The following is a 72,089-nucleotide window of genomic DNA, read 5'->3' on the forward strand; positions in this document are numbered from 1 at the left end:
TCGAAAAAACAATCCAAGGTCAAAAAACACATTCAGGAGTTGAAGCCGGAAGTTCACAGCACGATGTCGTAAATCCAGGAAACAGTCCGTAGTCAGCAGGAGGAATTCAGTCCGTACTTACAGGATACAAAGCAGGATAAACACAGTAACTCAATGATCTGTAATCCTGGGACTCAAAGCAAGAATAATGGCAGGAACAAAGTTCTACACACGAATAAGACACTTTGCCTTCTGCAAAGGTCCATTGCAAACATAACAACTTATATCTCATAGCTCTTTATCGCTAGAAGAGCTACTCCCTTCTTCCTCATTACTACTCCCAGCTGCCTCATCCCCCGCAGCTGAGCTCTGTTGCCCATCCTTCCATCACTGCCAGCATCTGTCAAGACTTAGGTCTTGCCAGGAACTCCCAGGTTGCCATTCACTCGTGAAACCCTCAAACTCTTCACTCAAGGTAGGCTGTGCATAAATGTCCCTGATTTCCTGCACACAGGTCCAGTCTAAATCCTGTTCCCCTTCATCCTCACTCGAAGTCCCATCACTCCCATTAAAGCCCATGAATTCCTCATCAGATGTGGGAGCATTAAGTATATCCCGAATGCGCTTCTTCTGTAACTCCTCATCAGAATCGGGTTCCCGAGTAGACCATTTGACTCCCCTGTTCTCCTCCCCATCCTCCATTTCACACTCCGAGAACCCCTCGAAATCTTCCGAATCTGTTGGTGCCATTAAGATGTCTCTAATCCATTTTCGCTGCTGTTCCTCCTCCTCCACCTGAGCAGCCCTTTTCCCCCTTCTCCCAGTAGTAGCAACACTACTGTCACGCTGAACTACAACAATCCCCCAGCTTCACCAACTGGAAATCTGCCCTTGCGCTATGCTACTCTGCTGCTGAGTACGCATGCCCAGTGTGGAACACATCTCACCATACTAAAACAGTGGATGTGGCTCTTAATGAGACATGCCGCATTATCACGGGGTGTCTGTGCCCTACTCCACTGGAGAAATTACACTGCTTAGCCGGTATTGCACCACCTGACATCCGCCAGGAAGTAGCAGCCAATAGTGAAAGGACCAAGGCAGAGACATCTCCAGCTCATCCCCTGTTTGGGTATCAGCCAGCATGCCAACGACTTAAATCTAGACATAGTTTTCTAAGATCTACAGAGACACTCGCTGGAACACCTCAGCAAGCGAGAGTCCAAAAGTGGCAGGCTCAAACCCAGCACCTCAACCAATGGCTGATACCAAATGAGAGACTCCCTCCTGGGCACACAGAAGACTGGGCGACTTGGAAGGCATTGAACAGACTGCGCTCTGGCACCACGAGATGCAGAGCCAACCTTCAGAAATGGGGCTACAAAGTAGAATCCTTGACATGCGAGTGTGGAGAAGAGCAAACCACTGACCACCTGCTGCAATGCAACCTGAGCCCTGCCACATGCACGATGGCGGACCTTCTTGCAGCAACACCAGAAGCACTCCAAGTGGCCAGATACTGGTCAAAGGACATTTAACCAGCTACCAAACTCACAAGTTGTGTATTTTTCTGTTTTGTTTGCTTTGTTCTGTTAGAAATGTAATATAATGGACTGGCTGCTCTGACATGACAAATAAACCAACTGGGTACGGCCCTCCAGAAAGGAATGGAGCCACTGCAATGCAGTACCCCCAAGACCCATTCCGGAGAGCCATCCCAAAAGGATATTTATTTATTTATTTATTTACTTTACTTGTATCCCGCAGTTTCTCAGCCCAACAGGCGACTCAACGCGGTTTACAACAAGGATAAGAATCAATCAACGATATACAATTTAAAACCATAAAAGCATAATATACAATATTGACACAACAATAGACAACACAATGCGTCTCATAACTAGAGTCGTGATCCAATCCATCGTCCAAATTTCCATTCCTGTGATCATCACATTCATTGCACTGTTTAACCGAATGCCCGTTCAAACATCCAAGTCTTTAATCTTCTTCGGAACACCATTAGCGAGGGGGCTGATCTTACCTCCATAGGAAGGGCGTTCCACAGCCGGGGGGCCACCACAGAAAAGCCCTGTCTCTCGTCCCCGCCAGCCACACCTGTGAAGCAGGCGGGATAGAGAGCAGGGCCTCCCCAGAAGATCTTAGGGTCCTGGCGGGCTGATAGGCAGAGATACGTTCGGATAGGTAACTTGGGCCAGAACCGTTTAGGGCTTTATAGGCCAACGCCAGCACTTTGAATTCAGCCCGGTAGCAAATCGGCAGCCAGTGGAGCTGGTGCAGCAGAGGAGTTGTATGCTCCCTGCGCTCCGCTCCTGTTAGTATCATGGCTGCCGAGTGTTGGACTAGCTGGAGCTTCCGAGCCGTCTTCAAAGGCAACCCCACGTAGAGAGCGTTGCAGTAGTCTAGACGGGATGTAACCAGAGCATGGACTATCGTGGCCAAGTCAGACTTCCCAAGGTACGGGCGCAGTTGGCGCACAAGTTTTAACTGTGCAAATGCTCCCCTGGTCACTGCCGAAACCTGAGGTTCCAGGCTCAGCGATGAGTCCAGGGTCACACCAGGATACCATGATGCCCAGGATACCATGATCAATGGTATCAAAAGCCGCTGAGATGTCCAAGAAGGTTTGCACTTTTAATATTGAGAAATATGGTACTATACATTATGCGGAAAGTTGTTTAGGAATCCTTTTAAAAAAACGTAACAACCCTTGTCTTAATTAACCTGCTATAGTTCTTTCAATTAATTATATCCCATCAACAGTATTTTTTTCAGCAATTAACATCTTTTTATCTCTTTCAGATCTATGTCATGGCGAAGAAAACAAGCATAATAAAGAAGTATAAACAAGGATTTTTATTTACATTTAGTTAATAATTCTGTCACAGATAATTGCAGATCTTAATGAGAAAACAATTTGATCCATTCAAGAAACTTGAAATAAACACAGAAAGGATTTCATTCTTTTGTAAAGAAGCACAGTAAGTTAAAAATCAATTAGGAAAGGGTCCTTGAGCATATTGTGGAGGAAATCCATTATTTGATCAAATAGATATTGTAGAATCACTGAAAGAAAAGGTCCTCAAGGGCACTCTAGTCCAAAACTAAGGCATCATATCATAGGATATCACTCATAGCCCGTGAGTATGATTGGCTTCCGAGTGTAGGGTCTTGGTTCTGGGTTTGTAGGTGTCAGGTCCTGCTGGATCTTAGAATGAAACACACACTCACAAGAACAGATCCTGGAATTGCGGTTTATTCAGTCCATACAGTACAAAGCCAAAGAGAGAACTGAGGTTTCCCGCCAAGAGTCTCCCAATCCCCCTCCTGGCCTCGCTCCCCCCTTTCCCCCTTTGCTTATCACAGTTTAGACTACAATTCCTTTCCCACATCTTCAAAGTGAAAGCTTGGCCCAGATGGCCCTACTATAAACTAATCTATCATGGCTACTCCCTCTAGTGTCAGGAAGAAGACTTCTTGGAATCTCTTGGAAACATGAAGGCACATCCTGACAGTAGGTGACTATAGAGATCTGTTCTTGATCTGCATGTTCTTCTGCAGTGAGGACATCTGTTTCCAGGTGGAAGACGGTCCCAGGCAGGGTTGGCTTCACACATCTTCCTCTTGGCATGTTTCTCCCTTTTGCCCTCCATTCCTGCCTCTTCGAATTCCACAGTGCTGTTGGTCACAGCTGACCCCCAGTTTGACAACGTGGCCAATCCAGCCAAGTTGATGGTTGAGGATCATCACACTTCCAACATTTGTGTTGGAAGTGGGGGAAGAAGTAGGGTCCTTTTTCCACTCCTGGCGATCCTGTAAGGAAGTTAAGAAATATAGGAAAGAAGCATAAGAAGCATATGGAAGTTAAGAAAAATATGGTGGAGGAAATCCATTATTTGATCAAATAGATATTGTAGAATCACTGAAAGAAAAGGTCCTCAAGGTCAATCTAGTCCAACTCTCTGCCAAGCAGAAAACCAAAACTAAGGCATCATATCATAGGACATCACTCATAGCCCATGAGTATGATTGCCTTCCGAGTGTAGGGTCTTGGTTCTGGGTTTGTAGGTGACTATAGAGATCTGTTCTTGATCTGCATGTTCTTTTGCCGTGGCCCAAGGAATATGGCCCTCCAAGTGTAGTGTCTTTTTTTTTTGATATAATTTTTATTGTGCATTTTATATTTACAGCAAGATTAAAGCAAGATTAAAGAAAAGTGTGTGAAGGTTATATGAAAGAAAATAACGACAATAGAGACAAAAGAGACAGATAATAGTAGTAGTGACCGTGACATATAAACATTAAACATTAAACATAACACCACCACCACTACCCCCACTACAGAGTCCTGCAAGATGATTGTACTTCCCAAAATCTTCTGAGGATTAATCAACTTCTGGATTGTTTTAAACCGTTCATTCAGGTCTTCTCGTAGTCACTTTAGAAAGTCTATTTTTTTCAAAAGTTAGACAACTCTATCATAAGTGGAATCTTTCTTGAATTAATAAAGTCTCTAAAGCCTGACCAGTCCGTTGTTTTCCTGGGTATTGTTTAGTTTCTCTGTTAGACTATCCATTTGCACTAAGTCAAATACTTTGATAATCCAGTCTTCCGCTCTGGGTGTTTCATCTTGTTTCCATAGCCTTGCAATTTGTAGTCTGGCTACGGTGCTAAGTAGAAAAAAAATTTCGAAATTTACGAAATTTCGTAAAATTACGAATCGATTCGTTAATGGCTGACGAGATTGCGCAATATGCTAAAAAAAACCTCCAAATGGGACAGGAGGAACTTCTGAAGCTTCCCTCTCCCTCTGTTGTTGACTGTTGGTGTGATAAAACAAACAACAACTATAAAACCTGCACCAGACATGCGAAAATAATTACGAAATAATTACGAAATAATTACAAAATAATTTCGAAATAATTACAAAATAATTACGAAATAAATTGAAAAAATTGTTTCGAATCTTAATTACTCCTCACACTATTGCTGCATGGCTCAATATTGGATCGTAAGCTAATTTAAATACGAATTAATAACGAATTACGAAATTAACGAACGAAACCGCCCAAGCCTACTAATCACCCTATCCCCTCCCTTCCTCCTTTCTCTTTTTCTGCTCTCTGCTCTATCTTTCTGTCTTTCTTTCTATCTTCCCTTCTCCCGCCCCTTCTTTCCCTCCCCACCCCTTCTATCCTCAACCCATTCAAAACCAATTATTTTTAATGTATGGATATATATTAAAAATCTTTCTTTCAATAAAGATGATTGTTTTTTAAAAAAGATGGTGGATGTCATATGTTCTGCGTTTGATGGTTGGTGATGGAATGGTTAATGTGAATATTAGTTCTAGAGCAGTGGTTCTCAACCTGGGGTCCCCAGATGTTTTTGGCCTACAACTCCCAGAAATCCCAGTCAGTTTATCAGCTGTTAGGATTTCTGGGAGTTGAAGGCCAAAAACATCTGGGGACCGCAGGTTGAGAACCACTGCTCTAGTGGGTCTGGTAACCTGTAAGTGGGAGTTCATGGATGAAAGCAATTAGGGGTGGAGGTGTGCAGGAGATGGCTTGCAGCTGGGTGTTACTGGATTTAAGGAGCTAACCTTGAGACTGATCTTTGGGAGAAAAGTATGTGTTGCATTTTAGTGGTGGATGCTGCTGGTTCCCCCCCCCCCCAGATCTGTTGGATTTTTGGTATCCTGACCTGTCTCCTGTAATCTTGGAACCCTGGAATCTTGAACCTTTGGACTGGCTCTTGACTGCGGTATAGACTCTTGATTCCTTGAACTCTCGGTATTTGACCACTGGACTGGACCCTTTTGACTACGAAGTTATTTTTGCTATCAGTTTTTGTTTATTCTGTAGCTGAGTGCTATCTTTGTGTTTTATATTTTGGTCTATTAAAACAGCCAGCAAGTAAGTGCTGTTTTAATTAAATTGTTTGATAAAACTGGGAGTTTGATTCATCTCTACCTAAATAAGGCAGAGCCCTGGCAACGTGACAGTGGAGGATCATCGCTTAAATAGTGGTGGTTTTTGCTTTTTCCAGAACACTGACATTTGTGTCTTCCCAAGAGATTTGCAGGATTTTTTGGAGGCAAAGCTGATGGAATCGTTCCAGAAGTTGAATGTGACATCTGTAGACAGTCCACGTTTCACAGGTGTATTACAGGGTTGGGAAGACAATAGCTTTGTAAACAAGCATCTAGGTATCTCTATGTATGTTCTGATCCTCCTGCTTCATTCGGAAAATTTATTTATTTATTTGTTTGTTTGTTTCGGATACTTTTACCCCGCCCTTCTCAACCCCCGAGGGGGGGACTCAGGGCGGCTTACAAAAAGACACAATTCGATGCCTATTCAAATTACATATAATGTACAAAACCATAGTTAAAACCATAATCACAGTTAAAACAATCAAAACAATCCCTATATAACACATTATATAAAAACTATTCACATGCTCAGCGTTCATCTTTCAGAGTTCCATAATTCCATTCTATTAGTCATTTCCTGCCCATTGTCAAGTCCTTTCTTTATCTGCCCGATTGTCCAAATGCCTGGTCCCAAATCCATGCTTTCAGTTTTTTCCTAAAGGAAAGGAGTGATGTTGCTGACCTAATTTCCCCGGGGAGTGAATTCCACAGGCGGGGGGCCACCACCGAGAAGGCCTTGCTCCTCGTCCCCGCCAACCTCACTTGTGACAGAGGCGGGGTCGAGAGCAGGGCTTCCCCAGAAGATCTTAGACTCCGGGGTGGGACGTAGAGGGAGATCAGTTCGGACAGATACACTGGGCCGTGATTCTCACAAGGCTCGGGCAGTGCTGTATTGTGGGCCGGGCTATAACACCAGCAGCAATAGACCACTGCCAACCAGAAGGTGGCAAGTTTGAAGTCCAAGTTGGATTGGTAGATGTGGTAGATGTTCCCTCCAAATGTGGTGATTTTCACCCTTCTAGCCCTAAAAGTGAGGGAAGTAGAGACGGGAACCATGTTGGCCAAAAAAATCATCCTTTCGGACACGGAAGGCGCACAAAAGCAAAAACAGGGGGCTGATGAATGAAACAAACAGAAACAAATACTGATTCTATACAAATGCACAATACTAGTAGTGACTTCTGAAATTTTGTAGGTTATGAAACTATCGTGACTTCTTTGAAATATTGTACGCAGGAATCTGCAGCTAGAGAAATCAGGACATGGATAAAGGAAATTGCAGGAGGCATTTGACCTTAAATTAATCTCATTTCAGGCTCTAGGTTTCTGCTGGAACAGCAAATGATATTACAGATTAATCCACTACTGAACAACTGAACACAATGCTACCTTGGTGGCCTGAAAGTAAAAGGAAATTCAGAAACTAGAAACGGATGCATTACATTAAGATTGGAAATGGAGTACTAACTATGTTCTAGTAGCACTCTTAGATACATTTATGAGGCTATAATGGGTCTTACACTTAAATATACATTTAGAGGATTATACCATAGTCGTTAGACTCTCACTGGGGAACAGATTAATTATTATTGGCAAAAAAGGTATCTTGTTCCTGTCTAAAAATAAAACTTGAGCTCTTAAGGTTATGCATAAAGGAAGAAATTATCTAGCATAGAGTGGTTAAGTAGGGATGTAAATCTTTTGCTATTTCATCTTTCCATGTGAAATCAAATAAATATAGTAGCCTTTTCTCCACTGAAGGAAATTACAATCTGTCTATATTATTTTCCATGCATTGAGATGTCTCAAAGAGTTGTTTTTTAAAAGCAACAACACCCCCCCCCCATTTCTGTACAGAAAACACGTTTTCTGTAAGGTAAACATGTTTTCTGCACTGAAAACAAAATTTTTGCTTGCACACACACCTGTATGAATTTTCCTCTGCAGAAAAATTATACTGCAATGCTATGAGTCTTTCAAATAACAGAAGAAAAAACATGCAAAATTCTCTCTTCCGATTGTTTAATTATTCTTCCAATTTTTCAATCTAACTATGAAGACTATTATTTATTTATTTATTTATTTATTTATTTAAATGTTTTGTATACCGACCTTCTCACCTCTCTTGAGGGACTCAGACCGGTTTCCAACCATAACTATATGAAGAACATTTCTAGACCAGACTTTTGGTTTCTCTGGTTTGTCTTCTGCCATTATGTATTTATTGTTTATTTTTATTTTTTAAAAAAATCATAGAATCATAGAATGAAAGAGTTGGAAGAGACCTCATGGGCCATCCAGTCCAACCCCATTCTGCCAAGAAGCAGGAGTATTGCATTCAAATCACCCCTGACAGATGGCCATCCAGCCTCTGTTTAAAAGCTTCCAAAGAAAGAGCCTCCACCACACTCCGGAGCAGAGAGTTCCACTGCTGAACGGCTCTCACAGTCAGGAAGTTCTTCCTCGTGTTCAGATGGAATCTCCTTTCTTGTTGTTTGAAGCCATTGTTCTCCAAGTCTCCAAGAAAGCAGAAAACAATCTTGCTCCTTCCTCCCTGTGGCTTCCTCTCACATATTTATTTATACATGGCTATCATAACTCCTCTCAGCCTTCTCTTCTTCAGGCTAAATATGCCCAGCTCCTTAAGCCGCTCTTTATAGGGCTTGTTCTCCAGATCCTTGATCATTTTGGTCGCCCTCCTCTGGACACATTCCAGCTTGTCAATATCTCTCTTGAATTGTGGTGCCCAGAATTGGACACAATATTCCAGATGTGGTCTAACCAAAGCGGAATAGAGGGGTAGCATGACTTCCCTAGATCTGGACACTATGCTCCTATTGATGCAGGCCAAAATCCCATTGGCTTTTTTTGCCGCCACATCACATTGTTGGCTCATGTTTGACTTGTTGTCCACGAGGACTCCAAGATCTTTTCCACACGTACTGCTCTCAAGCCAGGCATCATTGTCCCCCATTCTGTATCTTTGCATTTCGTTTTTCCTGCCAAAGTGGAGTATCTTGCATTTGTCACTGTTGAACTTCATTTTTTTAGTTTTGGTCCATCTCTCTAATCTGTCAAGATCATTTTGAATCCTGCTCCTGTCCTCTGGAGTGTTGGCTATCTCTCCCAATATTTTTTTTATTATTGTATTAAACCTTGAAAAAGAGAAAATAGAACATCGAAAGAGTGAGAACAATTTTCAAATAGAAAAGATAGGAAAAGAGAAAAGCCAAGAAACAGATCCAAAATTAAGAGATAAGAGAAAAAGGAAAAAATGAAATAAAAATTGAAAGGAAAAATTATAAAGAAGAATAATAATAATATTTAAAAATATATTAAAAATAAAATTTGTGGTAAAAGTCAAAAAGAAAAAAGAGAGAGAAAGAAAAGAAAAATTGATGAGGGGGTTTGCTTGACTTCCTTCTATTCTTCGGTGGTTGTGGGATAAAGGGTATTGGCCTCCGGAGGGGTGAAAAAAAAAGAAAAAAACTTTTGTTCAACAGTGGAACTCTCTGCCCCAGAGTGTGGTGGGGGCTTCTTCTTTGGAAGCTTTTAAACAGAGGCTGGATGGCCATCTCTCAGGGGTGATTTGAATGCAATATTACTGCTTCTTGGCAGGGGGTTGGACTGGATGGCCCACGAGGTCTCTTCTAACTCAATGATTCTATGTGTTGGGACTCAGCCTGTGATTGAACCTGAGCCTGTGTTTGAACATGTGAATTGTGTTTCAGTCTCCTGATGTTTCTTTGTCTGATGTGGGTAATGATGAGGGAAATCAGTCCCCTGTTGCTTCTGATATGGGGGATGCTGGGACTGACTCTGAGGTGCAAGATGGAGACACTTTGGTCAATGAGTTTCATGCAGACACTGACAGAGAGGTTTTGGGGCAAAGGGCAGATTCTCATGAGAATGCTTCTGTCAGGCCTTGGGGGAAAGGTTTACTCCCTCCGTTGGTGAGCCCTTCAGATTCTATTTTGGAAAACAGCCTGACACTTGCTAAAGTTAATGAGGAGTCACATCAGCAGAATCGGCAGCTGGAGATTAGCCAGAATCAGCAAGAGGCCCAATGTTTACATAGATCCAAAAGAATTCGTCAATTAAAGTCAAAGACTAGGGGAAAACAAAACCAGTTCTTGGGATTTAAGGTTTGCCGGTAGAAAATCTTGTCAGATCAGGCATCGTTTGGAAACCTAGCACAAGCCTCATGGAATTCCTGTTCAAGTGATCTCGTCTTCATAGTTTTTTCTAGCCCTTCAACTTGACTAGCAGTGTCTGGTCTGTTCTTCCTTCTTGGTTGGATCCTGTCTGGATTATCAGTGCCTTGGAATATTATTTTAGGCTTTTTGAACATTGTTTTTGAATGCTGCATTTGGACGCTGTGTCTTCTTCCTGCCTTTAAATGCCTTATTGCTTTTTGGAATCTCATCTGTCTTTACAAGCATTTATTTTTTACTGGTTTTTTTTCTAAGCTTGAATAAAAAAGGATTGTTCCTTCACTCAACGTGTGGTGTGTTTCTAGTAAGAGGGGCCATTTCCTGTTCTGGAGTGCAACACTATGATTCTATATACACTCTCATTAACGTGACTCTCATTAACTTCTGCAACTGACAAATCATCTTCAGACAGTTGCTCTGACAAAGACTGAGAAGGGCCACACCCAGGAATGTGACCTTGTGAATCTTTCCGAGACAGCTCGGGCCTCTCGTCTGAGCTTAACTCAGGCCCAGGCAAATCCTCATCCCCATTGTCAACAGACCCAGGCCCACCATCAGGAACATCATCCCCATTCCCATTATGAACATCAGACACAATCACAGGCTGAATGTGCCGTCGCACCTGGGGGCTATGATTCTTAATGGGAGAGGCATGGACGTGGGCATCTCTCCCCAGGGGATTGCTTCTTGCCCTCCTATAGGAAACTGGAACTCCCAAAAACCCAAAACACTGTAAATAACTCAAAATAAGTTTTATTGATCACAAAGTCATTTCTTTAAAGCAATGAGCTGGAAACTTCATAGGGGTGAAGGAAAATATACGTTACAGTCTCAGTTAGTCCTGGGTCCAAGGTGTTTGAAGCTGAGAAGCCTTTCCAAGTTTCCTCTTTCCTCAATGGCTGTGAATGCCGGAGCAAACCACAACCCCAGTTCAAATGGCCTATATTTGAAGACTCAGAATCTTCCTCTGGTGCCAAAAGAACCGGTTTGAAGGCGCTTGAGACTTCCAACATTGTTCAGGTTGGTCTGAACATGAAGCACAAGTCTCAATATCTCTCTTGAATTGTGGTTCCCAGTATTGTGTCCAATTCTGGGCACCACAATTCAAGAAAGATATTGACAAGCTGGAATGTGTCCAGAGGAGGGCGACTAAAATGATCAAGGGTCTGGAGAACAAGCCCTATGAGGAGCAGCTTAGGGAACTGGGCATGTTTAGCCTGAAGAAGAGAAGGCTGAGAGGAGATATGATAGCCATGTATAAATATGTGAGAGGAAGCCACAGGGAGGAGGGAGCAAGCTTGTTTTCTCCTTCCTTGGAGACTAGGACGCGGAACAATGGCTTCAAACTACAAGAGAGGAGATTCCATCTGAACATTAGGAAGAACTTCCTGACTGTGAGAGCCGTTCAGCAGTGAAACTCTCTGCCCCGGAGTGCGGTGAAGGCTCCTTCTTTGGAAGCTTTTAAGCAGAGGCTGGATGGCCATTTGTCAGGGGTGATTTGAATGCAATATTCCTGCTTCTTGGCAGGTGGTTGGAATGGATGGCCCATGAGGTCTCTTCCAACTCTTTGATTCTATGATTCTAAGGGTAAAAATCCTCAGAACTGGTGCTGAGAAGTAATTTAAATCAGGGTATTTTAGAGTCAAGTCTCTTACTCACGTCCATCTTGTAGAAACTCTGATGGCAGAATGAAAAGAAAGGAAGCACTCCCCTCCTGCAGGAAGAGGTGGAGCCAAACAGTACTGATTGACAGCTATAAGTAACCAATCCATACAACTATACATAAGCAGGGTAACAGGGCAGGATTAAGCATGATACAACAGTTTAAATCTTGCAACTAACAGTTCTACACATAGGTGGTGCCACTCGCGTCGTCACACTGAACAGGCTGACATACAACATACCCATCTTCATTTTCTTACCACTTTTGCTTTACATTTAATAATAGATTTTAGCCTAAATCCTTTTGTGAGTTTCTAGAAGGGGAAATGTATTGAATTGATTGGATTTATGTACGTTTCACCGCGCCATTCAGCCATTGATTTCTGTTTTAACATCTTTATTAATGACTTAGATGAAGGGCTAGAAGGCATGATCATCAAGTTTGCAGACGACACCAAATTGGGAGGGAGAGCCAATACTCCAGAGGACAGGAGCAGGATTCAAAACGATCTTGACAGATTAGAGAGATGGGCCAAAACTAACAAAATGAAGTTCAACAGGGACAAATGCAAGATACTCCACTTTGGCAGAAAAAATGAAATGCAAAGATACAGAATGGGGGACGCCTGACTCGAGAGCAGTACGTGTGAAAAAGATCTTGGAGTCCTCGTGGACAACAAGTTAAACATGAGCCAACAATGTGATGTGGCGGCAAAAAAAGCCAATGGGATTTTGGCCTGCATCAATAGGAGCATAGTGTCTAGATCTAAGGAAGTAATGCTACCCCTCTATTCTGCTTTGGTTAGACCACATCTGGAATATTGTGTCCAATTCTGGGCACCACAATTCAAGAGAGATATTGACAAGCTGGAATGTGTCCAGAGGAGGGTGACTAAAATGATCAAGGGTCTGGAGAACAAGCCCTATGAGGAGCGGCTTAGGGAACTGGGCATGTTTAGCCTGAAGAAGAGAAGGCTGAGAGGAGATATGAGAGCCATGTATAAATATGTGAGAGGAAGCCACAGGGAGGAGGGAGCAAGCTTGTTTTCTGCTTCCTTGGAGACTAGGACGCGGAACAATGGCTTCAAACTACAAGAGAGGAGATTCCATCTGAACATTATGAAGAACTTCCTGACTGTGAGAGCCGTTCAGCAGTGGAACTCTCTGCCCCGGAGTGTGGTGGAGGCTCCTTCTTTGGAAGCTTTTAAGCAGAGGCTGGATGGCCATTTGTCAGGGGTGATTTGAATGCAATATTCCTGCTTCTTGGCAGGGGGTTGGACTGGATGGCCCATGAGGTCTCTTCCAACTCTTTGATTCTATGATTCTAAGGGTAAAAATCCTCAGAACTGGTGCTGAGGACTAATTTAAATCAGGGTCTTTTAGAGTCAAGTCTCTTACTCACGTCCATCTGGTAGAAACTCTGATGGCAGAATGAAAAGAAAGGAAGCACTCCCCTCCTGCAGGAAGAGGTGGAGCCAAACAGTACTGATTGACAGCTATAAGTAACCAATCCATACAACTATACATAAGCAGGGTAACAGGGCAGGATTAAGCGTGATACAACAGTTTAAATCTTGCAACTAACAGTTCTACACATAGGTGGTGCCACTCGCATCGTCACACTGAACAGTCTGACATACAACATACCCATCTTCATTTTCTTACCACTTTTGCTTTACATTTAATAATAGATTTTAGCCTAAATCCTTTTGTGAGTTTCTAGAAGGGGAAATGTATTGAATTGATTGGATTTATGTACGTTTCACCGTGCCATTCAGCCATTGATTTCTGTTTTAAGTCAGTTGATACTGTCTGTGTGAAATTAGGATTTTAATAAAAATGAGCATCAAACTCCTGTCAGGGCAGAAAGGAAGAATCCATGTTGTATGGAGCATTTCAAATGACTTTTTAAACGTAAGGTCCCTCTGTTCTTGGAAACAGATGACAAAGTATAAAATCCTGCTTTGGCACAAACTCCTAAAAGGAGCTCTTGTAAAACATTTATACTTTATGTAAAAAGACAGCAGCAATCTATTCTGTTCTCGTGCTAAAAGGTTAGTGAAACCTGTCATAAAGCATCTGGTTCACTCTGAGGAAGCCACGGAGAGAGATCCTGGTATCTAACAATGGCCTCCAAAGACATGACCGCTTAGAATGGCAGCTGGCAAACTTTGAACATGAGAATTTGCCTTCGGGGAAAAGAAGGAATTGTTTGTAGATTGCAGACAAGAAGAAAATGGATTTCAGAATCAGGCTTGTGTATACCCTCACATGTTGAATAATGAAGGTCTCCAGGTAGATTGATAGGTAGATAGACAGATACATAAAACAATTCTAGATACCAAGAGGAATCACACTGAGAGAAATAATCAGAAGTAACAAAGCCTATCTCAGGTTACTTATTTGGGATTCAATTACAGTTCCACCTTGTCTCCTGTGCAATGCTAATAATATAATATAATCTATCTAAATAAAAATGAGGATGCTTGCCATAGATGCAGGCGAAACGTCAGGAGAAATGCCTCTAGAACATGGCCATATAGCCCGGAAAAACTTACAACAACCCAGTGATTCCGGCCATGAAAGCCTTCGACGATACAATGTAATGTTCGTTTGTGCTACCATCAGAACTCAAAAACCACTGGGGGAATTGACACTAAATTTGGACAGAAGACACCTAACAGTCCAATGTATGTCCTCCACTCAAAAAAAAATATGATTTTGTCATTTGGGAATTGTTGTTGCTGGGATTTATAGTTTACCTACAATCAAAGCGCATTCTGAACTCCACCAATGATGGAATTGGGCCAAACTTAGCACACAGGGCTCCCATGACCAACAGAAAAAACTGGGTTTGGTGGACATTGACCTTGAGTTTTGGAATTATAGTTCACCCACATCCAGAGAGCACTGTGGACTCAAACAATGATGGATCTGGACCAAACTTGGCACGAATATTCCATTTGCCCAAATATGAACACAGATGGAGTTTAAGGGAAATAGAACTTGACATTTGGGAGTTGTAGTTGCTGGGTTTTATAGTTCACCTACAATCAAAGAGCATTCTGTACCCCACCAATGACAGAATTGAACCAAACATGGCATACAGGACTTCCATGACCAACAGAACACACTGGAAGGGTTTGGTGGGCATTGACCTTGAGTTTGGGAGTTGTAGTTCACCTACATCCTGAGAGCACTATGGACTCAAACAATGATGGATCTGGACCAAACTTGACACAAATATTCCATATGCCCAAATATGAACACAGATGGAGTTGGGGGGAAATAGACCTTGACATTTGGGAGTTGTAGTTACTGGGATTTATAGTTCACTTACAATCCAAGAGCATTCTGAACCCCACCAATGACAGAATTGGGGCAAACTTCCCACACAGAACCCTGATGACCAACAGAAAATACTTAAGGCCATCCAGTCCAACTCTCTTCACCAGGGCAAGAAAATGTAATCCAAGCCCTCCTGGCAAAGAGTCATCCAGTCATAAATATAGATAGATAGATATTAGGGCTGGGTAACCACGGAAAAATTTGTTTCTAAACTCGATTCGTTTTTAGGGGGTTTTTGCGTTTCGTTTTTTAAAAGAATTCCGAAATTTTCCTTTAAAAAAGTTTGAAACATACGAAATTTCGTAAAATTATGAAACAATTACGAAACGATTTCGAAACAATAACGAATCGATTCGTTAATGGTGGACGCGATTGCGCAATACACTAAAAAAACCCTCCAAATGGGACAGGGGGAACTTCTGAAGCTTCCTTCTCCCTCTGTTGTTGACTGTTGGTGTGATAATTTATTTTTTATCACTGATAAAACAAACAACAACCCTTAAACTTGCACCAGACATACGGAAATAATTACGGAACAATTACGAAACGATTTCAAAACAATTACGAATCGATTACGAAACAATTATGAAACAATTACGAAATAAATTGAAAAAATTTGTTTCAATTTTTAATTACTCCTGCATGGCTCAATATCGGATCGTAAGCTAATTTAAATACGAATTAATAACGAATTACAAAATTAATGAACGAAACCGCCCAACCCTAATAGATATGATTCTCTCTCTCACACACAGATATAGTATCATAGATTTGAAAGAGACCCTTAAAGAAGGACTATGATAAGTTGCATATTCCAGAGTAGGCAAACCAGACACTCTCCACATCAACACTGACAAAGAAACAACAAGAAATACTGTTTACTCACAAGCAGAAAGGAATTACATAGATTAGAAAACCAACACTTTCTCATTACTTTATTTCCAAGATCACCAGACTGGGCCACAGCAACGTGTGGCAGGGGACAGCTAGTATATTATAAATATTCTATATGTTATATATAATATATAGGCCTGGGTAACAACAGAAAAATTTGTTTCTAAAATAGATTTGTATTTGGGGTTTTTTTTTTTGTTTCGATATTTAAAATAATTACAAAATTTTCCTTTTAAAAAGTTCGATATTTACGAAATTTCGTAAATGGTAAAAAATTAACGAATCGATTTCCGAAACAATAACGAATTGATTTGTTAATGGCGGACGCAACCGCGAAATACGCTAAAAAACCTCCAAAACCTTCTGAAGCTTCCCTCTCCTTCTGTTGTTGACTGTTGGTGTGATATTATAATTTTTTTTCACTAATTAAACCATAAAACTGGCCCAGACATGCGGAAATAATAAGGAAACGACCTCAGAACAATAACGAAACGAATACAATAACGAAATACGAAGCATTTACAAAACGTGTTTAAAAATTCGTTTTTTTAAATAATTGCTCCAGAATGGTTCGTTATCGTTTTGTAATTGGAAAAATTAACGAATTATTAATGAATTACGAATTAATGAAACGAAACCGCCCAGTAAGGTAAAGGTAAAGGTAAAGGTAGTCCCCTGACATTAAGTCCAGTCATGTCTGACTCTGGGGTGTGGTGCTCATCTCCATTTCAAAGCCGAAGAGCCAGCGTTGTCCGTAGACACCTCCAAGGTCATGTGGCCGGCATGACTGCATGGAGCGCCGTTACCTTCCCGCCGGAGCGGTACCTATTGATCTACTCACATTTGCATATTTTCGAACTGCTAGGTTGGCAGAAGCTAGGGCTGACAGCGGAAGCTCACACCGCTCCCCGGAATCAAACCTGCGACCTTTCAATCAACAAGCTCAGCAGCTCAGTGCTTTAACCCACTGCGCCACTGGGGGCCCTTATATAAATATAAATATTTATATATTATTACGCCCAGGCCTAATAATATATAAATATTTATTGGGGCTTCACGATAAATTTTTGCTTCAAAAGGGGCTCCACAGCTGAAAAGGTTTGAGAACTCCTGCTCTAAAGATGTCTTCCTGAGCTGGCCATAATTAGAAAAAGATCATATACTCTTACTCTCTGCTTTATTAAACAGAGCGATTGCTTCTTTGCCCTTTCTCCCAATCTGTCCTGCTGTATGGGGAGTCCATTTGAAGTCTTTAGAATCTTATTTAAAGATGACTCATCCGGTCACCCGCAGAGACCTGCTATGTGAGCTAAAACAGCCATAAAGCAAGTCCCGTCTAGTCTGTCCTCCACCATCTTCATTAAAGAAAGAAAAGGAAAGGCAGCCTAAACATGGCAATGAGGGTAGGCGGAGATAGAAGAACCAACCTTATCCAATCTCTCTTTGTTAGACTTATTTATTTATTTCATTCATCCTCTCTTGCAAGGACAGGAAAGATCCATCATAATCAGAGTAAGCCTTCTTATCCTGAAGCTATCAAGAAAAGAGCAGATTTCCTGAAAGAAGAAGCAGGAAAATAAGACTCTGACTGTAAATAGAAGGTTAGCTGCTGTCATAGAATCATAGAATCAAAGAGTTGGAAGAGACCTCATGGGCCATCCAGTCCAACCCCATTCTGCCAAGAAGCAGGAATATTGCATTCAAATCACCCCTGACAGATGGCCATCCAACCTCTGTTTAAAAGCTTCCAAAGAAGGAGCCTCCACCACACTCCGGGGCAGAGAGTTCCACTGCTGAACGGCTCTCACAGTCAGGAAGTTCTTCCTAATGTTCAGATGGAATCTCCTCTCTTGTAATTTGAAGCCATTGTTCCGCGTCCTAGTCTCCAAGGAAGCAGAAAACAAGCTTGCTCCCTCCTCCCTGTGATCTCCTCTCACATATTTATACATGGCTATCATATCCCCTCTCAGCCTTCTCTTCTTCAGGCTAAACATGCCCAGTTCCCTAAGCCGCTCTTCATACGGCTTGTTCTCCAGACCCTTGATCATTTTAGTCGCCCTGCTCTGGACACATTCCAGCTTGTCAATATCTCTCTCGAATTGTGGTGCCCAGAATTGGACACAATATTCCAGGTGTGGTCTAACCAAAGCAGAATAGAGGGGTAGCATTACTTCCTTAGATCTAGGCAATATGCTCCTATTGATGCAGGCCAAAATCCCATTGGCTTTTTTTGCCGCCACATCACATTCCTGGCTCATGTTTAACTTGTTGTCCACGAGGACTCCAAGATCTTTTTCACACGTACTGCTCTCGAGCCAGGCGTCACGTCACCCATTCTGTATCTTTGCATTTCATTTTTTCTGCCAAAGTGGAGTATCTTGCATTTGTCACTGTTGAACTTCATTTTGTTAGTTTTGGCCCATCTCTCTAATCTGTCAAGATCGTTTTGAATTCTGCTCCTGTCCTCTGGATTATTGCCTATCCCTACCAATTTGGTGTCATCTGCAAATTTGATGAGTAAGCCTTCTTATCCTGAAGTTATCAAGAAAAGAGCAGATTTCCTGAAAGAAGAAGCAGGAAAATAAGACTCTGACTGTAAATAGGTTAGCTGCTGTCCTCACTGTTTTGCCTTGTTTTTTTTTTACTCGTGTTCTATTTTGAAATGGTCATATAACTGGTCAAATAAATTATTATTATTATTACTACTCATCCCCTGCCACGCATTGCTGTGGCCCATATGGGGGTTCTGTGTGGGAGGTTTGGCCCAGTTCTATTGTTGGTGGGGTTCAGAATGCTCTGTGATTGTAGGTGAACTATAAATCCCAGCAACTACAACTCCCAAATGTCAAGATTCTATTTTCCCCAAACTCCACCAGTGTTCACATTTGGGCATATTGAGTATTCTTGTAGAGTTTGGTCCAGATCCATCATTGTTTGAGTCCACAGTGATCTCTGGATGTAGGTGAACTACAACTCCAAAACCAAAGGACACTGCCCACCAAACCCTTCCAGTATTTTCTGTTGGTCATGGGAGAACTGTGAGCCAAGTTTGGTTCAATTCCATCATTGGTGAGGTTCAGAATGTTCTTTGACTGGGTTGTTGTTGTTCATTCGTTCAGTCGTCTCCGACTCTTTGTGACCTCATGGACCAGCCCACGCCAGAGCTCCCTGTTGGCCATCACCACCCCCAGCTCCTTCAAGGTCAGTCCAGTCACTTCAAGGATGCCATCCATCCATCTTGCCCTTGGTCGGCCCCTCTTCCTTTTACCTTCCACTTCCCCAGCATAATTGTCTTCTCTAGGCTTTGCTGTCTCCTCATGATGTGGCCAAAGTACTTCAACTTTGTCTCTAGTATCCTTCCCTCCAATGAGCAGTCGAGCTTTATTTCCTGGAGGATGGACTGGTTGGATCTTCTCGCAGTCCAAGGCACTCTCAGCACTTTCCTCCAACACCACAGCTCAAAAGCATCTCTCTTCCTTTGTCAGGTTCCGCTGGGTCTTAGAATGAAACACACACTCACAAGAACAGATCCTGGAATTGCGGTTTATTCAGTCCATACAGTACAAAGCCAAAGAGAGAACTGAGGTTTCCCGCCAAGAGTCTCCCAATCCCCCTCCTGGCCTCTCCCCCCTTTCCCCCTTTGCTTATCACAGTTTAGACTACAATTCCTTTCCCACATCTTCAAAGTGAAAGCTTGGCCCAGATGGCCCTACTATAAACTAATCTATCATGGCTACTCCCTCTAGTGTCAGGAAGAAGACTTCTTGGAATCTCTGGGAAACATGAAGGCACATCCTGACATCCTTCGCTCGGCCTTCCCTCTGGTCCAGCTCTCACATCCGTAGGTGACTACAGGGAATACCATGGCTTTGACTAGGCGGATCTTTGTTGCCAGTCTGATGTCTCTACTCTTCACTATTTTATTGAGACTGGACATTGCTCTCCTCCCAAGAAGGAAGCGTCTTCTGATTTCCTGGCCATAGTCTGCATCTGCAGTAATCTTTGCACCTAGAAATACAAAGTCTGTCACGGCCTCCACGGTTTCTCCCTCTATTCTTTGACTGTAAATGAACTATAAATCCCAGCAACTACAACTCCCAAATGACAAAATCATTTTTTTAGTGAAGGACATACATTGGGTTGTTAGGCGTCGTGTCCAAATTTGGTGTCAATTCATACAGTGGTTTTTGAGTTCTGGTAATCCCACAAACAAACATTACATTTTTATTTATATAGATTATTATTATTTCATTCATCCTTGTACATGATTCAAGGTGTCTAAATAACCAATCAATTAATCGCAGACCACAAGGTATATCTTGGAAACATTTTCCCACCACTAAAAATCACTAATCCTTGTTAATCCAGTGTCTCTAAACCTGGGAGTCTAGTCCCCTCGGGTTGTCGTGAGGGGGTGTCAGAGGGGTCACCAAAGACCATCAGAAAACACAATATTTTCTGTTGGTCATGGGGGTTCTATGTGGGAAGCTTGACCCAATTCTACCATTGGTGGGGTTCAGAATGCTCCTTGATTGTAGGTGAACTACATGTTCTGTCACACGCTGGGCCTGCAAAGAATTCCCTTTAGAACAGGACGTGAAACCTTTGCCCAGCGGGAAGCCAGGGGGCCCAAAGAGAAGTTCTCAGAGGCTTTCCACCACAAATTATCTTCAAATGGCTTGAGAAGTCCTTTATTAATGAACAATCCAACAGAAACTTTTCTTGTCTTCAATAAAGTTAACCAAATGCTTCTAGGCTTTTATGCTTCCAGGCTTTTTGACTGTAGGTGAACTATAAATCCCAGGAACTACAACTCTCAAATGACAAAATCAACACTCCCCCAATCCCACCAGTATTCAAATTTGGTGGCTTCCTAAACTTGCCCACAAAGGACAGGCAACTGTCTTCAATAACTTCTTCTTTACTTTAAAGGAAAATCCCCTTTTTAACTTCTCCTAGGCTGACTGTAATCTAACTCTTACTGATGTGGGCTCTGCTACCGGGTCAAACTGCGTCTCGAAGCACTGAGTGGACCTACCAGTAAAGGCTTAAATATTCTCCAGCTGGAGTTCTTTGGTCTTCCAAACTGTTACCCTCCGAAATTCTTCAAAGTTTTAGGACTGTTTCCCTGGAAATCTTTAGAATCTTTGGAGGCTCTTAAGACTGTTCTCCCCCGGAAAGTCCTAAGGGTTGAAGCTTTTGTATAGGGGAAGCTTGCACACGTCCTGTACATTAGCTTTCCTTGCTGAGACTAACTAAAAAAATAGCTCCCTTCCCTTCCCAATTGCCCTGAGCAAGGGGCGGAACCAAAACTTAATGATGATGGACAGGTGACTTGCCCTACGACTGCAACCAAAGGAAGCCAGCTTTCTGCATAGTCCCTGAAACCTTGGACTGCAAGCAAACATTGAATACAAAGCAAATAAAGTTGGAGCTCCTGGTACAGCCGTACCAGCACACTACAACTCCCAAATGTTACAGTCTATTTACCCCAAATTTTATCACTGTTCACATTTGGGCATATTGAGTATACGTGCCAAGTTTGTTCCAGATCCATCATTGTTTGACACCACAGTGCTCTCTGGATGTAGGTCAACTACAACTCCAAAACTCAAGGTCAATGCCCACCAAACTCTTCCAGTATTTTTTGTTGGCCATGGAAGTTCTGTGTGCCAAGTTTGGTTCAATTCCATCGCTGGTGGAGTTCACAATGCTCTTTGACTGTTGGTGAACTATACATCCCACCAACTACAACTCCCAAATGTCAAGATCTATTTTCCCCAAATTCTATCAGTGTTCACATTTGGGCATATTTATTATTTATTTATTTATTTCACTTACTTATACCCCGCCCTTCTCACCCCGGGGGGGACTCAGGGCGGCTTACAGTGGAGGCACAATTAGATGCCCAAATCCATTGACAGTAGTACAAAATACAAGAACAATTCAACAATTAATTAAAACATCAATACATAATAAAATAATAAAACAATCTCATGCTAAAACAATCTCAAACTCAGGGTTCAGAGTCCATATTTCGTTCCATTCCATTTATCCATATCTATCGTCAGATCCTTAGTTTAGTTGTTAGAATGACCAAAGGCTTGGTCCCACACCCAGGTCTTCAGTTTTCTCCTAAACGTCAGGAGGGAAGTCGCCGATCTAATCTCCCCGGGGAGTGAGTTCCACAGGCGGGGGGCCACCACTGAGAAGGCCCTGCTCTCAGTCTCCACCAGTCTCACTTGTGAAAGTGGCGGAGTCGAGAGCAGGGCCTCCCCAGAAGATCTTAAACTTCGAGATGGGACGTAGAGGGAGATCCGTTCGGACAAATACACTGGGCTGGAACAGTGTAGGGTTTTGTAGGTCAAAACCAGCACTTTGAATTGTGCTCGGAATTGGATCTGCAGCCAGTGGAGCTGACGCAACAGGGGGGTTGTATGCTCCCTGTACGCCGCTCCAGTGAGCAATCTGGCTGCTTCTCGCTGGACTAGTTGAAGTTTCCGAGCAGTCTTCAAAGGCAACCCCACGTAGAGTGCGTCACATATATTGAGTATACGTGTCGAGTTTGTTCCATATTCATCATTGAGTCTTCAGTGCTCTCTGGATGTAGGTGGACTACAACTCCAAAACTCAAGGTCAATGCCCACCAAACCTTTCCATTATTTTCTGTTGGTTATGTGTGGCAAGTTTGAATCAATTCATTTGTTGTTGGAGTTCAGAATGTTCTTTGATTGTAGGTGAACTATAAATCCCAGCAACTACAACTCTCAAATGACAAAATCAACACTCCCCCCAAACCCCACCAGTATTCAAATTTGGTCGTATTGGGTCTTTGTGCCAAATTTGGTCCACTAAATAAAAATACATCCTGCATATCAGATATTTACAATACGATTCCTAACAGTAGCAAATTTACAATTATGAAGTATACACAAAAATAATCTTATGGTTGAGGATCACCACAACATGAGGAAGTGTATTAAGGGGTCGCAGCATTAGGAAGGTTGAGAAACACTGTCCTAAACTATAACTTCCTTCAACATCTAATGCTAAATCTACAGGAGAACAGGATAGATTAAACAAGGCTGACACATTCAGTCTTTCCAAATGTGAAAAAAAAAGTTAGTTTATTATCTATCTTCCCTAAATTTGTGAACCAATCAGATAGTGTTTTTCTCCTTCCTGTCATGGCCAGTTACCCCAAACTAATTACCCAGCATTGCCCCCATAAACAGGACTCCCACTCACTTAGACTCTGCACTGTCATCCTCTCCTCCTCCCCATTCTCTCAACCAGACCTTTCTTCCTTTCTAAGCAGTTCTCATTAACACATCTCTGTCTCCAGCCTAATTAAGTAGACACAGATGTAAGCGGGAATATTAATTTGCTACAAAGTAGCTCTTTCTCTCTCCTTGCCACCCGGTTTCTGCAATCTCTCCACCAAGCAAATGCAATTTGGAGGTCTATTTGCCGACGATAATGATATGGAGCCGACGGAACAATGGTACATAGTTATGCGGGTGACCTTAGATCATCCAATTCATTTAGTCTGACTTGTTAGAATAAATAATTTTTTTCTATTGCATTTTTTTTAAAAAAAATGTATTAAATTGCTATGTATCCTGGTCAGTTCTGGAAAGCTGATTGGCACAACCTGGGGATCACAACCAGACATACTTAGGTGATCCCTTGTTGTCCGAGTAGGATTGTCTTCGAAGATCGGTGTCCTGGCGGTGGGTCTGTAGGTGACTGTGGAGCCCTATTCTTGATCTGAAATCTTCTCCCACAGTGAAGGCATCAGTTTCCAGGTGGAAGGCGGTCAGACTAATAATAATAATAATAATAATAATAATAATAATAATAATAGAATAATAATAATAATAATAATTGTGCTGTCATACACTGGGCCTGTGGTAATGTCTATTCACTAGGGCTGGGCGGTTTCGTTTCGTTAATTCGTAATTCGTTAATAATTCGTTAATTTTTTTAATTACAAAACGATAACGAACCATTCTGGAGCAATTTTTTAAAAAAACGAATTTTTAAACACGTTTTGTAAATGCTTCGTATTTCGTTATTGTATTCATTTCGTTATTGTTCTGAGGTCGTTTCTTTATTATTTCCGCATGTCTGGGGCAAGTTTTTTGTTTAATTAGTGAAAAAAAATTATAATATCACACCAACAGTCAACAACAGAGGGAGAGGGAAGCTTCAGAAGTTTTTGGAGGTTTTTTAGCGTATTTCGCGGTGGTCGCGTCCGCCATTAACGAATCGATTCGTTATTGTTTCGGAAATCGATTCGTTAATGTTTTGTAATTTTTTTCACATTTACGAAATTTCGTAAATATTGAACTTTTTAAAAGGAAAATTTTGTAATTAATTTAATTAACGAAACGCAAACCCCCCCAAAAAACGAATCGATTTTAGAAACATTTTTTTCCGTTGTTACCCAGGCCTACTATTCACAGGACGTGCTTTTAGAATGCCCAACGGGATGCCCGGGGTGCCTTGGCTGAGAGGCCCTTTAGATTATTATTATTATTACTCAAATTTGCATGTTTAAGAACTACTAGGTTGGCAGAAGCTAGGGCTAACAATGGGAGCTCACCCCGTCCTGCAGATTTGAACTGTCGACCTGAACGGTCAGCAAATTCTGCAGCTCAACAGTTTAACCATACAAATAGTTAAAAACCATTGCTAAACAATTATCAAATAGAATGGCTCCTTCCTTTCCAGACTTGATTTTAGTTGACAGTGAAATACAATAGCTTGAATGTAACTGATAATGAGTTCAGCTATACTTCCGTTCCAGAAAATGACAATTAAATTATGAAGGCTCCCGAGAGGGGTCTTGATGTCTTTGTTACGTTGCTACTCTTTGCAAAACCTCAAAATACACCAAAGCCGCCAATAATTAGCAATGAGGAAATGGAAGAAGGGAGATGTACACCTCTGGGATTTCAAGAATGTTTTGTTGACAGGGATTTTTTTTTTTTAAAAAAAAAATACTAATTCCTCTTTATATATTTTTGGATTTGACACCCAAAACCAAAACAGGCCATATTAAAATGTGTGGACACTTCAAATCCTTCAGAATTGGGACCAAGGTGCTACTGAAGTCATCTTGTTTTGTTTCTAAATTCTATTTCATTAATCAATTAACTTATATTTCACCTTCCTGGTGTTTGCACACTTCTCACGGCAGCTCAATGCAATTAAAGCCAGCCGTAAAATACAGTGCTGGAACAGGAGCAAAATAATGAAACCAGACTAATGCTGCAGATAAAACCCATTAGATAAAATTCACACTCCTCTTGGTCTGAATTTTAAATGAGTCTCAACTCAGTTGGCGAGCAAAACAATGTTTTTCCATCATGGAGCAGTCTGTCTATTTATCTATATAAATAAAAATGTAATGTTCGTTTATGGGATTAACATAATTCAAGAACCACTGGACGAATTGATATGAAATTTGGACACTATCCCCCTAACAGACCAACAAATGATCATCACTCATAACCCCCCCCCCAAAAAAACCCAACAAAAATTACTTAAAAAACCCCAAAAGCTAAATGACAATACAGAAAAAAGGGGAGGGGAGAAAGAAAGAAAGAGAGAGGGGGGGAGGGAGGGAGAGAGAGAGGGAGGGAAATAAAGAAGGAAAGAGAGAAGGAAGGAAAAAGGTAAAGAAGGAAGAAAGGAGAAAAAGGGGGAAGGAAGGAAAGAGGTAGAGAAGGAAGGAAGTAAAGAAGGAAAGAAAAAAGGGAAGGAAGGAAGGAAGGGAAGAGAGAGCGAAGGAAGGAGGGAAAAAAGGAGAGAAAGAGGGAGGGAAGGAAAGAGAGAAGGAAGGATGGAAACAAAAAGCAAAGGAAGGAAGGAAGGAAGGAAGGAAGGAAGGAAGGAAGGAGGAAAAGAGGGAAAGAGGTAGGGAAGGAAGAAATGAGAGAAAGAAGAATATAAAGAAAAGGGCAGGAGGAAGGAAAGGTAGAGAAGGAAGGAAGGAGAGAAGGAAAGAAAAAAGGGAAGGAAGGAGAGAGGGAGTGAAGGAAGGAAGGAAAGAAGGAGAGAAAGAGGGAGGGAAGGAAAGAGAGAATGGAAGCAAAAAACAAAGGAAAGAAGAAAGAAATGAAAGAAAAAAGATAAAGTAAAAGGGGGAAAGGAGGGAAAGGTAGAGAAGGAAGGAAGGAGAGAAGGAAAGAAAAAAAGGGAAGGAAGGAAAGAGGGAGCGAAGGAAGGAGGGAAAGAAGCCCCATTGGCCCCTGTCCTGGACTGGAAATTAATTGTGACATGGGTCACTACATTCAGACAAACTGCAAGTGCAACAAGACAAAAAACTGGAGTCCCTCGGCCCTTGAGATCACCTGAGAACATGGAGGCAGTGAGAGCTTCAATGTTGCGATCACCACGGCGTTCTGCGCGCAAACATGCGTCTGCCGATCTTTCTGTGAGGAGAATTCTTCATGATGATCTTCATTTCCATCCTTACAAGATGGCGATTGTGCAGGAACTTTCTGAACATGACTTCAATTCTCGGAGGAATGCGTGTGAGGTTCTTCTCAAAGTCGTTCCTGAGGACGCTATTGTTTTTTTAGTAATGAAGCCCATTTTCATTTGTGTGGATCCATCAACAAACAAAACATGCGCTACTGGACTGACAACCATCCTCGAGAATTGCATCCAAGGCCTTTGCATTCACCTAAAATCCCAGTGTGGTGTGCCATTTCCTCAGCTGGAATTATTGTTCTCTGGTTCTTTGAAGAAAATGAAGTTGCAGTGACAGTGAATTCGGACCGGTATGTAAACATTTTACAGGATTTTTTTCCCCATGGCTAGATGGGTTGGACTTAGGGGACATTTGGTTCCAACTGCATACACTTCAAGATCATCGATGGCTGTTTTGAGGGAACACTTCTCTCATCTCAATTTGGGAGGATTTGGAGTGGCCGGCCCGCTCTCCAGATTTGACCCCTTGTGATTTTTTTCTATGGGTTTTTGAAATCCCGTGTTTATGTGAACCGTCCAAAGACCCTACAATATTTGAAGACCAACATCCTGGAAGAAATTGCCAACATAATGTTTGCTATCCTGGCAAGAGTCATGACAAACGCCAGAAATGTTTTGTTGGGGTTCAGCCTGATTCTGATCTGTGTGAACAGGATTCTCTGATAGTTTTTCCAACTGAGCAAGCTCTCCCTGACTCTGACAGTGTGGAATCTGTTGTTGATGCAGAGGTCAGTGGGAATGAAAACGAAACTCAACAGCTAGAAGAGAATGTTTTGGAAGTTAGCCGTGATATCTCTCCACCTGGGGTTGATAATGAGGACCGAAGAGAACAGATAGTCAGAGATAGATATGTTTCCCAGTCTGTACGAAGGTCACAGCGCTTACAGCAGAAAGAGGCCCAGACAGAAAAGTCAAGGGGCATTTCTAAGAATAGCTTCTTTGGTTTAAGAGGGTTCCTGCCGGGTGCTTCTTTAGGTCAAGCAACGTTCGGGACTGTGGCTGGCCTTGGCAGAATTCCTGTGTTCCATGGCCAGTAATCCCAGAGGCTTCTAGTTTCCAAGTTCATGGTTAGTAAAAGGCTAACAGACTCCTGGTTATTGTTTTGTGGCTTTTGAAGTTTTGCTCAAGTTCAGAGATCCTATTGACTACTGTGTTTTTCTGTGGCTTTTTGACTCTGCATTTACCTTTCTTTTGTAACCAATTTTTCATCAATAAACAAGGATTGCTTTTCCTACAGTCCAGAGTGGTGGATTTAATCTTATGGTCTTGTTTTTTGAACTGGGATGCAACAGGTTTACTCAGTGTATGGAGAATGGGGACGTTACCTACCTAATTTAATCTTCAAAACTACGTAAAACAAAACTTTAGGTATGCACCTACATTATAAAAACAATTCTGATTCATACAATAGGTTTTATTAAGTTTTGAACAAAGGAAGTTATGCTGGTGCACCCTGTACAATATCCATTCTACCCTATACAACGTCCCGGAATTTCAGGTGGAGGTAACTCAATTTTGGAAAATCATAGCCAAGAGTTTCCGTTGTAACTCTTTGTAACCATTAGGCATCTCTGCTTTTGCTATTGTAGTTCAAGGCCTTTGAGTTCAAGTTTTAATTAAAACTTGTCTTCCATTTAGACTCTGCTGCGTTATCTTCTCCCTCTTCAATTAGTGGATTCGTTTCGGCTGTATGAGATGAGATCATTTCTTGCAGCATGTGGCAAATGAAAGCGTTTTAAAAGAAATAATAACAATATAAAAAACACTGAGGCCATCACTAATAATGACTGGATTATGCAAAACTGTATGCAGTGAAAACAACATTTATTTGAGTTTAATCAAGCAAATCATCAGCTGAACTGATCAGAAGCAGCACAGAAAGATAATATTTAAACTGAAGGGCTTATTTATTGAAATTCAAAACATTAATGCAGCGAGATACAGGTAATTATGTACCCTCGTGAAATGTGGTGCCATAAATACTTTAAAAATGTCACCCGCTGTATCTCATTGACTATATTCAATTCTTGATAATGCCACCCTGGTTGGAAATGGGTGAAGCCAATGCACCTTCTTCAGCCTGTTTCTGGGCTATGGAAACCCACTGGGTGACCTTGGATGAGTCACACATTATCAGTCCCAGAATGGACACCTTCCCGTTGAGGATGCTAGTTTCATCACCAGAAGGTAGGAAGGAAAAGGTTAATCATATTAGCATGAGAATTATCCCTTATAGTCCGGAATAATTTGGACTTCTAGATGTTGCTGAACTGAATATCCCAGAATTCTTCAGCATTGGCTGTATTGGCTAAAGCAACTCGGAGTTGCTGTCCAAGAACATCTGGAGCTCTGCATGATTCCCAGCAGCCACTGATCATTGAACAGATATTTATTGACAGAGCCGTCTGAGCATACAGTGTTCCCTCACTTATCATGGGTACTTACTTAGTCAATCCCTCGTAGTCCGAGGACAATGGTTGTGCTGTCGCGTGCTGGGCCTATGAAAATGTCTGTTTACAGGACGTGTTTCTGTATGCCCAATGGGATGCCTGGGTGCCTCAGCTAAAGGGTCTCATAGGTTTCCCAACACAAAGTTCTGTAGAGGCTTAAGATAGGCTCAACAAAGTTCTTTATTAAGGCTTAAATCTTCGAAAAAATGAATTAAATGCTATATAATTTTGAAAAACTGGTAGCTTTCTTGATCTGCCGACAAGGAACAGGCAACTGCTTGATAAACCGTTCCTATCTTCTTTAGGGAAACCTTCCGACCCCTCCTTGGGCAATCTTTCTTTACCCTGCTGGTGTGAGACCCCAACTCCCGGCTCCAAGCTGCGTTATGGATAGCCCGAGTGGTCCCTTACCAGGCAATGGTTGCTGTAGATCTGCCAAGCTGGTGTCCTGTAGATTTGCCCCACGAAGGCCGTGGAACCATTCCTTTACTTTCTAGCAAAGCTGGCTATATTTCCCCAGCAAAGTTGTGAAACTGTAACTTTACTCCCCAGCAAAGCTGTAGAGGTTTTCCCTTTCCCCCAGCAAAAGCTGTAAGAAGTGAAGCTTTTTATAGGTGGGACAGAGAAAGCCCATACGTCCTGCTGTAAGGCTCCAAACTGCGAGACTGAACTAAAAGTCCCCTTTTCCCTCCAAACCTGGGGAAAGGGGTGGATCTAAAGGCTCTAATGATGACTGATAGGTTGTTGGCCCTGTGATTACAACCTGGGGAAAATGCAAGGCCCAAATAAATTCAAACAAACTAACAGTGCAAGAAAAAGAATCAAATCTCCTGGCACATCCGTGCCAGCACAATGGTCCTCCAAGTGTAGTGTCCTGGTGGTGGGTCCATAGGTGACTGTGGAGCCCTATTCTTGATCTGCATCTTCTCCCACAGTGAGGGTATCGGTTTCCAGGTGGAAGGCAGTCCCGGTTCGGGTTGGCTTGATGTGCCTTCCTCTTGGCACGTTTCTCTCTTTTGCCTTCCATTCATGCCTCTTCATGCCATCTGCTGGTCACAGATGTCTCTAACTGGAGCGCTCAAGGGCCAGGGCTTCCCAGTTCTCAGTGTCTATGCCAGAGTTTTTAGGGTTGGCTTTCAGCCCATCTTGAAATCTCTTTTCCTGTCCTCCAACATTCCGCTTTCCATTCTTGAGTTCGGAATAGAGCAACTGCTTTGGGAGATGGTGGTCGGGCATCCAGACAACATGGTCAGTCCAGCGGAGTTGATGGCGGAGGACCATTGCTTCAGTGCTGGTGGTCTTTGCTTCTTCCAGGACGCTGACATTTGTCCGCTTGTCTTCCCAAGAGATTTGCAGGATTTTTCGGCAGCAGTGCTGGTGGAATCGTTCCAGGAGTTGCATGTGATGTCTATAGACAATCCATGTCTCACAGGTGTATAGCAGGGTTGGGAGGGGAATAGCTTTATAAACAAGCACTTTGGTATCCCTATGGATGTCCCAGTCCTCAAACAACATGGATGTTACATTCCAGAACCTCAATGCCTTGAAGGGACTCCCTGTCGTGGACTTCCCTCCAGCCTTGGACCTTCTCACTCTCACCTGTGCATGTGCACCACGCTGCCATGGAGGGAACACACCTACTCTCCCCTTCCCTCTGGCCAGCTGAGAAACCTGCCAAACATAGAGGAGGAGGGCTTTTGGTGGGAGGATTCACCATCTGTTCCAAAAAGGAAGAGAATACAGGTGGAGAGATCTTCAGCCTTCTCTGCCAAAGGGGTTCCTAAGACCATCTGAAATATATGTTTTTTGATAGTCTTTGGAGACCCCTCTGAAACCCCTCTCGCAACCCTCCCAGGGGTCCCGACCCCCAGGTTGATGAACACTGATTTAAGACTATTTAAATCATTTCCAATTGATTTAATTTTAAATTATTATAGATTTTCAACAATTGATTTTATCTGTATGTGGCCCAGAGTTCCTTTGCTATAAGGCATGATACAGATAATTTGACAAATGAATAATAAATAAAGGCAATATTTATGAAATGACCGAGCTGAGCCTTTCTAGGTTTCATTCCATGCCATCGAGCAGCAGGCATGTGTGGAAATGCCATCCACACCTTTTGAATAAATGTGGCTTCATTGATGAATTCATGAAAATATAGAAGGAACGTTCCAAGTCGAAGTCCATTAAATGATGCAATTGTCTCCAAAAGTAAGATACAAGTAACTGGCAAAGGGGACTGATGTATGTTAAGTCGTTTAGGCGTGCCCAGAATGATGTGCAATCCAAAAATCCTTTTGCAGAGCTAAGCTGCCTTATAATTACTTCCATTATCTTAATCTTTATCCCTTAAAACAGTGGAGCTGCACCATTTTGGTTTGATCTCCCCAATGTGTTTCCTTTTCCCAGTTTCCTTTTTGTGTGTGCTTAATACAGTATTTATTTTCTAGCTATCTGCTGCGATTGGCTAGTGTCTAGCAGCACTTACTTAGAGAAAACGATAAGCTCATTTGCTATTTCGGTACTTGGTGTGAGAGAGCGATTGTGGATGGCCTCTTTTTCTGAACCAACCTTATGAATTATAGGCTGGGTTGCTGGATATGTATTTATTTAATATATTTATATCCCGCTCTTCTCACCCCGAAAGGGAATCAAAGCAACTGACATAATTTGGTACAATTCGATGCTGCAATTCAATCCTATACAAACAATCTATATAAATAAAAATGTAATGTTAGTTTGTGGGATTAACATAACTCAAAAACCACTGGACAAATTGACATGGAATTTGGACACAATACACCTATCAGTACAACGAGTGACCATCACTCATAAAAACACTGACAAACACAGTGGAAAGTACTTACAAGGCAAAAAAGCAAAAAGACACTACAGAGCATGTGCAAAAATGTTTCCCCCTGGCAAACAAAACAAACAATAGCATATCCACACTCTCTTCCAGACTACATCTCCCAGCATCCCCTAGACCAGGCCCTTTAGGAGAGAAGGATGATCCAAATGCACTGCTTCCAAGCTGAAAACTTTCTTCTTCTTGGATTTCTTTGAGAGCATCCCAATCCCTGCATATTTCCTATTTTCTATTCCTGGACTGCAACTCCCAGCAATCCTCCAGATAGATAAGATAGAGATAGGTAGGTAGATAGATTGATCAGGAGGACTGCTGGGAGTTGCAGTCCAAGAATAGGTAGAGAAGTAAGAAAGGGGAGAAAGAGGAAGGGAAAGAAAAGTGAATGAAGGGAAGAGGAAGAGAAGGAAAGAAAGAGTGAATGAAAGAAAAAAAGGAAGGAAGGAAAGAGGGAGGGAAGGAAGGAGAGAAAGAAAGGAAGAGAGAAAGGGAAGGAAGGTGTCGGAACCCAGACGCCTTAAAAAGCCAGACTCAGGAGTATGTCCAAAAGAATAGAATCATAGAATCATAGAATCATAGAATCAAAGAGTTGGAAGAGACCTCATGGGCCATCCAGTCCAACCCCAATCTGCCAAGAAGCAGGAATATTGCATTCAAATCACCCCTGACAGATGGCCATCCAGCCTCTGCTTAAAAGCTTCCAAAGAAGGAGCCTCCACCACACTCTGGGGCAGAGAGTTCCACTGCTGAATGGCTCTCACAGTCAGGAAGTTCTTCCTCACGTTCAGATGGAATCTCCTCTCTTGTAGTTTGAAGCCATTGTTTCATGTCCTAGTCTCCAGGGAAGCAGAAAACAAGCTTGCTCCCTCCTCCCTGTGGCTTCCTCTCACATATTTATACATTGCTATCATATCCCCTCTCAGCCTTCTCTTCTTCAGGCTAAACATGCCCAGCTCCTTAAGCCGCTCCTCATAGGGCTTGTTCTCCAGACCCGTCATCAAAAGCAGTCCGAAGTCGAGGAGAGGGGAAATCCGCACTTACGAGAATCCAAGCCGAGTTGTCACACGAAGTTAAACAGCAACCTGCAGACCCAGGACCCAAGCCCAACACGAAAGCGGCAGCGACAAGACCCAATGCACGAAACCAACACTTTGCCTACTGCAAAGTTCAGTGCCTACTTTTATCTTACAACTCATCATCCGATGATGAGCTGCCCTCCACCCCAACCTCATCACTTTCTGCTGTTCTTCGTTTAACTCCTGAGCACTCCTTTTCCCTTTACTGATACCCCTACTACCAGTTGCAGCGTTGCCAACAGACTCTACTACAACAGAAGGTTGGCGACAGCAATGCATGGTGGGGACAGCTAGTCTATACACACACACACACACACACTGTTCGTTTTGAGTGACATCATAACTCAAAATCTGCTGGATGAATTGCCACCAAATTTGGCCACAAGACATCTACAAGGATTGACCATCATTCAAAAATGATTTTGTCATTTGGGAGTTGTAGTTGTTGGGATTTATAGTTCACCCACAATCAAAGAGCATTCTGAATTCCACCAGCGATTGAATTGAACCAAACGTGGCACACAGGACTCTCATGACCAACAGAAAACACTATTTATTTTATTTATTTCTGCTACTTATACCCCGCCCTTCTCACCCCCGAAGGGGGGTGTTGTAGTTTTGGAGTTGTAGTTCTCCTACATCCAGAGAGTACTTTGAAATCAAACAATGATGAATCTGGACAAAGCTTGGCATGAATATTCCATATGCCCAAATACGAACACAGATGGACTTTGGAGAAAATAGTCCTTGACATTTGGGAGTTGTAGTTGCAGGATTTATAAGTCACATACACTCAAAGAGCATTATAAACCCCACCAATGATAGAATTGAGCCAAACTTCCCACACTGGTGGGGTTCAGAATGCTCTTTTATTGTAGGAGAACTATAAATCCCAGCAACTACAACTCCCAAATGTCAAGGTCTATTATCTCCAAAGTCCACCAGTGTTCACATTTGGGCATATTGAGTATTTGTACCAAGTTTGGTCCTAATCCATCATTGTTTTTGTCCACAGTGTCTCTTGATGTGGGTAAACTACAGCTCCCAAACTCAAGGTCAATGCCCACCAAACCCTTCTAGTGTTTTCTCTTGGTCATGGGAGTTCTGTGTGCCAAGTATGGTTCAATTTCATCATTGGTGGAGTTCAGAATGCTCTTTGATTGTAAGGGAACTATAAATCCCAGCAACGACAACTCCCAAATGACAAAATCAATCCCCACCCAATTCCACTAGTATTCAAGTTTGGGTATATTGAGTATTTGTGCCAAATTTGGTCCAGTGAATGAAAATACATCCTGCATATCAGATATTTACCTTACGATTCATAACAGTAGCAAAATTACAGTTATGAAGCAGCGACGGAAATAATGTTATGGTTGGGGGTCACCACAACATGAGGAACTGTACTAAGGGGTTGCAGCATCACGAAGGTTGAGAAACACTGATCTGAAATGAATTATTCCTCTTTTCTTGCTTCTTCTCATTTTACCAAGCCTTTTCTAGTGAGATATGACATCTCATGTAAGGAGTCTATCCCCAATCTATTGGTTCAGTGGCCAATCATATGGTTTTGGACCACAAGATAGCCAGAGGACAGGAGCAGGATTCAAAACGATCTTGACAGATTAGAGAGATGATTGGCCCAAACTAACAAAATGAAGTTCAACAGTGACAAATGCAAGATACTCCACTTTGGCAGGAAAAACGATATGCAAAGATACAGAATGGGGGACAATGCCTGGCTCGAGAGCAAAACGTGTGAAAAAGATCTTGGAGTCCTCGTGGACAACAAGTTAAACATGAGCCAACAATGTGATGTGGCGGCAAAAAAAGCCAATGGGATTTTGGCCTGCATAAAGAGGAGCATAGTGTCTAGATCTAAGGAAGTAATGCTACCCCTCTATTCTGCTTTGGTTAGACCACATCTGGAATATTGTGTCCAATTCTGGGCACCACAATTGAAGAGAGATATTGACAAGCTGGAATGTGTCCAGAGGAGAGTGACTAAAATGATAAAAGGTCTGGAGAACAAGCCCTATGAGGAGCGGCTAAAGGAGCTGGGCATGTTTAGCCTGAAGAAGAGAAGGCTGAGAGGAGATATGATAGTCATTAGGCCTGGGTAACAACGGAAAAATTTGTTTCTAAAATCGATTTGTATTTGGGGGGTTTTTTTGTTTCGATATTTAAAATAATTACAAAATTTTCCCTTAAAAAAGTTCGGTATTTACGAAATTTCGTTAATATTAACGAATCAATTCGTTAAAATGGCGGTTGCGCAACCTGAAAATAATAGTTTTAACCTCTGAGAAGGAAAGAGGGGAGAAAGAGAGAGAGAGGAGGGGTGAAACAAACCACTTTCTGCCTTTGTGAATGTATGGGACAGTGAAAGCAGTACTGAAAGATGGCCATCCATTCTTAATAATAATAATAATAATAATAATAAATATAATTAATATAATAGTTTTAACCTGGAGAAGGAAAGGGGGGGGGGGGAAGGAGAGAGAGAGGAGGGTGGGTGAGATCTCTATTCTGGTTTGACAATGCTTCTTCTCAATAATAATAATAATAATAATAATAATAATAACAAACCACTTTCTGCCTTCGTGAATGTATGGAACAGTGAAAGCAGTACTGAAAGATGGCCATCCATTCTTAATAGCTTTTTTTAGTTGCTCCTGGATGGTTTGTTCGTTTACCCAAAAAATAACGAATTATTAACGAATTACGAAATTAACGAACAAAACCGCCCAGCCCTAATAGCCATGTATAAATATGTGAGAGGAAGCCACAGGGAGGAGGGAGCAAGCTTGTTTTCTGCTTCCTTGGAGACTAGGACGCGGAACAATGGTTTCAAACTACAAGAGAGGAGATTCCATCTGAACATGAGGAAGAACCTCCTGACTGTGAGAGCCGTTCAGCAGTGGAACTCTCTGCCCCGGAGTGTGGTGGAGGCTCCTTCTTTGGAAGCTTTTAAACAGAGGCTGGATGGCCATTTGTCAGGGGTGATTTGAATGCAATATTCCTGCTTCTTGGCAGAATGGGGTTGGACTTGATGGCCCATGAGGTCTCTTCCAACTCTTTGATTCTATGATTCTATGATTCTATGACAAGACAGGAACTTTACTTTATGTTATAGCTGTATTGGTGACTCCTACTGTATACATCCGTAGGATGAAAGACATGGTGACTTTTGTTGTTGCTTGCCTACTGGCAGGTTTATTTCCTTCCAATCTCCCAAGAGAAGGTCATGAGCTGCATCATCATATTAAACAATGTCCAGTTAGCATCCAATTAAACATGGAGTGACATTCACTTTGAGGCGAGGCAAGGTTATGGACGCACATGCCAATGCGGAGCGCAATTTAATGCAACCTTGCCCCGGCCTCTTGATTTAATGGCAAGCTTAATGAGAACAAAGCAACCTGTAAATTTGGGCTGCGCTCCTTTCTTTGTATGTTTGTGCCGGTCGACATGCCGGTAACTATGAAGTGCGGAGATATTAGGCACCGGGGAAAGCTTCTCAAGCAGAAAACCCAATTATTTGGTGAGGTGACTTGTTTACAATAAATGGATTTTCACATTGGAGTTAATGCGTTTTGAAGGACTGAAAGTTCTAACACGCACACTAAAAATGATGATATGCAATAGAGTTGCGTGCAGCTGATCTCCTGAAATCCATGTTATCTGTGTGCAGAGAAACCAAAGTGAGAGGAGGATTTCACACACATTATCCAGGCTGGTAGGAATTATCCAGAAGTTTCTTAGAGGAAACCAAAGCAAAACAAAATACCTTGAACAGAATTTGAGTGTGTTTGTGTGTGTCAGGACGACTTGAGAAACCACAAATCATAGAATCAAAGAGTTGGAAGAGACCTCCTGGGCCATCCAGTCCAATCCCATTCTGCCAAGAAGCAGGAATATTGCATTCAAATCACCCCTGACAGATGGCCATCCAGCCTCTGTTTAAAAGCTTCCAAAGAAGGAGCCTCCACCACACTCTGGGGCAGAGAGTTCCACTGCTGAACAGCTCTCACAGTCAGGAAGTTCTTCCTCATGTTCAGATGGAATCTCCTCTCTTGTAGATTGAAGCCATTGTTCCATTGCGTCCTAGTCTCCAGGGAAGCAGAAAACAAGCTTGCTCCCTCCTCCCTGTGGCTTCCTCTCACATATTTATACATGGCTATCATATCCCCTCTCAGCCTTCTCTTCTTCAGGCTAAACATGCCCAGCTCCTTAAGCCACTCCTCATAGGGCTTGTTCTCCAGACCCTTGATCATTTTAGTTGCCCTCCTCTGGACACATTCCAGCTTGTCAATATCTCTCTTGAATTGTGGTGCCCAGAATTGGACACAATATTCCAGGTGTGGTCTAACCAAAGCAGAATAGAGGGGTAGCATTACTTCCTTAGATCTAGACACTATGCTCCTATTGATGCAGGCCAAAATCCCATTGGCTTTTTTTGCCACCACATCACATTGTTGGCCCACGTTTAACTTGTTGTCCACGAGGACTCCAAGATCTTTTTCACACATACTGCTCTCAAGCCAGGCATTGTCCCACATTCTGTATCTTTGCATTTGGTTTTTCCTGCCTAAGTGGAGTATCTTGCATTTGTCACTGTTGAACTTCATTTTGTTAGTTTTGGCCCATCTCTCTAATCTGTCAAGATCGTTTTGAATCCTGCTCCTGTCCTCTGGAGTATTGACTATCCCTCCCAATTTGGTGTCGTCTGCAAACTTGATGATCCTGCCTTCTAGCCATTCATCTAAGTCATTAATAAAGATGTTGAACAGGACCGGGCCCAGGATGGAACCCTGCTGATGGCACTCCACTCGTCACGTCTTTCCAAGATGAAGAGGAAGCCTTGGGGAGAATCACTCTCTGGGTTCATCCATTTAACCAATTACAGATCCACCTCACCGTAGTTTTGCCTCACCCACATTGGACTAGTTTCCTTGCCAGAGGGTCCTGGATGACCTTGTCGAAGGCCTTACTGAAATCCAGGTACACTACATCCATGGCATTCCCCGTATCTACCCAGCTTGTACCTCTATCTACAAGTCACTTCTGGTGTGAGAGAATTGGCCATCTGCAAAGACGTTGCCCAGGGAATGCCCAGATGTTTTGATGTTTTACCATCCATGTGGGAGGATACTCTCATGTCCCCACATGGGGAGCTGGAGTTGTTCAAGGACAGGGACATCCGTAGGGATACCAAGGTGCTTGTTTATAAAGCTATTGTCCTCCCAACCCTGCTATATGCCTGTGAAACGTGGACTGTCTACAGACGTCACATGCAACTCCTGGAACGATTCCATCAGTGCTGCCTCCGGAAAACTATGCCAGAGTTTTTAAGGTTGACCTTTGGCCCATCTTTAAACCTCTTTTCCTGTCCACCACCATTACATTTTCCATTTTTGAGTTGGGAGTATAGTAACTGCTTTGGGAAACTGTGATCGAGCATTTGGATATGGTGGCCAGTCCAGTGGAGTTGATGGCATATGAGCATTGCTTCAGTGCTGGTGGTCTTTGCTTCTTCCAGCATGCTGACATTTGTCTGCTCACCTCCCCAAGATATTTGCAAGATTTTTCAAAAAGCCATGTCTTAATTGCTCTGATAAAATGCCCTAAGTCATGCATGGCTCTCAAATAGAGAAGCAAGGAATTCCATAAGGCAGGGGTAGAAATAGAGAAGGCCCATCTGCATCTGGTGCTTTCTAAGTGCACTTCCCTAGGACCCAGCATATAGAGCAAATCGCATTGGGATGGTCGCGGCGACCTCCGATGATGGTAGAAGGAGAGACAGTCTCTAAGATACAATGGACCCTGGCCATATAAAGTTTTAAAGGTCAGGACCAGCATCTTATACAAACCACGATACTCAATTGGGAGCCAGTGTAGATGCCGCAGCACTGGTGTTATATGGCATTTCATGGGCGTTTTTTGTGAGTAACCTGGCTGCAGCATTCTGGACAATACGGAGCTTTCGGGTCGTAGAAATAGGAAGGCCAACATACAGGGCGTTACAATAGTCCAGCCTAGATGTGACCGTGGCATGGATGACTGTTGCGAGAACCTCATCCGACAGGTAAGGTGCCAGTTGCCTCGCTTGTCGTAGATGGAAAAAGGCCTGTTTGCTGGCAGCAGCGACCTGAGCCTCAATTGTCATCTGTGAATCCAAAACGACACCTAGGCTCTTAACGGTAGGCGATGGAGATAGAGCAGCGCCATCAAAGGTAGGTAACGGATGGGTCGGACCTATCGGGCAGCCATGCCACAGGATCTCAGTCTTCGCCGGATTCACCTTCAGTCTGCTAGCACGTAGCCAGTTCGACAGAGCCTCCAGACCCATGAGTTTGAAGCCAGCCCAGGTCGGAGTGAGCTTCCGACCAATTCATATAGCTTATTGTCATCCTTTGCAGCCCGAAAGACAGTTAAATCTGTCAAGTAGGAAATTTAGGTGCCACTTACATGGGGAGGCAAATTTAACTGATTTGCGAGGCAGCCATAAAAATCTCCAGGAAGTATGCAAGAATGAGGAAGTACTTCATCAGTGTCACAAATGGTCAAGAGATAGCTCCCCTGGTGGCCGGAAGCTGGAATGTTGAATAGCCTTTGAGTGTCTGTCTATATATGTTGTGTGTCTATGGCACTGAATGTTTGCCATGTATATGTACATTGTAATCCACCCTGAGTCCCTTGCGGGGTGAGAAGGGCAGAATATAAATAAAAGGGGTTCCTGGTCAAGTGGGCCCTGGTCAAGTGGACCCTGGTGAAAGTGGGCCCTGTTCAAGTACGACCTGGTCATGGTGGTCACTGGTCATTAAGCCCCTGGTCAAAGTGGACCCTGGTTAAATTGGTCCCCGGACAAGTGGGTGCTGGTCAAAGTGACCCCTGGTCAAGTTGGCCCCTGTTCAAAGTGGGCCCTGGTCAAGTGGTCCCTGGTTTTAAAAAAAGGTTGGGAACCACTGGCCTAATTGAATCTCCCTAAACAGACCGTCTTCCTTCACTCAGCCTTCCCTAAGGTCCAGCTCTATTCCCTGTAGTAACCTACGGATGTGAGAGCTGGACCTTAGGGAAGGCTGAGCGAAGGAAGATAGATGCTTTTGAACTGTGGTGTCGGAGGAAAGTGCTGAGAGTGCCTTGGACTGCGAGAAGATCCAACCAGTCCATCCTCCAGGAAATAAAGCCCGGCTGCTCATTGGAGGGAAAGATACTAGAGACAAAGTAGAAGTCCTTTGGTCACATCATGAGGAGACAGGAAAGCCTAGAGAAGACAATTATGCTGGGGAAAGTGGAAGGTAAAAGGAAGAGGGGCCAACCAAGGGCAAGATGGATGGATGGCATCCTTGAAGTGACTGGACTGACCTTGAAGGAGCTGGGGGTGGTGACGGCCGACAGGGAGCTCTGGCGTGGGCTAGTCCATGAGGTCACGAAGAGTCGGACATGACTGAACGAATGAACAACAACAAAACATTGCAGTCAGAAGTGGAGCCCCTCTTCTCAGTTCCACCCCTGTCACAAGCTTGGTGGGAACGAGAGAGGGGACTTTCTTTGTGATAACTCCCCATATCTGGAACTCCCTCCTTAAAGAATTTAAAACGTCCCCACCCTCCTCTCTTTTAAGACACTTCTGAAAATGCGCTGATGCGCTTTGGCATATGGAGAGGAGGGCGATTGGGACATTTTAACCCATTGGTACACTTTCATTTTATGGCTGCTGCAACACATCTTAAATGAATATTGGTATTAGCCATTTTAAAGCCATTTTAATGTAATTGTATCATAAATGCCTTTAGGGTGTATGTTGTAATGTTTTCCACGTGTTTTAATTTACTATGTCTTATTGGATTGTTTTTTTATTATTTTCATCTCAATTCTTAATGCTTTGTTGTAAGTTTACTGTTGCTTCTGTGCATTATCTTACATGATTTTGATGGAATGTGTCCAGAGGAGGGCAACTAAAATGATCAAGGGTCTGGAGAACAAGCCCTATGAGGAGCGGCTTAAGGAGCTGGGCATGTTTAGCCTGCAGAAGAGAAGGCTGAGAGGAGATATGATAGGCATGTATAAATATGTGAGAGGAAGCCACACTACCCTCTCTCCCCGAAAGGACTCAGGGCTGTTAACAAGCACAAAACAAAAGGCAAACGTTCAGTGCCTCAAATGAATATAAACACATCATAGAATCATAGAATCATAGAATCAAAGAGTTGGAAGAGACCTCATGGGCCATCCAGTCCAACCCCCTGCCAAGAAGCAGGAATATTGCATTCAAATCACCCCTGACAGATGGCCATCCAGCCTCTGTTTAAAAGCTTCCAAAGAAGGAGCCTCCACCACACTCCGGGGCAGAGAGTTCCACTGCTGAATGGCTCTCACAGTCAGGAAGTTCTTCCTCATGTTCAGATGGAATCTCCTCTCTTGTAGTTTGAAGCCATTGTTTTGCGTCCTAGTCTCCAGGGAAGCAGAAAACAAGCTTGCTCCCTCCTCCCTGTGACTTCCTCTCACATATTTATACATGGCTATCATGTCTCCTCTCAGCCTTCTCTTCTTCAGGCTAAACATGCCCAGCTCCTTAAGCCACTCCTCATAGGGCTTGTTCTCCAGACCCTTGATCATTTTAGTCACCCTCCTCTGGACACATTCCAGCTTGTCAATATCTCTCTTGAATTGTGGTGCCCAGAATTGGACACAATATTCCAGATGTGATCTAACCAAAGCAGAATAGAGGGGTAGCATTACTTCCCTAGATTTAGACACTATGCTCCTATTAATGCAGGCCAAAATCCCACTGGCTTTTTTTGTCGCCACATCACATTGTTGGCTCATGTTTAACTTGTTGTCCACGAGGACTCCAAGATCTTTTTCACATGTACTGCTCTCAAGCCAGGCATTGTCCCCCATTCTGTATCTTTGCATTTTGTTTTTCCTGCCAAAGTGGAGTCTCTTGTCTTTGCCTCTGTTGAACTTCATTTTGTTAGTTTTGGCCCATCTCTCTAATCTGTCAAGATCGTTTTGAATCCTGCTCCTGTCCTCTGGAGTATTGACTATCCCTCCCAATTTGGTGTTGTCTGCAAACTTGATGATCCTGCCTTGTAGACCTTCATGTAAGTCATTAATAAGGATGTTGAACAGGACCGGGCCCAGGACGGAACCCTGTGGCACTCCACTTGTCACTTCTTTCCAGGATGAAGAGGAAGCATTGGTGAGCACCCTCTGGGTTTGTCCATTTAACCAATTACAGATCCACCTCACCGTAGTTTTGCCTAGCCCACATTGGACTAGTTTCCTTGCCAGAAGGTCATGGGGGACCTTGTCGAAGGCCTTCCTGAAATCCAGGTATGCTACATCCATGGCATTCCCCACATTCATTTTGTTAGTTTTGGCCAATCATCTCTCTAATATGTCAAGATCGTTTTGAATCCTGCTCCTGTCCTCTGGAGTATTGGCTATCCCTCCCAATTTGGTGTCGTCTGCAAACTTGATGATCATGCCTATTATTATTATTATTATTATTATTATTATTATTATTATTATTCTATGATTGTATGACCCCAAGAGCCATGCAGTCTAATTTGCTCCTCCACTGGTCCAATGGAATGACCAAACAAGTCATTGTCCACACTGCAATATATTCCAGTTTAAGCAGAAAATGTGGGATTTTATTCAGCCCTGTGGAAGGGGCCTCAGATGTAGTTGGCTCTGATTTGGCCAATATTTTTAAAAATAGCTCATTCTGTCCATAACTCAGATGAATGTCTCATACCGATCAGATGCTACATTTGGAAAACAGTACCCAGGTGTGTCATTTTGGATGCACGGAGACAGAGATTTCAGCCAAGGCCACAGTACATTTTCCTTTCCTTACAAAGAAGCCTCGTGGTTTCAGAACAAACAGTCCTTGGAAGAATTCAGTGGCTTTTAATCAAAGCTACGATCAGTTCCAAGTCAGGTACCACTCATACTGAGCAACATAGGGGTTTTTTTTTGGGGGGGGGGGGAGCGGAGAGAGAGATGCTGGGTTTATTTCTCTGCATGCGTCATAATGAAAGGACTGGTTTCTTTCCCAAAACTGAATCCACCTTGATGAACGTTTTGTCTTATGTTGATTGTTTTATCTCATTTTCTTTTATATTGACGTATTCAAACTTTGGGGGACAAAGAGTGCTCTCCTTTTTTGGGCTGTTCTGAATGTTGATGACACATCCTATCTCTACCAAAGCCAGAACAATGTGGAACAGGACTCCTTCCCAAAGAAAGGCACCTTCACCAGAGCTGGGTTAAGCAAAAAAATATAAGCCTATGCTTCAGACATCAAGGAAAGGGGTGCAGCATAGAAACTTCCCGTTACCAGGTTTACCCTAGACTAGTGGTTCTCAACCTGTGGATCCCCAGGCATTTTGGCCTACAACTCCCAGAAATCACAGCCAGTTTACCAGATGTTAGGATTTCTGGCCAAATTTATTTATTTATTTATTTATTTATTTGGGGTGCTTCTACCCCGCCCTTCTCAACCAGATCGGGGCATAGGGTGGCAACCTGTGTTGGACGGGGTTACACTCCCCCTGAAACCACAGGTCCGTAGCTTGGGAGTCCTCCTGGACTCATCGCTCACGCTTGAGGCTCAGGCGTCGGCGGTGGCCGGGAGGGCCTTTGCACAACTGAGACTTGTGCGCCAGCTACGACCGTACCTTGCTAAGGCTGATCTGGCCGGGGTGGTCCACGCCTTAGTCACCTCCAGACTGGATTACTGCAATGCGCTCTACGTGGGGCTGCCCTTGAAAACGGCTCGGAAACTCCAATTGGTCCAACGGGCAGCGGCCAGGATGTTAACTGGGGCCCACTACAGAGAGAGGTCAACCCTCCTGTTTAAGGAGCTCCACTGGCTGCCGTTTATTTTCCGAGCCCAATTTAAGGTGCAGGTGCTTACCTACAAAGCCCTGAATGGTTTGGGACCACCCTACCTGCGTGACCGCATCACAGTCTACGAACCCACAAGTTCACTCCGGTCATCAGGAGAGGCCCTGCTCGTGATCCCGCCCGCGTCGCAGGCGCGTTTGGTGGGGACGCGGGACAGGGCCTTCTCTGTGGTGGCTCCCCGCCTCTGGAATGCCCTCCTGAAAGATCTCAGACAGGCCCCTACTTTGGCGGTTTTCAGAAAGAATCTAAAAACCTGGCTGTTCAAACGTGCCTTCTCAGATTAGGAACCCCACTAACAAAGCCCAGAAGCACTTTAGTAGAGTCAAGATCACCTTCACCGCACACTGCACTTATATTTTAATCCCATATCCCTCCGACACTTCAGCACTTTTAACCCTGTACCCCACTCCGGTCGGCTCAGTTTTTAATAATGTCCTGTTGTATTGCTATTGCTATTGTTTTTCTACTTTAACTGTTTTATTTGCTATGTATTGTGTTGTTGTATTGTGTTGGGCTCCGGCCTATTGTAAGCCGCATCAAATCCCTTGGGAAATGCTAGCGGGGTACAAATAAAGTTATAATAATAATAATAATAATAATACAGGAGTTGATTATAAATTGTATGATTTTAACTGTATTTGTGTTTAGATTGGCTGCAGTAATGCTGGAGCGGCCTAAGTCAGAGGAGTCCTCCATGTGCGTTGCCATGGAGACTGATGCAGGAGAGAGGGAAGTGGGAGGAGCTTAGAGGGGAGAGTTTGAAAAAAACAACAGTTAAAAATCAGTTAGGGTTTAGGTTTAGAGGAGTGAGCAGTCCGGATTTAGGTTCAGAGGAGTCAGGAGTTAGGTTCAGAGGAGTGAGGAGTTAGGATTTGGGAGAGAAGGAAAGGAAAGGTGGCGGAGTGACTTGTGAAGCAAAGCTTTGAGGCTTTGAAAAGCTGGGTTTGGCTATTGGAAGTTTCTCAGGCTAGTGCAGCCGAATGGTGAAACATCGCTGGTAATCTTTTAGTCTAAGGAGAGGCTAAAGAATAGTTTACTTAGTATTTGATCTAGGGAGGATCAAACAAGGGAAACATCCCTGTATTGAAACTTTGTCTGAAACGAGTGCTCTACGTCAGAAAGATACTGTGTTACTTGAAAGAATGAACTGTTAAAGTTACAAGTATTATTCCAAGTGCAACAAGGAAAAGTTACGTCTTGCAACCACACGCTGTGTACTTAATAAAATTGTTAACTTTTATTTGAAGATTGCCTTAGCATTCTGTGTCCAAAGTGCCATTTCTCACAATATTACAACTTACCTCATGTGGTGACAGAAGCGCAGGGAAAAGTAACCAAATAAATCTACATTCTTCTCTCCAGTCACGCTACAGTATATACAGTGTAATTACTACTAAGTTATTACTTTCTTAATAAAGGAGGAGGTGAAATTGAACAGCCTCCCTTCCAACTTGATGGTAAATTTGGTTCCTAATCGGCAACCTCCATTGCAAATCGGCCAGTTCGTTTTAAAATTGGGAACTGGGGTAAAATCTCCTGAATACTGGTTCCTTTCAAATTGGTGGCAACAATAAATCATCCCTCTGTTCCCTTGCTTCTTTTCACCTCCCATTACCAGGTTTACCCTAGACCAGTGGTTCTCAACCTGTGGGTCCCCAGGTGTTTTGGCCTACAACTCCCAGAAATCACAGCCAGTTTACGAGATGTTAGGATTTCTGGGAGTGGAAGGCCAAAACATCTGGGGACCCACAGGTTGAGAACCACTACCCTATTTATTTACGACTAGCCATCCCCTGCCATGCACTGCTGTGGTCAAGTCTGTGTATATGTGTTTTGTCTATGTATATATGTGTGTATATATGTGTGTGTGTGTATAAGTTGTAATGCATTTTTAACAAACAAACAAACGAACAAACAAAGCACAAAGTTTGCAAGCTTGGTAGTTGATTAAATGTTCTTTGACCAGTATCTGACCACTTGGAGTGCCTCTGGTGTTACTATAAAAAGGTCCTCCGTCGGCGGTGGCCAGGAGTGCTTTTGCACAATTAAGACTCGTGTGCCAACTGTGAAGGCGGATCTGGCCAGGGTGGACCATGCCTTAGTCACCTCCAGATTGGACTACTGTAATGCACTCTACGTGGGGCTACTCTTGAAAACGGCCTGGAAATTTCAATTGGTTCAACGAGCGACGGCCAGGTTGTTAACTGGTGCTCCTTACAGGGAGCGGTCAACCCTCCTGTTTAAGGAGCTCTATTGGCTGCCATTCATTTTCCGGTCCCATTTCAAGGTGCAGGTGCCCTAAACGGTTTGGGACCCACGTACCTGAGTGACCGCATCACTGTGTACGGACCCACACGATCTCTTCGATCATCTGCAAGCGCGATTGGCAGGGACAGGGCCTTCTCGGTGGTGGCCCCTCGACTCTGGAACTCACTCCCCAAGGACATCAGGCATGCCCCAACCCTGGCATTCTTTAGGAGGAGCCTGAAAATGTGGTTGTTCCAGTGTGCCTTCCCAGAATAAGGAAACTCCCAGCAATATGTCCCTAAACGCACTTTATTAGTGATCTAGGATTGTCTGCACGCTCTATCCCTCTCCAAAATTTCTTTCTTGTTTATATGTCACCTGGTCACACCCAGAATTATTTTTTAAATTTTTAATTAGTACATTTGGCCCTGCCATAGGTTTTTAAACGTTGTTGTGTTATTGTTAATGTTTATTGCTATTTTCTGTTTATGACTTTTATTTATTGTTGTATTACTGTTGCTATTGTTTTATTCTTGTATTGTGAGCTCGGCCTCATGTAAGCCGCACCGAGTCCCTTAGGGAGATAGTACAGGATATTTATTTATCGTGTCATCCGCAACCAGAACATTGTATTACATTTCTAACGGAACAAACAAACAGATTAAAAAACACACACAAATTTTGCAAACTTGGAAGCTGATTAAATGTCCTTTGACCAGTATCTGGCCACTTGGAGTGCTTCTGGTGTTGCCGCAAGAAGGTCCTCCATTGTGCATGTGGCAGGGCTCAGGGTGCATTGCAGCAGGTGGTCAGTGGTTTGCTCTTCTCCACACTCGCATGTCGTGGATTCAACTTTGTAGCCCCATTTCTTGAGGTTGGCTCTGCATCTCATGGTGCCAGAGCACAGTCTGTTCAGCGCCTTCCAAGTCACCCAGTCTTCTGTGTGCCCAGAGGGGAGTCTCTCATCTGGTATCAGCCATTGGTTGAGGTTCTGGGTTTGAGCCTGCCACTTTTGAACTCTCACTTGCTGAGGTGTTCCAGCGAGTGTCTCTGTAGATCTAAGAAAACTATTTCTTGATTTAAGTCATTGACGTGCTGGCTGATACCCAAACAAGGGTTGAGCTGGAGATGTCTCTGCCTTCATCCTTTCACTATTGGCTGCTACTTCCCGGCGGATCTCAGGTGGTGCAATACCGGCTAAGCAGCGTAAATTCTCCAGAGGTGTAGGGCGCAGACACCCTGTGATAATGCGGCATGTCTCATTAAGAGCCACATCCACTGTTTTAATGTGGTGAGATGTGTTCCACACTGGGCATGCATACTCAGCAGCAGAGTAGGAAAGTGCAAGGGCAGATGTCTTCACTGTATCTGGTTGTGATCCCCAGGTTGTGCCAGTCAGCTTTTGTATGATATTGTTTCTAGCACCCACTTTTTGCTTGATATTCAGGCAGTGCTTCTTGTAGGTCAGCGCAAGGGCAGATGTCTTCACTGTATCTGGTTGTGATCCCCAGGTTGTGCCCGTCAGCTTTTGTATGAGGTAGCAGGATACAAATAAAGTATTATTATTATTATTATTATTATTATTATTATTATTATTATTTCCTACTGGCATGATCCATTTTGGTGACCATTAGATTTAGCATAGGATTAGGAATGCAATTCTTGCTGATTTATTCTCTTTCTCTGCTTTAAGAAGTTGAGATTCAGTTTTTCTTCTGAGTTTGAGATGCCCCCTGGGAGCCATAGGTTTTCTGCTTTCATTGACTTTCAGGTATACAAATGAAAAATGGGACTCAGTGTTCCAGGTGCAAATTGTTACTTCCACCTTCCCTTTGTAAAAAAAAGAAAAAAACAGTGGTAGCATTTATTATGTCACTGCTTAAAGAGTTGCTTGCCATCTAATAGTTGTTGAAAGTTCTGAATGAGAAAAAAATGACTTTTTTCGTTGCAGAAGAAGTCTGTAATGCTATGACAATTCATAGAATCATAGAATCAAAGAGTTGGAAGAGACCTCATGGGCCATCCAGTCCAACCCCATTCTGCCAAGAAGCAGGAATATTGCATTCAAATCACCCCTGACAGATGGCCATCCAGCCTCTGCTTAAAAGCCTCCAAAGAAGGAGCCTCCACCACACTCCGGGGCAGAGAGTTCCACTGCTGAACGGCTCTCACAGTCAGGAAGTTCTTCCTCATGTTCAGATGGAATCTCCTCTCTTGTAGTTTGAAGCCATTGTTCCATTGCGTCCTAGTCTCCAAGGAAGCAGAAAACAAGCTTGCTCCCTCCTCCCTGTGGCTTCCTCTCACATATTTATACATGGCTATTAGGCCTGGGTAACAACGCAAAAATTTGTTTCTAAAATCGATTTGAATTTGGGGGTTTTTTTTGTTTCGATATTTAAAATAATTACAAAATTTTCCCTTAAAAAAGTTCGGTATTTACGAAATTTCGTTAATATTTACAAAACATTTTGTAAAGATGGCGCCCTTTCTTTTCAATATTTTTTCAATATTTTTTCAATATTTTTTTAATTTAATTATTAATTTAGTAGAATAGGGAGGAGAAATTATTATTAAGGAGGGAAGGCAGGCACTCACTCTGGCGGGCCCTCAAGCGCTGCCGCCGAGTCGGGCCCGGCTCCTCCGAAGCAATGCGAAATTGGGAGAAGGGCTCCCCAAAGGCCATCTAGCCCAGCCCTCCGCTAAGGAATTGGGAGAACGAAGCACACCCACCGCAAAGGTGAGGAAGGAGGGACGGGGCCGCCTTCCTGCTGAGGGTCGCTCGCCATCTCGCTCGCTTGCTCAGCCGGCGCCTTCCCCGCCCTCTCCTCCTCCTCCTCCTCCTCCTCCTCCTCTTTCAGGCTCTGCCTCTGACTGGCTAAGGAGAGGAGAGAGAGGAGAGCTCCCAGCAAGCATCTAGCCAAGCCATCTTACGTATTTCCGAAATGGACGGAAATACAAAATTTTTTGGCGCATGCCGTTTCGATATTTAAAAACACTTCCCGGTTTAAAAATAAGTTTTGTAATCGTTTTGTAATTGCTAAAATTAACGAATATTTAACGAATTACAAAATTAACGAACGAAACCGCCCAGGCCTAATGGCTATCATATCTCCTCTCGGCCTTCTCTTCTTCAGGCTAAACATGCCCAGCTCCTTAAGCCGCTCCTCATAGGGCTTGTTCTCCAGACCCTTGATCATTTTAGTCACCCTCCTCTGGACACATTCCAGCTTGTCAATATCTCTCTTGAATTGTGGTGCCCAGAATTGGACACAATATTCCAGGTGTGGTCTAACCAAAGCGGAATAGAGGGGTAGCATTACTTCCCTAGATCTAGACACTAGGCTCTTATTGATGCAGGCCAAAATCCCATTGGCTTTTTTTGCCACCACATCACATTGTTGGCTCATGTTTAACTTGTTGTCCACGAGGACTCCAAGATCTTTTTCACACATACTGCTCTTGAGCCAGGCATTGTCCCCCATTCTGTATCTTTGCATTTCGTTTTTGCTGCGTAAGTGGAGTATCTTGCATTTGTCACTGCTGAACTTCATTTTGTTAGTTTTGGCCAATCATCTCTCTAATCTGTCAAGATCATTTTGAATCCTGCTCCTGTTCTCTGGAGTATTGGCTCTCCCTCCCAATTTGGTGTCGTCTGTAAACTTGATAATTATGTCTTCTAGCCCTTCATCCAAGTCATTAATAAATGTTCTGGTATAGCTGTACCAGAAGCTCCAATTTTGTTTGCTCTGCATTGAATGTTTGTTTGTAGTCCTAAGTTTCCGGGACTCTGCAGATAGGTGGCTTCTTTTGGCTGCGGTCATTGGGCAGGCCACCTGTCCATCATAGTTAAGTTTTGGTCCCACCACTTGCTCAGGGTAATTGGGAAGGGAAGTGAGCCATTTGGTTAGTTAGTCTCAGCCAGGTTAACTTATGTAGAGGGTGTGTGTAACTTCCCCTGTACAAAAGCTTCAACCTTTAAGAACTCCAGGAAAGCATTCCCACAGCTTTAAGAATTTCCAGGAAAACAGCCTTAAAGACTAAAGAACTCCAGCTGGAGAACATCTACTGCCTTGCTGGTAGGTCCACTCGGCGTTCGAGAAGCAGTTCGGCCCGGTAGCGGAGCCCACATCAGTGAGGGTTGGATTTCAGTCGGCCTGGGAGAAGTTAAAAAGGGGATTTTCCTTTAAAGAGAAAGTTATTGAAGTCACTTGCCTGTCGTTTGTGAGCAAGATTAGGAATTCACCAGTTCACTAAAAGTTTGGAATCATTTGCTTAACTTTACTGAAGATAAGAGAAGTTCCTGTTTGATTGTTCATTAATAAAAGACTTTGTTGCACTTCTCAAGCCATCTGAAGACTCTTTATGGTGGAAACCTCTGAGAACTTCTCCTTGGGCCCCTGGCTTCCCGTTGGGCAAAGGTTACACATCCTGTCTTTAAAGTCAATTAATTAGAGGCTCAGCAGTGAAAGAACAATAAAGATATGGGAAAAATGTCACTAACATAGATGTGGGCGAAACGTCAGGAGAGAATGCTTCTGGAATATGGCCATACAGCCCAGAAAATTCACAGCAACTGGTGGTAATCATTTCTTTAAATAGTAACCATCCTAGTTGCTAGAACCTTTAGAGTTTGGGAAGAGAACAGGCTTTATTTGTCATGTCAGAGCAACCAGACCATTATATTTCATTTCTATCATAACAAAGCAAACAAGGCTTTTATGGCCGGAATCACTAGGTTCTTGTGGGGTTTTTTGGGCTATAGAGCCATGTTCTAGAGGCATTTCTCCATTGTGCACGTGGCAGGGCTCAGGTTGCATTGCAGCAGGTGGTCAGTGGTTTGCTCTTCTCCTAACTCGCATGTTGAGGATTCTACTTTGTAGCCCTATTTCTGAAGGTTGACATCTCGTGGTGCCAGAGCGCAGTCTGTTCAGTGCCTTCCAAGTCGCCCAGTCTTCTGTGTGCCCAGGAGGGAGTCTCTCACTTGGTATCAGCCATTGGTTAAGGTGCTGGGTTTAAGCCTGCCACTTTTGGACTCTTGCTTGCTGAGGTGTTCCAGCGAGTGTCTCTGTAGATCTTAGAAAACTATTTCTAGATTTAAGTCATTGTCATGCTGGCTGATACCCAAACAGGGGATGAGCTGGAGATGTCTCTACCTTGGTCCTTTCACTATTGGCTGCTACTTCCCGGCGGATGTCAGGTGGTGCAATACCGGCTAAGCAGTGTAATTTCTCCAGTGGTGTAGGGTGCAGACACCCCGTGATAATGCCTCATTCAGAGCCACATCCACTGTTTTAACGTGGTGAGATGTGTTCCACACTGGGCATGCATAGTCAGCAGCAGAGTAGCACAGCGCAAGGGCAGATGACTTCACTGTGTCTGGTTGTGATCCTCAGGTTGTGCCCGTCAGCTTTCGTATGATATTGTTTCTGGCACCCACTTTTTGCTTGATGTTCAGGCAGTGCTTCTTGTAGGTAAGAGCACGGTCCAGAGTGACTCCCAGGTATTTGGGTGTGCTGCAATGCTCCAGTGGGATTCCTTCCCAAGTGATCCTCAGAGCTCGGGATGCTTCTCTGTTCTCAAGGTGAAAGGCACATGTCTGTGTTTTAGATGGGTTAGGGATCATCTGGTTTTCCCTGTAATAGGCAGTAAGAGCACCTAGAGCTTCAGAGAGCTTCTGTTCTACCGTCTCAAAGCTCCCTGCTTGAGCAGTAATGGCACGATCATCAGCATAGATGAAACTCTCTGTCCCTTCTGGCAGTGGCTGGTCATTTGTGTAGATGTTGAACATGGATGGAGCGAGAACGCTCCCCTTAGGCAGTCTGTTCTTCTGTTTTTGCCATCTGCTTCTCTGGCCCTGGAACTCAGCAAAAAAGCTCCTGTTTTGTAGCAGTTTTCCTATGAGGCGGGTGAGGTGGTAGTTAGGGTTGGGCGGTTTCGTTCGTTAATTTCGTAATTCGTTATTAATTTGTTTGTTTTTTGATAACGTTGTGATATTGAACCATTCAGGAACAACTAAAAATCGAAACGAATTTTTAAAATTTATTTCGTAATTGTTTCGTAATTGTTTCGAAATTGTTTCGTTATTATTTCGTTATTATTTCCATATGTCTGGTGCAAGTTTTATAGTTGTTGTTTGTTTTATCAGTGATAAAAAAATAAATTATCACACCACCAGTCAACAACAGAGGGAGAGGGAAGCTTCAGAAGTTCCCCCTGTCCCATTTGGAGGGTTTTTTAGCGTATTGCTCAATCGCGTCCGCCATTAACGAATCGATTCGTTATTGTTTCGCAATTGTTTCGTAATTTCAGAAATTTCGTAAAGAAAAAGAAAAATTTCGGAACTCTTTTAAAAAACGAAACGCAAAAACCCCCTAAAAACGAATTGAGTTTAGAACCAAATTTTTCCGTGGTTGCCCAGCCCTAGTGGTAGTCCTTTGGGAACAGGCTAAGCTCTTACATCCAAGAAGAAGTCCACTCATGATGATAGATGTAGTCTACTCCTTCTACTTTCTGATATAACTAGTACAATTACTTGTAACATGACGGGCTGCAAAACCATCAATAGCGTTCACTCGGATGACTTCCTAAATTATTCTCTTTTCCGTATAGATCCTTTCCACAGGTTCAACTGAGCAGGTCCCATTTGCATTGAGTAATTTTGCCTCTGAAAGAAGTCTTCCTTTGCCTTGATATTCCACCTCTGCAAGGGTTACCCTTTACACCACTGAAGTCTTTTTCATCTCCGATTGGAGTGCATGCTAACAGGGGCAGGTTGCGCTTTTGAAATGATAATATTGCCTCTCTACCAAAGTTGCTTTAAATTGTTAAGTCCATTGTCCTTTGATCACCGGTTAAAACATATCGAACGCTGTGTGAAGATTCTCTTTCATTAAAAGAAGAGAGTCACATTTGATGATATTCTCTCCTCTTGGGATTAACTTTGCGTAAGTGGGGATTCCTTCTGAATCTGTACGCTTCTTCAAGTAGGCGATTCATTTACGAAGACCTATTAATTTCATATGGATTTCATTGCAGGAAATACTGAGCTGTGATTTTTCCAGTTCCTTCCTCTGAAATATAGCCTACCGAGACTAGTATTTATAATATATATATAAATAAAATGTAATGCTAGTTTGTGGGATTAACAGAACTCAAAAACCACTGGAGGAATTGACACCAAGTTTGGACACAAGACACCTAACAACACAATGTATGTCCTTCACTCAAAAAAAAAATGATTTTGTCATTTGGGAGTTGTAGTTTCTGGAATTTATAGTTCACCTACAATCAAAGAACATTCTCAACCCCATCAACCTACATCCAGATAGCACTGTGGACGCAAACAATGATGGGTCTGGACCAAAATCTACACAATTGTGGCAAGTGGTATGGGCATACCAAATCACCTTATCTCTCTCCAGAGGAATCTGTACAATGACCAAGTAGCAACAGTAAGAACTGACCACGGAACAACAGACTGGTTCAAGATTGGGAAAGGCGTACGGCAAGGCTGCATCCTCTCACCCAACCTATTCACCTTGTATTCAGAACACATCGTGCGATGTGTGGGGCTTTACAAATGCAAGGCTGGAGTTAAAATTGCTGGAAGAAACATTAACAACCTTAGATATGCAGATGATACCACTTTGATGGCCGAAAGGAGGAACTGAGGAGCTGGGTTACAGTTAAATAATAAAAAAACCAAGATTATGGCAACAAGAATGATTGATAACTGGAAAATAGAGGGAGAAGACGTGGAGGCAGTAACAGACTTTGTATTTCTAGGTGCAAAGATGACTGCAGATGCAGACTGCAGCCAAGAAATCAGGAGACACTTACTTCTTGGGAGGAGAGCAAAGACCAATATTGACAAAATAGTGAAGAGTAGAGACATCACACTGGCAACGAAGATCCGCATAGTTAAAGCAATGGTATTCCCCAGTCACCTACGGATGTGAGAGCTGGACCATAAGGAAGGCTGAGCGAAGGAAGATAAATGTTGGAGGAAAGTTCTGAGAGTGCCTTGGACCACCAGAAGATGCAACCAGTCCATACTTCAGGAAATAAAGCCTGACTGCTCATTGGAGGGAAAGATAGTAGAGGCCAAGATGAAGTCCTTTGGCCACATCATGAGAAGAAAGGAAAGCTTAGAAAAGACAATGATGCTGGGGAAAATGGAAGGAAAAAGGAAGAGGGGCTAACCAAAGGGCAAGATGGATGGAAGACAGCCTTGAAGTGACTGCCTTGACCTTGAAGGAGCTGGGGGTAGCCACAGCTGACAGGGGGCTCTGGCGTGGGCTGGTCCACAAGGTCACGAAGAGGCTGAAGCGGCAGAATGAATAAACAACAACAACAAGCTGCTGACAAGTCTATGAAGACAACTTCTGTTCTGCTTTTTGACAGGGGGTTGGACTGAATGGCCCATGAGGTCTCTTCCAACTCTATGATTCTTTGTTTCTATGAGTCTATCTGCTGCCTTTCACAATCTTCTTCTATATGCTGAGTCAAGTTCAGCACTTGTGATGTGCAGCTTTCACCTTTCATGAAGCCAGTTTGCTGTGGAATCAGACATGGGTCTATTTTTTCCATAATTCTATGCAAAATAAGTCTTTTCAGAACTTTGTAAAGATGGCACAACAGGGTTTTGTCTACAATTTTTTGGATAATTATGGTCTTTGCCTGGTTTCAGGCTACCCCTCTATCTTGTGGGGTTCCTCAGGGGGCCATTCTCTCCCTTTTGTTATTTAACATCTATATACGACCACTTGCTCAGCTGGTTCGAGGTTTTGGGCTTGAGTGTTATCAGTACGCTGATGACACTCAGCTGGTGCTGAAGATGGAAGGCCGACCGGACTCTGTACCCGATTATTTCCATCAGTGCCTCAAGGCCGTTACTGGATGGCTGCGTGCCAGCAGGTTGAGGGTGAATCCAGCAAAGACGGAGATCCTATGGCTGGGTCGACCAGGCCGTGGGGATATCCAGCTGCCTACCCTGGATGGCGAGGCGTTACGCCCATCATCATTGGTAAAGAGTCTGGGAGTCCTTTTGAACCCTCTGCTGACGATGGAGGCCCAGGTCTCCGCCGTTAGCAGAACCGCCTTTTTTCATCTGCAGCAGGCTAGACGGCTGTCCCCCTCCCTGTCCAGGGATGACCTAGCTACGGTGATCCAGGCTACGGACATCTCAAGACTGGACTACTGTAACACCCTCTACATTGGCCTTCCTCTGTCGGTGATCTGGAAGCTCAAGTTGGTACAAAATGCAGCTGCTCGGCTTCTTGCGGGAATTCCGATGAGATGCCACATAACTCCAACCTTACTGCAGCTGCATTGGTTACCAATTGAGCACCGGATCACTTTCAAAGTGATGGTACTTATTACGGTATATTGCATTAAGTCCAGTGTGTGTGTGTGTGTTAAAGAAAGCCTTTGCAGTAAAGCCTTGCAAAAGTGTTAATGATTAACTGCAGCTGCAGAATAGCTCAGCTCAGCAAGGCTAGGCCACGCCTTTTGAATGTAACAGTTTTTAGGCTTTTGCAGACGGTTAGCAGCAGTTGACTGTTTGATTTGCTGGAGAGCAGAAGCAAGAAGCTTATGCAGTGGTGAAGTAACCATGTTTTATATTGTTATGCTCTGTGATTTATAACACAGAAGATTTATTCTGTATTACTTACAGAGACTATGTAAGTGTGCAAAGCTGTTTTATTTTCAACTCTGCAACCAAGAGTAAAGTTCTACTATTTTATTTCTTCTGACTGGTCTGTGTTTTTGGCATTGGGTTTCTGGGCATGTTGGACATTGCTACTGCGCAACAAATTGATTCTGCGTAACAGTACTCACCTTTAAGGCCTTGCATGGTCTGGGACCAATGTGTCTGAGGGGCCACCTCACCCCCTACCAACCCCAGAGATCCCTCCATTCTGAGGACCAAGATCTATTGGAAGTCCCCAGTGTCAAGACCTTGCGTCTAACAGCAACCAGATGCAGAACCTTCACAGCAGTGGCACCATCACTCTGGAATAATCTGCCACCTGAAGTCCGTGCCTTGCAGGACTTACCAGCTTTCCGCAGGGCATGTAAGACATACCTGTTTCGACAAGCTTTTAATGTTTGAGATTGCTGTTTTTAAATTTATTTATTTATTTATTTATTTGCTTTATTTCTATACCTCGTTTTTCAGCCTAATTAGGCGACTCAATGCGGTTTACACAATGCAGGTTATCACAACAATAAACAGTTAAAAACACATGATACACAATAGCAAAATCCACAATTATTATCAATTCATGACGCCTCGATAACAGAGCAAAATCCATTCTCATAATCCTTGTGCCATTCCTATGTTCAATTTTACCGTCTTCCTGTGTTCAGTTGCACTGTTTAGCCAAATGCTTGCTCGTAGAGCCAGGTTTTAACCTTCTTCCGAAATGCCAGCAGCGAAGGAGCCTGTCTGATGTCTATGGGTAGGGCATTCCATAGCCGAGGGGCCACCACCGAGAAGGCCCTGTCTCTCGTCCCCGCCAACCGTGCCTGTGACGCAGGCGGGACCGAGAGCAGGGCCTCCCTGGACGATCTTAATGTCCGCGTCGGTTCATAGGTGGAGATGCGTTCGGAGAGGTAAGTGGGGCTGGAACCGTTTAGGGCTTTGTAGGCTAACGCCAGCACCTTGAATTGTGCCCGGTAGCAGATTGGCAGCCAGTGGAGCTGGCTCAACAGAGGAGTGGTATGCTCCCTGAGTGCCGCTCCTGTTAACAACCTGGCTGCCGAACGCTGGACCATCTGAAGCTTCCGGGCAGTCTTCAAGGGCAGCCCCACGTAGAGCGCGTTGCAGTAATCTATGCGGGATGTAACCAGAGCGTGGACTACCGTGGCCAAGTCAGACTTCCCGAGGTACGGGTGCAGCTGGCGCACGAGCCTAAGCTGTGCAAATGCTCCCCTGGTCACCGCCGAGACCTGGGGCTCCAGGCTCAGCGATGAATCCAGGATCACACCCAAGCTGCGAACCTGCGTCTTCAGGGGGAGTGCGACCCCATCCAACACAGGCTGTAACCCTATACCCTGTTCGGCCTTTCGACTGACCAGGAGTGCCTCTGTCTTGTCTGGATTCAATTTCAATTTGTTCGCCCTCATCCAGTCCGACACAGCGGCCAAGCACCGGTTCAGGACCTGGACAGCCTCCTTAGTAGTGGGTGGAAAGGAGTGACAGAGTTGGACGTCATCTGCGTACAGATAACACCGTTTTAAATTGCTTTTAAATTGTGTTAGATTTTAGCCATTCTTGTAAGCCACTCCGAGCCCCAGGGGAGTGGCGGCATATAAGTTCAAATAATAAATAAATAAATAAATTAATAAATTAATAAATAATAAGAGAAGGATAGGAGAAGGAGAGAGGTTAAGAGGCATAAGGTGGATATCAGAAACAGGGAAAGAGAATGAAACAAAGGTATTATTGCTTTCATTTTGTGTTGATTGCCATTCTTCTGGGAGAACCTTTGGATCTTGGGATTTTGGCCTGCATCAATAGGAGCCTAGTGTCTAGATCTAGGGAAGTCATGCTACCCCTCTATTCTGCTTTGGTTAGACCACATCTGGAATATTGTGTCCAATTCTGGGCACCACAATTCAAGAGAGATATTGACAAGCTGGAATGTGTCCAGAGGAGGGCGACTAAAATGATCAAGGGTCTGGAGAACAAGCCCTATGAGGAGCAGCTTAGGGAACTGGGCATGTTTAGCCTGAAGAAGAGAAGGCTGAAGGGAGATATGATAGCCATGTATAAATATGTGAGAGGAAGCCACAGGGAGGAGGGAGCAAGCTTGCTTTTAAGCAGAGGCTGGATGGCCATCTGTCAGGGGTGATTTGAATGCAATATTCCTGCTTCTTGGCAGGGGGTTGGACTGGATGGCCCATGAGGTCTCTTCCAACTCTTTGATTCTATGATTCTATGATCTCCTGGTAGCGTTCTCACAAGTGGAAGAGATGTCTTTAAATCGATGCAACTGGCCAGTTCTGCAAGCCAAGCCCATAGGACCAGTCACCCTGCTTCCTGTGAACATTACGGGATTCACTCCGACAGCTCTTCCTGCTGCCCTGCGCATAAATTATGCCATCAAAGAGCTGGTGTTTATTCTGGGCTCTTTGAAATTCCAATCACTTGTACACACCTCCCGAGGCCAGCCTGTCCTTTGAAATTTGGATTCCTCACAATGGGGACATTCACAGGCATGGGGCCATACTGGAGTGGCTTGCCAGTCATCTCCCCGCCTGTATCAACATATCTTTATATCTCTTGCCTTTAAAACAATGCAGTCCTTCAGCAGACTCTTAAAAACTTGCACCGGCATTACTTGCAATGGTTTCGTTTGGTAATGCGGCACGCAGACCACAATCCGACAATTATTGCATTGCTGCACTAATAAACACGCAGCATACCCACCAATTTGTTTTGCTGCCAAACTCACTTAGCAGAAATGTCCTCCAGTAAGGGAGGCAGAGGAATTGCCGCAACTGCGCACCATAAAAAGGGGACGGAAATTAAAATAAAACAAAACAAGCCTAATGCCACAAAATTTAATTATATATATATATATATATATATATATATATATATATATATAATCTATATATATATATATATATATATATATATATATATATATATATAATATATATATATATATATATATATATAATCATAGAACCAAAGAGTTGGAAGGGACCTCATGGGCCATCCAGTCCAACCCCATTCTGCCAAGAAGGATCTGACCGCATCATTCGAAAATACATCACACAGTCCTAGACTGTGTTCGACTTGTGATTTTGTGATATGAAATCCAGGATATATATATATCATTTGCTGTGAAATACTGTGTTTTTGTGACAGAATAATAATAATAATAATAATAATAATAATAATAATAATAATAATAATAACTTTATTTCTAGACTACCCTCTCTCCCAGAAAGGACTCAAAGCTGTTTACAGGCACAAAACAAAAGGCAAACATTCAGTGCCTCAAATGAATATAAACACATCATAGAATCATAGAATCAAAGAGTTGGAAGAGACCTCATGGGCCATCCAGTCCAAACCCATGCCAAGAAGCAGGAATATTGCATTCAAATCACCCCCGACAGATGGCCATCCAGCCTCTGTTTAAAAGCTCCCAAAGAAGGAGCCTCCACCACACTCTGGGGCAGAGAGTTCCACTGCTGAACGGCTCTCACAGTCAGGAAGTTCTTCCTCGTGTTCAGATGGAATCTCCTCTCTTGTAGTTTGAAGCCATTGTTCCGCGTCCTAGTCTCCAAGGAAGCAGAAAACAAGCTTGCTCCCTCCTCCCTGTGATTTCCTCACACATATTTATACATGGCTATCATATCTCCTCTCAGCCTTCTCTTCTTCAGGCTAAACATGCCCAGCTCCTTAAGCTGCTCCTCATAGGGCTTGTTCTCCTAGACTCCAAGGAAGCAGAAAACAAGCTTGCTCCCTCCTCCCTGTGGCTTCCTCTCACATATTTATACATGGCTATCATATCTCCTCTCAGCCTTCTCTGCTTCAGGCTAAACATGCCCAGTTCCCTAAGCCGCTCCTCATAGGGCTTGTTCTCCAGACCCTTGATCATTTTAGTCGCCCTCCTCTGGACACATTCCAGCTTGTCAATATCTCTCTTGAATTGTGGTGCCCAGAATTGGACACAATATTCCAGGTGTGGTCTAACCAGAGCAGAATAGAGCATGGGGAGCATGACTTCCCTAGATCTAGACACTATGCTCCTATTGATGCAGGCCAAAATCCCATTGGCTTTTTTTGCCGCCTCATCACATTGTTGTTTAACTTGTTGTCCAACATGTTTAACTTGCTGTCCACGAGGACTCCAAGATCCTTTTCACACGTACTGCTCTCGAGCCAGGCATTGTCCCCCATTCTGTATCTTTGCATTTCGTTTTTCCTGCCAAAGTGGAGTATCTTGCTGTTGTCACTGTTGAACTTCATTTTGTTAGTTTTGGCCCATCTCTCTAATCTGTCAAGATCGTTTTGAATCCTGCTCCTGTCCTCTGGAGTCTTGGCTCTCCCTCCCAATTTGGTGTCGTCTGCAAACTTGATGATCCTGCCTTCTCACCCTTCATCTAAGTCATTAATAAAGATGTTGAACAGGACCGGGCCCAGGACGGAACCCTGTTTGTGGCACTCCACTTGTCACTTCTTTCCAGGATGAAGAGGAAGCATTGGTGAGCACCCTCTGGGTTCGTCCATTTAACCAATTCCAGATCCACCTCACCGTAGTTTTGCCTAGCCCACATTGGACTAGTTTCCTTGCCAGAAGGTCATGGGGGACCTTGTCGAAGGCCTTACTGAAATCCAGGTACGCTCCACCCACGGCATTCCCCGCATATTTGGAAAAGGGTCAGCTCTACATTACTAGTTGGATATAAGAGAGGTGAATTGAGTTATTTCTGGCATTTATTTCCCCCCATTTTTGCATCTGTGAACATTCTGTGCTCAGACTGTAGCCATTCAGTCATGAGATATATGGAGACATTCATAATGTACCCTACAGCAAATATTAAAAAGGATCGAGAAAATGGAATTATGTGATGGCCCATTAGCAAAATGCCCCGAGATGCAGGCAACTTTACCAACTGGTGATGAGAAATGAACGTTTTCTATGTTTGATCCTTAGTACAATTTTGCTGGGCATAATCACAGAAAAGGAAAAATCTTGCTCGTTAGAGGCCCATGACATTGAGAGATTACTTTTGAGGCTCTGAGTAATATGTATACCAAGAGAATCATGCTAAGAAGATACCATTGGAAAGTCAACAGAGTAAAAATCTCCAGCAAGATATTTACCTAGACCAGTATTTCTCACCCTTCCTAATGTCGTGACCCCTTAATGCATTTCCTTATGTTGTGGTGACCCCCAACCATAAAATTATTTTTGTTGGTACTTCATAAGCCGCCCTGAGTCCCCTAGGAGAGATGGTTGGCGGGGTATATTATTATAGTTATTAGTATTGTTGTTATTATTATTATTATTATTATTATTACAGTAGCAAAATTACAATATTACAAAATTACAATTATTATTATTATTATTATTACTCTTATTACAATTATTATTACAATTATTACAATTATTATTATTATTATTGTAATTACAATATTACAAAATTACAATTATTATTATTATTATTATTATTATTATTATTACAGTAGCAAAATTACAATAATAATAATAATAATAATAATAATAATAATAATAATAATCTTTATTTCTATACTGCCCTATCTCCCCAAGCGGACTCAGGGTGGTTTACAACAGAAAATTGGCAAACATTCAATGCCAGCATAACATAACAAACAAAACAAATCATCAACAATAAAATAAACAACATCAGGTGTACTTATAGAACAACTCAAAAATAACAAACTTAGACATTTAAATATATAAATCAAACATTTAGAACATGTTTACTACTCGATCTAATGATAGCAAATAGGGCTGGGCGGTTTCGTTTCGTTAATTCGTAATTTGTTAATAATTCGTTAATTTTTTTAATTACAAAACTATAACGAACCATTCTGGAGCAATTTTTTTAAAAACGAATTTTTAAATATGTTTTGTAAATGCTTCGTATTTCGTTATTGTATTCGTTTTGTTATTGTTTTGAGGTTGTTTCGTTATTATTTCCGCATGTCTGGGGCAAGTTTTATGGTTGTTTTTTGTTTAATTAGTGAAAAAAATTATAATATCACACCAACAGTCAACAACAGAGGGAGAGGGAAGCTTCAGAAGTTTTTGGAGGTTTTTTAGCGTATTTCGCGGTCGCGTCCGCCATTAATGAATCAATTCGTTATTGTTTCGGAAATCGATTCGTTAATGTTTTGTAATTTTTTTCACATTTACAAAATTTTGTAAATATCAAACTTTTTAAAAGGAAAATTTTGTAATTATTTTAAATAACGAAACGCAAAAACCCCCAAAAAACGAATCGATTTTAGAAACAAATTTTTCCGTTGTTACCCAGGCCTAATAGCAAACACAAAACATTAAAAGTAAAAAGGCATTTACAAGTCAACAGGGCTGAGGTGGTGTCCAAGTCAGAGTGATTAAGGTGCTGGCCGAAGAAAATTATTATAGGACCAATAGGGGTCTAGTTCCTAGGGCTGGGTAACCACGGAAAAATTTGTTTCTAAACCCGATTCATTTTTAGGGTTTTTTTGCGTTTCGTTTCTTAAAAGAATTCCGAAATTTTCCTTTAAAAAAGTTCAAAATATACGAAATTTCATAAAATTACGAAACAATTACAAAACAATTTCGAAACAATAACGAATCGATTCGTTAATGGCGGACGCGATTGCGCAATATGCAAAAAAAAAACCCTCCAAATGGGACAGGGGGAACTTCTGAAGCTTCCCTCTCCCTCTGTTGTTGACTGTTGGTGTGATAATTTATTTTTTATCACTGATAAAACAAACAACAACCCTAAAACTTGCACAAGACATACGGAAATAATTACAAAACAATTACGAAAGGATTTCGAAACAATTACGAAACAATTACGAAATAAATTGAAAAATTTGTTTCGATTTTTAATTTTTAATTGCTCCTGCATGGATCGATATCGGATCGTAAGCTAATTTAAATACGAATTAATAACGAATTACGAAATTAACAAACGAAACCTCCCAGCCCTAGCAACAACTACTACTACCATTAAGTCCTGAGCTCAAAAGAGCTTTGAGAGCATTAATACAACATTGCAACACAGATCAGCTCCAACTCAATTACAATAAAACCAAAATCATGGCTTTCGCTAATAGGCCCAGAACTCACTCTTGGAGCTTAGATGGTCATAAAATTGAACAAGTTACATCCTTCAAATATCTAGATGTAGTTCTCCAATCTAATGGAAGCAGAAGAGCTCATGGGGATCAAGTATCCAACACCGCACAGGGGAGCTCAATGGCCATTCTCAAATATCTCAGGACAAGAGGGGGCCACTTCACACTGGCAGCGCTCGAGCTGTTTGAAGCCAAGTCCTTAGCCCAACTCTTGTATGGTTCTCAGCTGGGCCCCTTCCCCAGTTTTGCCCCATTAGAGCTGGTTCAGTCCAAGTTTCTGAGATCGGCCTTGCAGGTACCTAAATGTGTTTCTAATGCCACCCTGCGACTAGAGACGGGTTTTATGAGAGTGGAGGCCAGGGTGTGGGTGGCCATACTCAACCTCTGGCTCAGACTGTCCCGTGCACCCCTTGGCCTTGCCCCACTAACCATGGAGGATGACTTCCAATCCGCATGGAAGCAGGCGGTAGCATCCAAAATCTTTTTGTTGGGATTTTCTCCAAGTCAACTATTAGCTATGGATTACAATCAAGCCAAAGCACTTATTAAACAACGTATCACAGACACAGAGCGCCAACTAGATCTGGCCTCGGTTCCAATCTTCCTTATCAGTGAAGACAGCAGATATCTTGCCTCCCCTATGGCATATTTAACATACTTAGAGGTTCCTATTCATCGGAGGACTTTCACCCTCGCTCAATGCCACGCTCTCCCATCAGCTGTACTCGAAGGCCGCTACCGGAAGATCCCTTTCCCAGAGAGACTCTGCTGCCCCTGTGACTCGGGTCATGTGGAAACAATAGAACATGTGCTCCTTCAGTGCCCGTTCTACAGGGATATCCGTGCCAGGCTTATCTTACCTCTGATAGACAAGCACCCAGGCCATTCAGGACAATTTTATACCTCCCTGCTACTTGCGGATACTAATTCATCTACAACCTACAATGTCGCAAAGTTCTGTGCAGCAGCATACACAATCCGCCAGGGAATGACTAGTCCCAAAAGTCAACTGTGTGTCCAGTAATCTTCTTCCCTGAATCTACAATGTGGTGATGGATCTGGGCATTGTATGTTTTTACCCTGTTTCCCCTTCTGCTCCCTCACCCATATTGTGTTTTTAGTAGTTATATTTATATTTTTAATGTACCAAACATGCCAGGTTTGTCTGGAAATGTGACACTATTTCCTGTGCTGGTCAATGACCGAAATAAATATTTTGATTGATTGATACTACTACCATGGATCATCAATGGTGCAATTTTAGATACAGGGTTGGGAACAAATGTCCTCTTTGTAAATGATATGAGAGAAATGTATTATACCTAATACAACGCTAAGATATGCAAAAAAAAAAAAAAAAAGAAAAGAGGAGGAGAAGCATAAAGAGAGCAGGGTTTATTATCCGGCGGCATTGAATGTATACTTTTTATTTACACGAGGGAAGAGAAAATGTTGGAGGACTCAAGTACAAGCACTTCTCCAAATGCAGCTGACTTCTATTGACATTTCACATTGTGGCACAAAGAAGGGATTTGACTTGTTGGTCTCTGGGACTTCAACAATGCAGGGGTTTCACACAGTTGCCTGTAACCCATTTTGAACCCCACACATTCCAACACTGGAGACGTGACCCTCAAGACCTCCTCAGCCAAATAACTGTTGGGGAAAATAAACCGGAGCAAACAAGATCTTACGTCAAAGACACTTTCAAATCCAATCTGCAGCCACAGACAGACATCCTCTTTGATTGCTGTCTGGGGTTTTATTGACCAGCTTTCTCCTGGCTCCAATTTGCCAACCTTAAAAGAGATGGATGGGTGGGAGAAATCCCATTTCTTTCCCATGGGTTGAAACTGAATGTTTTTTCTTTCCTTTTTTTGTTTTGCTTTTCAGGATTAGTCTGCACTGTATTGTGTTTTTCCTCTTCCAGGAAGAGGAAATGAAATAGTGTTTATGAGTGCTTTTTAAAACTTTTAAAAATAATGTCCGATTTCTGTCATTTTAACAGAAACCCGTTCCAATGCCTCCACACTCATGTAGCTTGACACTGGGCAATGCTACGGCATAATGGGATTTGTAGTTTGGACTGTTTAAAATCTTGAAAGATGATGCTGTCAAGGTAATGCATGCCATATGCCAGCAAATATGGAAAACACAAGAATGGCCATCAGACTGGAAAAAACTTCTATCCCCATACCAGAAAAGGAAAATGCGAAAGACTGCTCAAACTTCCGTACAGTGGCCCTTATTTCTCATGCCAGTAAGGTAATGCTCAAGATCCTGCAAGGAAGACTCCAGAAATACATGGAGAGAGAGTTGCCAGACGTTCAAGCTGGGTTTAGAAAAGGTAGAGGAACCAGAGACCAGATTGCCAATATCCGCTGGAAAATGGAGAAAGGCAGGGAGTTTCAGAAAAACTTCGACTTCTGCTTCATTGACTATTCTAAAGCCTTTGACTGTGTGGATCATAATAAATTGTGGCAAGTTCTTGATGCGATGGGCATCCCAACCCCCCTTCCCTCTCTCCTGAGGAATCTGTACAAGGACCAAGTAGCAACAGTAAGAACTGACCACGGAACAACAGACAGGTTCAAGATTGGGAAAGGCGTACGGCAAGGCTGCGTACTCTCACCCAACCTTTTTAACTTGTATGCAGAACACATCATGCGATGTGCGGGGCTTGATGAATGCAAAGCTGGGGTGAAAATTGCTGGAAGAAACATTAACAACCTCAGATATGCAGATGACACCACTCTGATGGCTGAAAGCGAGGAGGAGCTGAGGAGCCTTCTAATCAAGGTGAAAGAAGAAAGCGCAAAAGCCGGGTTGCAGCTAAACATAAAAAAACCCAAGATTATGCCAACAAGAATGACTGACAACTGGAAAATAGAGGGAGAAACCGTGGAGGCCGTGACAGACTTTGTATTTCTAGGTGCAAAGATGACTGCAGATGCAGACTGTGGCCAGGAAATCAGAAGACGCTTCCTTCTTGGGAGGAGAGCAATGTCCAATCTCGATAAAATAGTAAAGAGTAGAGACATCAGACTGGCAACCAAGATCTGAGAGTGCCTTGGACTGCGAGAAGATCCAACCAGTCCATCCTCCAGGAAATAAAGCCCGACTGCTCACTGGAGGGAAGGATACTAGAGACAAAGTTGAAGTCCTTTGGCCACATCATGAGGAGACAGCAAAGCCTAGAGAAGACAATTATGCTGGGGAAAGTGGAAGGCAAAAGGAAGAGGGGCCGACCAAGGGCAAGATGGATGGATGGCATCCTTGAAGTGACTGAACTGACCTAAGAGCTGGGGGTGGTGACAGCCGACAGAGAGCTCTGGCGTGGGCTGGTCCATGAGGTCACGAAGAGTCGGAGACGACTGAACGAATGAACAACAACAAGAAGTTTGGACAGAGAGAGCTGACAGAGGCTTTGCCACAATCTAGGCCTTAGAGTTGGAAGGGAGCCATCCAGTCCAACCCCATTCTGCAATTCACAGACACAATTCAATCCCTCCTGACTGATGACTGAGATACAAACCTAGGGTTGTGCATGGATTTGCTTCCTCTATTTCCTTCAGTACCTTCAGTACTTCAGGAGCCTGTAACTATAAGGACCCTCCTAGTATGAAAACCCACCCAACGCGAAAGCAAATGGGAGCCGATCTCGGCTTCTCCTCCCCTCTTTGGCATCACAGTTGAATCTTTTTGATTTTCCTTTATTTTTCTGATTAGTTTTATTTAGTGGAACTGATTAGGAGTTGAGGGAGTACCTGCGGGATGATGGGTGGGGTGACGCATGCATGTTTGGGGCTTAGAGACAATGATTAACCTTTTAAACTTCTTTTTATCCTCTCCTTCAGAAAAATCTCTAAAATACAATAATACTTACTAATAATAGTAATCTCAGTAAACAAAAATGAAGCCTACCTCTCCTCTAGAGTAGAAAGTTGAAGCAGCCTTAAGGAAGCATTAAACAAAGCAGAAAGGAGATTACAGCCTTGCAGGCAAGTGAGGGGATTTTTAAGGTAGTCCAGGGAGGATAGCTCGACTGAGCTCCAGGTCATCACTTTTCTTCCCTGAACCTCCTTAAAACACCCTAAAGCTTCTGGTGTTGGGAGAGAAGACAGCATGGGTGCCTGCCTCTCCTCTAGAGTAAAACAGCTTTAAGAAGAAATCAACCCAGTTTCCTCCTCTACAAACAGAAGGGAAATGATCCAAACTCTTAATCTCAGATGCTTTTCTTAATCCAAACCTTAATGATGGGTATGGAAGGGGAGCCTATGGGACGTTGTCCCCATAACAGGCTGGAGGAGGGTGCTTTTTTAACCCCTTTGCTGACACCCAGGCTCCCTTAAAAGGAAAAAGGGAAAGGCTCCCAGGGGATAGGGGAACCTCAAAAGTTCCCCATTGCTGTTGGGGTTCAGCCTGTGTGTGAACCTGAACCTGATTCTCTGATTGTATTTCCTGATGCTAATGTATTTCCTGATGCTAATGAGGATGGTGATTCTGAGGTCAATGTAGAAGAAACTCCTGCAGCCTTGGAAAGCAAAAGTCCAAATTCCCATGAGAATATTTCAGAGTCAAGCAGTAAACTTTCACTCCCTTTTGGCTCTCCAGAGAATCTGACACCTGGGCTCTCTAATGAGGATAGGAGAGGGCAGATTTGGCAGAGCAGGGGAGAATCTCAGGGTTTACGAAGGTCAGCTAGATTGAGAGAAATACAAACAAGGCCTTCAAAGCCTTCAGGTGTGTCACGTAATAGATTTCTCGGCTTTAAGTGCCTCCCGCCTGGATGCATCTTCAGAACAGGCATCGTTTCAGATTCATGTGCAGACTCCTGCAGTTCTCCTGCTTCCAGTGGCTTTGTTCCAAGGAGTTTTTCTAGTGCTTCAAGTACGGTTAGTGGATTGCTAACAGGTTCCAGGATTTAGCAGTGTTACTGTGAGGTTTTTGATCTTGTTCATGGACATTTCTTGTTGCTGATTTTTACTGTGGCTTTCCTCTATTTTTGTACATCTTTCATCAATAAAAAGGATTGTTTTTCCTGAAGTCAAGTGTGGTGGATTGTTGTCTTAGGGTCCAGTTTTCTGCTCTGGGTCACAACAATTGCTGCCAATGGACTGAAAAGAATTGCTTTTTCCGGATGATGAATGAAAACGCCCATTCGACACCTCACTTGTTTTTGGGAGGCACTGGAAAATGGATTGGGGCGGGGGTGGGGGGGTTTCCACTGTCTTGCAAGCAGAAACTAATAGTGATTCCCTCAATCACTATTTATTAGGGCTGGGCGGTTTCGTTTCGTTAATTCGTAATTCGTTAATAATTTGTTAATTTTTTCAATTACAAAACGATAACGAACCATTCTGGAGCAATTTTTTTAAAAAACGAATTTTTAAATAGTTTTGTAAATGCTTCGTATTTCGTTATTGTATTCGTTTCGTTATTGTTCTGAGGTCGTTTCGTTATTGTTTCCGCATGTCTGGGGCAAGTTTTTTGTTTAATTAGTAAAAAAAAAATTATAATATCACACCAACAGTCAACAACAGAGGGAGAGGGAAGCTTCAGAAGTTTTTGGAGGTTTTTTAGCGTATTTCGCGGTCGCGTCCGCCATTAACGAATCGATTCGTTATTGTTTCGGAAATCGATTCGTTAATGTTTTGTAATTTTTTTCACATTTACGAAATTTCGTAAATATCGAACTTTTTAAAAGGAAAATTTTGTAATTATTTTAAATATCGAAACAAAAAAAAACCCCAAATACAAATCGATTTTAGAAACAAATTTTTCCGTTGTTACCCAGGCCTACTATTTATCCCACGTTTGTCAATTCGTCCAGTGGTTTTTGAGTTAAACCACTGGACGAATTGACACCAAATTTGGACACGACACTTATCAGGCCAACGAGTGACCATCACTCATAAAACCACTGAAAAACACAGCAGAAGAGACTTAAAAAGCAAAAAAAATTACAACGCATGCGCGAAACTACATATATATTCATATACACATACATACACAGACAAAACACATATACACAGACTGGGCCACAGCAACATGTGGCAGGAGACAGCTAGTTTCAGAATAAGATTGTGGAAAAAACTACCCCACATGGGAGACTTTCGGGATTGTGTGGAAACTTACTAATTCTAGGAGAAGCCATGGAACCCCTGGATATACTACAGTTCTTTTTAAAAAAATCCAAGCCAAGCACAGGGCCCTTTCACACGGCCATATAAACCAGAATATCAAGACAGAAAACCCCACAATATTTGCTTTGACCTCACAGCTGCATTCAACACCGTGGACCATGACTTGCTGATTCATCGATTGGCTCTGTCTGGTGTACAAGGTTTAGCCCTGAAATGGTTCAATTCGTTCCTCCGGGACCGGAGACAGAGGGTGGAGTGGTCAGGCCAAAGCTCTGAGAGCTCCTGCCTTTGCTGTGGAGTTCCCCAGGGTGCTATCCTCTCGCCCCTGTTATTTAACATCTACGTCTGACCACTTGCTGGACTGGTGCGGAGCTTTGGCATAGAGTGCTACCAGTATGCAGATGATACCCAGCTACTCTTGCGTCTCGAACCTGGGACAACCGCGATTCCTGAGAACTTTAGGCTGTGTTTGGAAGCAGTGATGAGTTGGCTGCGAACGAGCAGACTAAAAGTGAACCCTGCTAAAACTGAGATACTCTGGCCCAGCCAGCCGCCAGAATTAACCCAGTCTCTGCCTGATTTCGATGGGGAAGCTCTGGTTCCGTCTTCCACTGTTAAAAGCCTTGGGGTTGTGTTGGACTCATCGCTGACGATGGAGGCCCAGATCACTGCCATAAGTAAGCAGGGCTTTTTTCATCTTCGCCAGGCAAGGAAATTGGCATCCTACCTTTCGGTAGAAGCATTGGCAACGGTAATCCACACAACAGTCACCACGAGGTTGGACTATTGCAACGCTTTATATGCCGGCCTTCTGAAGTCAACGACCCAGAAGATTCGGATGGTCCAAAATGCGGTGGCCAGGCTGCTAGCGGGATCATCTCTAAGATCTCATATTACACCAATACTGCAACAAGTGCATTAGCTACCAATAGAACATCGGGTCTCTTACAAGATACTGATCCTGACATTTAGAGCTCAAAATGGCCAAGGACCTTGATATCTTAGGGACCGCCTCATTCCTTTTCTCCATCCATGGTCACCTCAATCCACCCAGGAAAATCTCCTATACATACCGGGCCCTAGGGAGGGAGGGACACCTGGAAGCTACAAGGCGTAGTAGAGCTTTTTCGACCTATGCTCCAATTCTGTGGAACTCGTTGCCTCCATATATTAGAGCAATGTCGGAGTTGCGACCTTTTGTAAAGGCGCTCAAGACTTGGCTGTTTGGTTGTGCATTTAAGTTATCAGATCTAATTTGCCAAATAGTCACTGTTGAAGTGTTTTTATGTTGAATGTGTTTATATTGTGTAAATGCTATTTGACATTGTAAGTCGCTCGGAGCACCTTGGTGGAGAGCGACTAATTAAGAAATAAAGTGAAGTGAAGTGAAGATATATGGCTGTGTAGACTCAGATATGCCAGTTCAAAGCAGATATTATTATGGGTTCTTCTGCCTTGATATTTTGAGTTATATGGCTGTGTGGAACGGCCCACAGATTTTCCAGTCCACAAGATATTTTTATCCTACTTCACCTATCTCAAGAAAAATCCATAAAATATAAGTGTGTTAAGTGCATTAACACTTCCAACAGTCTCCAGCAAATCTTCTTACTAAACCACTGATAACTCAAAAAAAAAAACTGTACTGAACTAAGACTGCAGATGTGTAATTGATGTTTTGTCAATTTCCCTCTAATCCTGGATGAAATGAATATCAGCAATTGTTAATGTATGGGATGTGATAATTACATGCATCATTTATGCTTACCGAGCAGAAAGTGATTACGCCAATTCATTCAAGGAACAATTCTTAAATATGTATCAGGATTAAAAATTTAACTCTCTGCAGGAGCTAATGGCTCGTCGTAATGGCATGTGCCATGAGGTACTGATTTGGTGTATAACATATGACAGAAATTCATGATGGGATCTTCACTAATGAAAAATGTGTATCATAAAAGGAACAGTATGGGGTGCTTTGCAGGAATTATATTAGAAAAATCGTGAAGGAATGGGGAAAAGATCGTCCTTTGAGAAAAAGAGGACTATGCATTGTTGAAGGCTTTCATTGCCAGCATCACTGAGTTGCTGTGAGTTTTTAAGTCTGTCTGGCCATGTTCTGGAAGCATTCTCTCCTGACGTTTCACCCACATCTATGGCAGGCAACCTCAGAGGTTGTGAGTAGGGCTGGGCGGTTTCGTTTCGTAATTTCGTAATTCGTTAAAAATTCGTTATTTTTTTTTATAACGAAGCGATATTGAACCATTCAGGAGCAACTAAAAAACGAAACGAATTTTTCCAATTCGTTTCGTAATTGTTTCGGAATTGTTTCATTATTGATTCGTTATTGATTCGTTATTGATTCGTAAATGTTTTGTTATTATTTCCGCATGTCTGCTGCAAGTTTTAGGGTTGCTGTTTGTTTTCTCAGTGAAAAAAATATAATTATCACACCAACAGTCAACAACAGAGGGAGAGGGAAGCTTCAGAAGTTTTTTTAGCATATTGCGCCATTAACGAATCGATTCGTAATCGATTCGTAATTATTTCGTAATTGTTTTATGATTTCTGAAATTTCGTAAATATCGAACTTTTTTTAAGGAAAATTTCGGAATTCTTTTAAATAACGAAACGCAAAAAAAACCCTAAAAACGAATCGAGTTTAGAAACAAATTTTTCCATGTTTGGACAGCCCTAGTTGTGAAGTCTCTTGGAAACTAGGTAAGTGGGGTTTATGTATCTGTAGAATATCCTCAAAACCTGTGAGGATGCCTGCTATTGATGTGAGCAAAACGCAAAGAGAGAATGCTTCTGGAACATGGTCATTCAGCCCGGAAAAATCACAAGAACCCAAAAAGAGGACTGTTTCATAACCAAAAGGTATAGATCCCCCTGCAAACAAAGTTTGTTTTTTCTTCTCCTCCTTTTTTTTAAAGTATTATTTCACATCAGACCTCCAAGCCATTCCTTTTGGGAAGG

Source organism: Anolis sagrei, chromosome 10 (genome assembly GCF_037176765.1).
Source record: "Anolis sagrei isolate rAnoSag1 chromosome 10, rAnoSag1.mat, whole genome shotgun sequence".
In the NCBI taxonomy this organism is placed as follows: domain Eukaryota; kingdom Metazoa; phylum Chordata; class Lepidosauria; order Squamata; family Dactyloidae; genus Anolis; species Anolis sagrei.